Source organism: Saimiri boliviensis, chromosome 13 (assembly GCF_048565385.1).
Source record: "Saimiri boliviensis isolate mSaiBol1 chromosome 13, mSaiBol1.pri, whole genome shotgun sequence".
Taxonomy (NCBI): domain Eukaryota; kingdom Metazoa; phylum Chordata; class Mammalia; order Primates; family Cebidae; genus Saimiri; species Saimiri boliviensis.
This window is the reverse complement of record NC_133461.1, coordinates 52,839,013-52,911,101: the sequence shown is the minus strand read 5'-3', so window position 1 is coordinate 52,911,101 and position 72,089 is coordinate 52,839,013. Positions and strand designations below refer to the sequence as shown.

Genomic DNA, 72,089 nt, shown 5'->3' with positions numbered 1-72,089 from the left:
CTAGTGAAGAAGCCTTGCACTTGGCAATCACATGGGTCTGATACATTCTGTGAGAGGAATTACATGAGGTCACAGAAGTACACAACAAGGGATCTTGACTTGGTCCTGGGGTGCTTATGGACAATAGTGGGAAAAGCCCATGCATACATTGTGTATGTGTCATGATTACTGAATCGGACTTATAGAACACATTCATCCCTAGTATATTTGGATTATGTTTTGTCAAATACAAGTTGGTCTGGTTGCTGTGTGACTACCTTAGTCTCCGAATAGGTTGTGTCTGGTGATTTAAGAGTTTAACGGTGATGGGATGATCCTTTAGATAAGATTGTGCAGAGATATGTGTTCTAAGCATGGAATCCACCCTTGATCCACTGGATGTTTTTTGAATGAATTTATTCCAATGGGAAGGGGGCACTCAATTTTTTGGTATCTCCCTGGGGAAATTCATCTGGGAGAGAAGACTGCCAAATGAACTCAAGCTATCAAATGAGTTTTGTCTACCAGAGAGACCACATGATGTCGCTGTTGCTTAAATAGATACAAAAGCTCTTTTGTGAGGATTAGTTGATAAAGGAAGTTTCAGGAAGATGGAAGACTGCTGTTCCAATAAGAGAAACACTTTTATACACATAAAAGACACTTTAAAACATTAAAACAGCTGACTTGTATCCCAAAGCTTTCTTTTAAATTTTTATTTATTATTATTTTTCCTTTACTCAGCAATATTAAAAGTGTCTTGGTCTTACCTGATGATTTCTTCTGAAGAATTTAGAGTGCCATTATGTCTAAATATCTTAAATGTTTAAAATGTGAAGAGTTTTCAAATATAAATGTTTCATTGAAACATTATAAAATTCAGAAGAATAAAAATGACATGTGTTGTGAACAGAGGATTAGAATTACTTCACTTTCTGCACCTGAGACCCTCTCAAAAAATGATCACCTATAAACATAGATTACATCCACCTACATTCCTCAAAGCAACATGATTTATTTAATTTCAGCCTATTGTCCATTTTAGAAGACTTTTCTCTCCTTTTTCCGTTCTCTCTCTTACTTCCTTTTGATTTCTCAGAGAATTTTTGTGTCTTTTATCATTTCATGGATTTATTTTGTTATTTTTAGTTCATTCATTTCTCAAACATTTACTGCCAACCTGTTATGTGTAAGATCATGTTCCAGGTATTACAAAAGACAAAGTAGGTGAGCATATCATTTCCATATATGAGACTCTCACAGTCTTGTAAGATCGAAGACAAATTCACAAAAATAACAGAATCTTCATTGCATGTCAGATTCTACCAAGTTTTTAACATGTTATCTCATTTAAATCTCATGATATCTCTTGTTAATTTCATTTTACAGGTAGGAAGACTGAGATTTAGGAAGGATTGATAATTTGTCTAAGGCTAAACAGCTTGTGTGTGCTGGGGCTGAGAATCGAATCTCAGTACTTTTGGCCACAGAGCCTAAGATACGCTTTTTAGATTTTCAGTAATATTAGGCAAAATTTTGACTCATTTGTTAAAAATAGAGGTTCAAAGTATAATGGGAATTCATATCTGGGGAGGTTTTATGGAAGAAGTGGCATTTGAGATTGGTTTTCAAGGATGAATAAAATTTCCCCTGGTAGAGATGAGAAGGGAGTCTCTACCAAACAAAGGTTTAGTTCTGGCTCATGGTATATTTACAAGCGAAACTGACAAGGGTCTTGGCTCCACACATTGACTCAGGGACCCAAGCTGAAGGGCCACTGTCTTACAGTTACACATTCTGGAACATAAGCAGACAAGAAAATGATGCATGAAAGTTGTATTGCCTTTGCCTGAAATTGACTCATGTCACTCTGCTCAAATTTCACTGGCTAAAACCGGTCATAAGGTCCTGGTTAACCGAAAGAGGACTGGGAAATGTAGGGAACAGATGAAATATTAATGAACATGCTGTCTCTTCCTACTATTGTGCTGCCTCCCTGGAAATATGGAAAATATGCATTATTATCCAGCTTTAATCAGTGGATGGACTTGGGTACAGAAAGATTAAGTGATTCACTCAGGAACACATGGTCACCTTGGTTATTGCTACCAAGAGCAGGTAGCATAGGCAGCTACTGACATGGCATTATTCCAGGAGCCTCCCCGCCATCCCCCACCCCCATGTCTTTATTTCTTCCTATGATTGGTTGGAAAAGATGGAATTCCTACAATTTGAAATGATTTTCTTTGGCTTAAGCCCTCAGTACTTTACAGATCAAAACAGTCTTGAGAAAAATGCGATATTGAGCCTGATATGTTAAAGCGCTTTTTGAAATGATGGGATGTGGGTGGTGTTTTCTAGCACAAAGAGATCAACAAAAACAAGCAAACAAATATAATTAAAAAATGACAATCATTCACACTTTACGCCTGGTGTTTCCCAACCTCTTCCAGTGAAAGATCAACTTACAGGAGGGTATCCTACTCTCATCCACTGGGTATACCTCTGTGACTAGCCTATCAGCAGCACCTGGAAGACCATCTGAAGAATGAGACCATTGTTGTCTGTGGTGAAAGGAGAATTCGCCTGTTGCAAGTGACATACCAGGCAACTGTCTTCCAAACAGCAAGGTGCTTACCCATGTGAAAAAAAAAAAAAATGAAAGGAACAGCCAGATTTGGTTACTGTCACTAGCCACATGATTCAGAGATATCCTTGTTAATGACAGTTGCACAGCTGGATAATTAATCAAAGTAAGAAGAGAATATAGCACAGCCTAATGCACACAGCTCCATCCAGTCTCCGCGGGATCAGGCCATCATCTGTTTATTCTCCTTTGGAATGGCCTGAGAGTATTCAATTATTCAATAGCTCCCATCCTTGCTGTGATGGGATGTATGGTTTTTAATTGGCACCAGGGCCTTTCTGCTCCTATGAACTTTGCCAGTCAGTCGTGTGATTCTAGTCCCTGGAAGCATGAATGTTTATCTAGAGCTGGACTCAAACAATGCACCTTGAAGTACGGATCAACTTTTAAAAAGCAGTTCTGCCAAGTGATTGCTAGCAAAATCATGACAAAATCTGCATTTCAGTTTTGCCCTTTTTCTTCCAACCCATGTTGTATGTACTTGCCATAGAACACTGGAGAAAAAGTCCCTCTGTAGCATGAACTTTCTCTGCCGTTATAGTTAATTTTGTAAATGTTGTCTTTTCCTTAGGAGAGATGTTAGGGTTTAATATTAAGCTGGTGTATAAATATTTGTTCATTATGGTATTTCTTTGAAGTGCTTTCTGGAATAGCAGTTCAATATTTCTAATATATAAATACAATGTTTTTTTCAAACTTAGGAGAGAGATTATTATAATCGTTCAGAGACATTTCTCAAGACATAGATTACCACCTATTTTAGAGCCTTTGAACATAAAGTTACAATGAAATCTCATTAAGTGGACTGTTTCTACTATTCTTACCTCTCTAAATATTTGCCCTCTGTCATGGAATTTTTCTCCTTGAGATGCAAATTTTTCCAACCTTCTGTGTTAATTAACTTGAAATATTCTTTCCCGGCTTGTTCCCTGCATGGCTCTGCTAGTCAAGATTCCTAACACTTTCCTGCCAACACTTAGTGTTGCTTCACTGCCTGATCATTTCAAGTGTAATAACTTCTCACAAGTCCAACTCCTCAGTCAGTTTTCCAAGCCCTATTTAACCTGACCTTAACAAAGGACCCTGCCTTTTATCTTGCCACGTCCCTGCAGACATCTTTTCAGTTTATCCCCTTCTAGGTGCTTTGTAATCAAAGTGAGGTTTTCAGATAGCAGCATCAGTCCTACCTGGGAGCTTCCTAGCATGCAGAAGCTCAGGAGTCATCCAGCTGTGGGGGGAAGGAGAATCTGCATTTCCCAGGTCATTCCTGCACACGCCAGATTGAGAAGACCTGCCCAAGACATAGAAGCTGCATTCTTGCTTCTATGCCTTTGCTTATACTGTTCCCTCCTGAGAATGCTGTCTCTTCTTCCCACCCTCCATTTAGGTTTTAGTTTTTTTTTTTTTTTTTTTTTTTTTTTGAGTTGGAGTCTCACTCTTGCCAGCCAAGCTGGAGTGCAGTGGCACAATTTCACCTCACTGCAGCCTCTGCCTTCCAGGTTCAAGCAATTCGCCTGCCTCGGCTTTCTGAGTAGCTGGGATTACAGGCACCCACCACCACACCCGGATAAGAGACAGGGTTTCACCATGTTGGCCAGGATGGGCTCAAATTCCAGACCTCAAGTGTTCCACACACCTCAGCCTCCCAAAGTGCTGGGATTACAGTCAAGAGCCACGGCGCCCAGCCCACTTAAACAAATTTCATTCATCTTTTTGGGGCTGGCCAGTTGCGCTCTCACTTTCTTCCTTAAACTTTGTCATGATTCATTTTAAATTGAGTCTTAGTTTGGAGTTAGTTTTTGAAGACAGGTCACTCAACAAAAAATTACAGAATCAAAAGCACCGTTGCTTGGAGATTAAAGTCCCCTGTCAAATATAGCACAGATGAATTAGTGTATCTCATGTTGCCTGTCGGTAATTTCATCCGGGGTCAAACTTCCCTCCCCTGTCAGAACATTTTGCCATTTTTTTGGTTGAAACCAGATTCACTGAATGGCTTGTGTGTAGGAACTATGTGGTCTAGAGAAGTATGCTTTCCCTACTTCCAAGATGATGTAGTTGCATTTTTGTGATTCTCCTGCTTCAGCCTCTCAAGTAGCTGGGATTACAGACAAGTGCCACCACGCCTGTTTAATTTTTGTATTTTTAGTTGAGATGGGGTTTCACCATGTTGGTCAGGCTGGTCTCAAACTCCGGGCCTCAAGATCCTCCCACCTTGGTCTCCCAAAGTGTTGAGATTACAGGCGTGAGCCACCGCGCCCAGCCTCCCACATGTGCTTTTATTGCCATGTCGAGTTGGATCTGTTCAGAGCAAATGAATTATTGGGACTATTTCAAAAATATGTTTTGGATTCTTTTGAATTAATTATGGCACATTCCCTCTTCATTAAAGAAAGAATCCCAAATATTGAATACGTATTTTTTAAAGTAGGAAAAAAAAAAAAAGAAAGAAAAACATTTTCTAACTCCCCACAGGCTTATTGAGAATGGGAAAGAACAGAGAAACAAAATAAGAAGAATGAGAATGAAAAGGAGGAAAAGAGGAAGGGAGAAAAAGATCCTCCACACAAAGTTTGAGTCGTAGAAAGATGCATTTTAAGTAGGTTCATGTTGCCCGTTATGGACAGCATGGTATGCCTCAAATTCATGTGATGAAGCCCTAAGCCCCAATGTGATTACAATTGGAGACAGGGCCTTTGAGGAGGTAATTAGGTTCAATCAGGTTATAAGGATGGGGCCCTCATCCGATAGGACTGGTGTCCTGATAGAAGAAGAGGAAGAAACCATGGAGCTCTCTCCCTCTTTCTCTCTCCACAAGTGCACAGAGGACAAGACCATGTGAAGGCAGCTATCTGCAAGGAACAGAGGCTGCACCAGAAACCCACCTTGCCGGCACCTTGATCTTGAACTTCTAACCTTCAGAATGTGAAAAAATACATGTTTGAGCCCCCCAGTCTACAGTTTTTGTCATGGCAGCCTAAGATGACTAATTTATTGCCTATTTAGGATCATTGTCTTAAGGACAAGATAGATTGATGTTTTAGCCTGAGGTCTCATTTTTTTGGCTGTCACAAAGCTAGAACTACAGTAATATAATTCCTCCTGCAGCTATTAGGCAGTCCATCTCAGCAATTGCTTCCTACTTGATGACATTTGTGAGAGGAACAGAGTAAAATTGCTTGTTTATTCTTACAGCTATTTAGACTCTAACCAAAAGCTGTAGCCTCCAGATATTTCCCAATGCATGTAGGATTTTCAAATGGATTACTTAAATTGTGAAAAAAGGTGAGACTGAAACTGAAGTTAGTTTGCTATGGTAATGACATTATTGCAGAAATCTGATGGGAATTTTAAATACTTGTAGTGTTACTTCTTTAGCTAATAAAACATTCTTCCAGTAGATCAGAGCAGTAAAGGTGGGAATGTCTTTTTCTCTAATATAGGCTTCTCAATGAGGTGTTAAGTTCAAAGCTGACATTCTCTCTTTTTCCTTCAATGGAGAAAATAAGACTGTAGGAGGTAGAATTCGAAGTGCTAAAATTGAGGCATGAGACAAGTGGAAGACGTAGACATTACGGGGCTTCTTCTCTAATAAGGAATCGCAGCCAACATTCTGGAGTCGTGAAGAGAAGTAGTTGAGGAACTGATGTGAGCTTATGTTTGGTGCATGTGCCTCAATGTTTTGTATTTCATAATATTCTGCATACAATATCCATGGCTCTGAAATGGCGTGACAAATATTTCGTTAATGTTATTTTATGGTAGGATTTGGATGCTCAGGGTGTACATGGAACTGGGAGTCTTGAATTTGGTCTCTCTAAATTACATTTTTTTTTCTTCCTTGGTTTGAAGTGTGTCTAGGTAGACATATTGTTGGGGAAAATCACTTAAAGCACACAAATACATACGTTTGTGAAGTATAGCATTTCACTACCTCCAGCTTCTTCCTTGGAAATGTTAAGACTCCAGCATTTATTATTTCAATGCATGAATCTTATTGGGGCCACATGACCAAAGGGACAGAGTTTTGTGAGTCAGGAAGTTTGAGTTTCAATTCCATTTCCACTTTAATCTTATGTGTCACCTTGGCTGGGCCATGGTACCCAGATGTGTGGTCAGACATTATTCTGGATATTTGTGTGATGGTGTTTTGGGATGAGATTAACATTTGGATTGGTAGACTTTGAGTTAGGAAGGCTGCCCTTCCTAATGTGGGCAACCTCATGCTATGAGTTGAAGGCCTGAATAGAACAGAAGACTGACCCTCCTCCCAGTCAGAAAAAATTCTGCCGGTAGACAGCCTTCGGGCTTGAGCTACGGCACTGGCTTTTTTCTGGGTCTTCAGCCTGATGTCCTTTGAACTTGAATGACAGCATCAGTTCTTCCCTGGGTCTCCAGCCTGCCAGTCTACCCTGAAGATTTTGGACTTGCCAGCCTTCCTAATCACATGAGCTAATTTCTTAAAATGAAACGCTTTATATATAAATAGAGGGAGAGAAAGAGAGGGAGAGAGAGGTGTGTGTATATCTATGCATGCACATTGTCTTGGTGCTGTTTCTCTGCAGAACCTAACTCTATGGAATCCTGGCTCTGATCCTTCTCTCTGAGACCCACGTTTGCAATCTGTAAAAGGAGGAAGTAGAATCGCATAGCTTCTAAGGCCCTTTAGAAATTAAAAACTGTAGGATGCAAACATCTTCTGGTTTTGACATGTACAATTTTTACAAAGAGTAATGAAAGCAAATTAGAAGTACTAGATAAAAATATGGAAACACTTCCTCATTCCATGACTTTTTCTTAACATTTAGAGCAGTTTGGTCAGTCTCTGCTGTGGTAAACTACACATGTCTCAGCATTGTCTCCCACGCAAAATGTGGCTGGGTTCTGCTGCCACATCTGTCCTCCCTCGTCACAGTCCTATCCTCCTTCCCAAGCAGCACCACCCTGCCGGCATTCTCATCCTTGTTATTGGCACTGGCATCTTTCAGGTGAGGCTTGGACCTCCCAACTCCTGAGCCAGGCACCAAGGCAAGTGGAATGTCAGCTGACTCAGACCCCAGCTGGCATCCAGAGATGAGAGGCTGGGTACCAGCCATGACATAACTACTGCTGTTTGTCTAGGGTGTGATAATTTCTTTGATTCTTAATCATTCTTCCTGACATCAAAACTAACACAGATTAGTGCACTATTTAGCACTAAAAAGATACTAAAAAGGCACCTTTTTTTTTTTTGAGATGGAGTTTCCCTCTTATTGCCCAGACTGGAGTGCAATGACGCAATCTCAGCTCACCACAACCTCCGCCTCCTGGGTTCAAGCAATTCTCCTGCCTCAGCCTCTCAAGTAGCTGGGATGACAGGCATGCGCCACCACATCTGGCTAATTTTGTATTTTTAGTAGAGACAGGGTTTCTCCATGTTGGTAAGGCTGGTCTCAAACTCCCAACCTCAGGTGATCTGCCCACCTTGGCTTCCCAAAGTGTTGGGATTACAGGTGTGAGCCACTGTGCCTGGCCCCAAAGTCACTATTAGAACACCTACAGATAATAACATTTTATTGCATCATATTCCTTTTGAATAGTAATAGTACAGGTAATAGTACAATTTAGTCTTCCTTATCCTCCCTCTTGAGGGCTATTTTGTTTTAATATACTTTGAAGAAGGAAGGTTTCTTCATTTCCAGCCCAGTTAGTTAGGGTCACCAAGTAAGAGTGTGCAGGTTGGGCACTGCACAATCTGGAAGGCAATTCATGCTTTCACTGTTGAGCTTTAAGGTCTGTAGTCACTCTGCCACAGCTTTTATGTTCAGTGGATTTCCCTGAGGGCTTGCAGTGAATGGACAGGGCCTTAAATAATAGTCCTGCCCAGAACAGAGAACAAGTTATGATGGAAGATTAGGCATGCCTGATCTTAAATATCCCTGGGCCATCTTGAACAAGGGAATATTTCCACAGGCTGCTTCTTCCTTTGGCCTAAAGTTTTCATCCTATTCCTGAAGCTTGCTCCTATCCATGGATCACTCCTCCTCAGCCAGAACTCTCAAATCTCTCCTGGGGAGGAAGTTGTAAAATTCTGATGACTTTGCTGTAGGGAACATTTAAATTCTTATCTTAATCCTATCTTTTCAGCCCATGCTCAGGGTGCTTTTCTTTCCATATTCGAAGGAAGGCTCTTAAATGATCAGTTCTGTCCCTAGGAAGACTTCCCTACCCACTAGTGGATGTGTAGATGGATGCTTAGATAAGAAATGGTGATGCTCTTCATTTTCTGTATTAGTTTTCGTATTTATCTGATGTTTGCATTTCCACTGATGGCAGAAAGATAACAAACTTGGTGTGAAGTGCTGTTGGGGGCTATGTTATGCCAAGTGTCAGGTTCCAGTCCAAGCTGAGGACCTAGGAGAGTGCATGCACAAATGGCATGTAGCTTGAAAATACTCGAGGAACTGTGGTTTCCACATGGCTTTTACTCTCTCCTCAGGTGTGAGTAAGCTCGGACATGAGTGGTGGGCATAAGCAAGCCATGAGTGCAAGCCTGGGTGTGAGCTGTATGTACAGCATAGACAAGGTAATTATACCTTATACAGACAATAGCAGCTCCAAGCCAAGCATGAGCTCACATGGGTGGTTACATAATGTGTGGAGTTGTGTGCCTGCACTCCAAACCTGCTGAGCCAAGCTGTGACTGAAGGCTGCCTCAGCCTATTCCTAACTACACATCAGCCATTTCCCTTACAGGCTATATAAATATTGAGGTTTAAATTCCTTACTGTGACTTTCTCTCTTCTCAAAGATTTGCCCCCTTCTTTTCTCCACAATATGGCATCTAAATTTTCCTAGCGATTGAGGAAGATCCATGGACTCTGTTCAGAAATGCCTGTTGCTTTTTCTGGTTTGCTGCTAGGGTTAGCTCTGGGGTCCAAGCTGGCATCAATCAGGGGTACATCTCTGGGCTTGATCAGGGGGTCCATCTCCTGTATCAAGGAGCCCATTTCCTATAGGCTCTGCCCCACAACAGATCCTCTGAGTCCTGGCCATGAGTTGCCCAGAAGCTGGCTTGGGCTTCCCACTCCTCAGCCTCCACTCTGGGAGTATCTTTCAGCCACTGTCTGTCTCCTCTGCTGGGAGCACGCAGGAACAGCTGGAACATTCCTTCCACATCAGCCTGAAGCCAGAGCGACCCAAGGTCCCATCTTCTGTTCTCATTCTATGTGTCACACTGCTACTTCAGCACCACTGGGGCTCCCTGGGTGGGCACCAGGGAGACTAGGGCTGCCAGAATTAGCAAAACCAAACACAGGATTCCCAGTTAAATTAGAATTTCAAAGAAACAATAAGTATGTTTTTAGTATTATTTAGTATGTAATATTTGGGACATACTTATACTAAAAAAGTATTTGTTGTTTATCTGAAAATAAAAATTATGAATCCTGCATTTTATCTGACAACTCTACATGGGGCACAACATCTCTCTCTCTTTTTTTTCTTTCCTTTTCCTTCCTCATTACCTTTGGATGGAATGAGGATTCACAGTAGCCCTATAGTCTGATGAGTTGTGTGGATTTTATCTTCCCATTTGAGACATTGTATTTTAAAGCTATGCTTATTTATATATTAGAAATAGATATTTATATGTTTATATATTAGAAATTTTTTCTAAAAAAAAAATTTTTTTTTAGAGACGGAGTCTGCTCTGTCTCCCAGACTGCAGTGCAGTGGCACTATCTTGGCTCACTGCAACCTCTGCCTTCTGGATTTCAACTGCTTCTCCTGCCTCAGCCTCCCAAGTAGCTGGTACTACAGGTGCATGCTACCACACCTGGCTAAGTTTTTGTATTTTAGTAGAGATGGGGTTTCACTGTGTTACCCAGGCTGATCTCAGACTCCTGAGCTCAGGCAATCCACCTGCCTTGGCTTCCTAAAGTGCTGGGATTACAGGCGTGAGCCACTGCGCCCACCCTGGAGATTATTTTATCTACTTATTTTCCTTTATCATAGTCATTTTTTTCAAGAACATTATTTTTAATGGCTAGTGGACTTCACATATGGCTTGGTTTTGACTGGATTTCTCATATGTTGAGTTAGAAGTAGTTCTTGAGTAGCTCTTAAGAAATACCAAAGTATTGTTTTTTTCTTGTCTTTCTTTTTTTTTCTTTTGAGACAGGGTCTCGTTCCGTCATCCAGCCTGGAGTTCAGTGGTGCAATCATGGCTCACTGCAGCTTTGACCTCCCAGGCTCAAGAGATCCTCTAGCCTCAGCCTCCCAAGAAGCTAGGACTACAGGCACATGCAATCACATCCAGCTAATTTTTTAAAAAATTTCTTTTGTAGAGATGGGGTCTCACTATTTTGACCAGGATGGTTTTGAACTCTTGGTCTCAAGCAATTCTCCTAGCTTGGCCTCCCAAGGTGTTGGGTTTGCAGGCATGAGCTGCCATGTCCAGCCAAAGTATTGCTTTGGTGTTGGGGATCTAGTGGTAAACAAGTCAGAAATGTGTCTACTCTCATAAATTTACATGCCAGTCAGGAAGACAGATAGTAGACATACTAGGTTTTAAGTGTACTCACCACAAAAAAAGTATGTGAAGTAATACATATGCGAATTCACTTGGTTTAGCCATTCCACAATGTATACATAGATCAAAGTATCATATTGTACATAATAAATATAAACAATTTTTTGTCAGTTAGTAAGACAAAGTAGACATATTAAGTAAAAAAAATAAATTCAACTCATGATGCCTGCTATGGGGAATCACAAAAAAGTGAGTGACTGTATGGGATGGAGTGATCCTGACAGGGACAGTAAGAATCGACCCTCTCTCTCTGGGCTAAGAGAAAGACCCTGGCTATCTCTTTGACAGCAGTCGTTGTAAGACGTAAAAGTTAAGACTTGACAGGGACCATGTTTACTGCTACATGAAGACACCAGTGGTGAAACAGAGAATATTATCATGCAGGTAGAAGTGGTAATGAGAGACAGGGGCCTTGGAAGCATTCAGCTCCTTGGGTTCAGATCAGATGCTCCTGATTTCTGCCTTCATCCTTGCTTCTCCAGTTTGTTTTTTCAGTCCCTCCTATGAGCCAATAAATTATATTTCTGCTTTAAGCTAGTTTGATTTGAGTTCTATCACAAGCAGCCTAGAGTTTTGACTAATACTAAAAGGAAACTCACTAGAGATAATAATTTACAACAGATAGCCACACACAGCCCAGCACTGGGTCCTCTGCTACAAGGGTCTCCAATTCTTGAGCTGCGGATGGTATCAGTTTGCAGCCTGTTGAGAACCAGGTTGCACAGCGGGAGGTTAGCAGCAGGCGAGTGAGCATTACCGCCTGAGCTCTGCCTCCTGTCAATCAGTGGTGGCATTAGACTCTCACAGGAGCACAAACCCTGTTGTGAACTGCGCATGTGAGGGACTTGGTTGTGTGCTCCTTATGAGAATCTAATGCTTGATAATCTGAGGTGAAACTGTTTGATCCTGAAACCACACCCCACCCCATCCATGGAAAAGTTGTCTTCCACGAAACCGGTGTCAGAAAGGTTGGGAAGCACTGCTCTACTAGATCAGTTCTCTGCCTATCTCCTACTTGACTAAAGATAGCTTGTCTTCATCTCCCTGAATGTTTCTGCCTCTCTACACACCATTCTTTTTTTTTTTTTTTTGAGACCGAGTTTCGCTCTTGTTACCCAGGCTGGAGTGCAATGGCGCGATCTCGGCTCACGGCAACCTCCGCCTCCTGGGTTCAGGCGATTCTCCTGCCTCAGCCTCCTGAGTAGCTGGAATTACAGGCACGTGCCACCATGCCCAGCTAATTTTTTTGTATTTTTGGTAGAGATGGGGTTTCACCATGTTGACCAGGATGGTCTCGATCTCTTGACCTCGTGATCCACCCACCTCGGCCTCCCAAAGTGCTGGGATTACAGGCTTGAGCCACCGCGCCCGGCTACACACCATTCTTAATCCAAATGGATCCCCAGATTCAGAGAAAAGTGTTTCCTTCTCTTCTATATAAGGTTTACCTCCGTAGTTTCCCTCTCTATTTTTTAAAATTGACATTTTTATTAATGCCAACTGTTTTTTAATTATTGCTTCTTTTTAAGCAATAGCACAAGAATGTGTCAAGGAAGCAGTCTGACAATCTGATGACCTTCTGAAATACAGTTAAGCCACACCAAATATGAATTTCTGTTAATAACACACAAAAAATTTTAAGAAAAAAAAGAAAAGAAAAAAGGTAGGGGAAAAAGGAAGGGAATGAGATTTAGATTTAAAATTCACTGGATTAAACAGGTGAGGCTTGTTAGTAGGATAGACTGTTGAAGCAAACAGTGGTGCACCCAGGCTTACAGCCTTTGTTTTCTAAACCAGTTGCCACTAATATATAAGCCCACAGCAGTTACCCCTGACTTCTCACACGCAGAAAATGAACCAGGAGAAGCCAGTGTTGATGCTGTTATGAAGAGGGCCAATAGTTGGCTTGTCAGACAACTAAGACCATTTTTAGCAGAGTAACTGCTTCAGAAAGGCCTGGCTGAATATCTTATTTCTATTGTCTCACCTATATGCATTTCAGGGTGCTTATAAGTCATCTTCAAAAAGAAAGAAAAAATAATATATATCAGTTTCTCTTATTTAATGTGGCTATGAAAGATATTTCCTTATTATTTGTCTCTAAGAAGGACACTGAGGGTGGGGGCTGGGAGTGGAACTAAAGGGAGGAAAAAAACCAGAACAGGGTAGGGTTTTTTTTGTTTGTTTGTTTTGTTTTTTTGTTTTTTTGTTTTTTTGTTTTGTTTTTCCAAGGATCACACAGAAGGGAAGGCAAGGAGGAAAACTGCAATCCTTGGTTCAGATTGAGTTATGCAGGAAACTATATCTTCCTGATCAGTCCCCATGCCAAAAAAACAAACAAACAAAAAAAAACCCACTTGGAATTGCGTACTGACTCCAACTATATTATACCAGCTATTGGCCTTATAAGTTTATCCATTCCCAGAAAAGGGCACCACCTTTGGCTTATAGGCTGCTTGCAGAACCCACTTCACAAAAATCCTCTTCACCAAGAAGCCTATACTTTCCTTTTGGTAGGTTATAAAAGGTTTCTCTGTCTTTTGGGCCTCAGACTGACCTCTTCCTAAAGTGCTTGTCCCCATGAATGTTCATTCCATTCAGAGAAGGTTATATGCCCAGCCGCAGGAACGTCCTCTGGTCCCATGGCATTAACAGAACAAGTGCATAACCATCTGACATCAGTTTCCCCAAAGTTAGATTATCTAGTGTGAAAGGATGTCACATGGGAGACATTCAGGTCAAGCCAACCCAAGCTCAATATCATTTCGGTTTTCTCCTCTTCATGAGTTAAAAAAAAACATGGCGTGCACAGGAATGTGTGCATGGGAGAGAGGAACAGATGTATTTGGAGGCACAGTTTTCCCATAGAAACATCTTTCCAAATGATGTTTAGGGGCTCAGGCTGAGCACAGATGCCTGTATAACTACAAACACACCTTGTATAGTGCTAACTGCTCTAAGCTCACAAAGCGGCTGAACACCATCAAGCTCCTCAACACCATCAAGCTCCTCAGAAGCCTGAGCCCATTGAGCTTTGAACCTGAGTCCAGAACCCCAAACTGAAGTCATTGAGCTCCTGTGAATACTGAGTCCTAGAGCCTTTCTGCGCACCAGGGGTTTTCTCAGTTCTGAAAACACCTGAGACCGGTGGTAGCGGGTGGAAGGATCTATGATAAGCCCCAACAACTGGGCTCTGCAGCCCTGGGTGGATTCTTTTCTTCCTGCTCGTCCACCTTCTAGGAGCTGAATCCGTCATTCCTCCACCTGTGGGCTGAGAACCACTCCAGTTTCTGAGGCATTCCCAACTAAGACAATACATAGGGCAATAACCATTGTGACCTAACCATCTCCACTCTTGTCTAGTAGCATTTGAATGAAGGTCACCTTCCTGGTACCTGGTGGCTCAGACAGACCTCCTGAGTCCCTTGTGTAAGTTACCACCAGCCTCTCCCTCCCCGTTACTCCTGCTGTAATCCAACAACATGATCATGTCAAGAAAGAGGGTTTATATTGAGCCTGCAAATTTGGAAAGCTGATGGCTGCACTTCACAGAGTGTACTGTTGCTTACATGAGTTGTTTTTGATTTGGTGGGAAGACAGAAAGAGGCAGAGTACATATCTGAAGTTAATGCACTGTGAAAGGGAGGGGCATGGGCAGTAGATACAGGTGGTGTGTTGATCCATAACCTGAAAAGAAATGGAAAGAGATTCAGTTTATCATCTGATTGTAATACATAATCAACGTATTACTGGGATTTCCATACTTCTTAAGATCTAGATGCTATGCCCTCAACTCCCATTGCACACTTGTAAAAAGTCTGATGTCTACCCAAGATTCCTGTGGCTTCCTAGTTACCATTGCCTTCAAGCTCCTGCTGCTCGAGTCTCTTCGCTGCCAACTAGACTCCGGATTTTGGGCTTTAGCAGCAAGCCTGGGACAGCCAGTTGCACTAATCCCTGCTTCCCACCGCAGCCCTAGGCCTCAGCCTCTCTCCAGTGTCCCATCTTGTGTCTACTGGATCTTCGTAGGATTTAGGCCCCATCTGAAACCACCTCCCCTTGACACAGACCTTCATTCTCCATCTAAGCCCGTCCTGGTTTCCTCTTTGAGCTTGGCCCCTGTACTTTGTAATTGCTGACTAAGAATCTGTAGAATACGGAGAATGTGCCATGAAGAATAGTATCAGCTTTCCAAATTCCCAGGCTCAGCATAAACCATCTTTCTTGACATAATCATGTTGTTGGATCAATTTTTAAAAATACAATTAAAATAAAGAATCAGAAAAATTTAAAATGAACTGTAAGTTGACATGCTTTTGACATAGGGCTAAGATCTCTTCTTCACGGTTTTTTTCTTCGGAGTTTTTCACAGTTTTCTATGCATAAGTCACATCTGTGATGTAGTGTGTGTCCATTCTAGCTCTTTTGGCCTTTTTCTTTTTCTTTCTTTGTTTCTTTTGTTTTCTTTTTTTTTTTTTTTAGTGGAAAGATAATTTAAGACTTTCAAAGAAGGTTGAGTTCAGAAGGTTTTTGATTTTTATTATTTTTTCATTTTTTCAAGCATCTTTCCTTATGCTTATTTGACACCAAGTTTTTGGTGATTTATATTAACAAGTCTTTCCAAGGAGTTCAACTTAGCCTTTGCGGAAACACTAGTGCTACTCATTTTCCCACTTATAAGTCACATGGTATACCTGTACATGATATAAACAGATTTAGGAACAAACGCACTGACTCTTGCTAGGTGTTTAGCTACTACAGTGTAGCCTTTTGGCCTTTGGGCTTCAGTACACCATGGGCATTGTATAGGATGCTTTATAGAGAACAGTCAGCCAGGAGGGGGATGGTTTAAAGAGCTTTGGCTATGTCTAACCCTAGCCTGAGTTTCCTATTGCTGTGTTGCTCTCCTGATTTCTAGATGTCTGATGGCAATGACCCTGGAGGCCCCTCCGTCTGATTTCCTACCTTCTTGGCTTCTGCTGAATGGCGTCCATAGGCCTGGCCATTTCCCAGCCTTCACTTCTTCATTTCCAGCTTCCCCGTTTCTGGGGGCTGCTGCTGAACTCAAGGCAGAGCCCTCTCTCTCTGGGCTGAACACCTGCAGGGGCAGCTGTAGGAGGGTCCTGGTTTGGGGGTGCTATCCTCTTTCTTTTCATCGCAGTCTACTCTTGCTTATACGAGTTGTTTCTGATTTGGTGGGAAGATAGAAAGAAGCAGAGTCCACATCTTAATTTAATGCAATGCAAAAGGAAAGGATATGGACAGCAGCTACAGGTGGTGCATTGATCCATAACCTGCACTAATCAGTGAAAGCAGAAGCCTGGAGACAAAGGTGGCTAAGAACCCACAGGACTCCTGGGTAGACTTTGGACTTTGTATAAGTGTGAAATGGGAGAGAGGCCATGGCGTATAGATCTTAAGAAGTATGGAAATCCCAATAACATCTTGATTACATATACGACAAACTGAATTGCTTTTCAAAACATAGTTTTTCCTGTTATTATCACTTTAACTCAGGTCTAGAGAGTTTAATTCAGAAAATAATGTGAATTATGTTCTATCTCCTCATTTACCCTGAATTGTTATATCTTTCCTTCCCGGTTAACTAAGAATAACAACCCATCCAGAATTAAACTGCAATCAGTGACAATGCAGTTAGAATCAAATTGTGTTAATAGGTTTCTTTTTCTTTATTAGTTCTTTAGCTTCCACGAAACTGCCCCCATAAGAAAAGCATTCATGTTTGAAGAAGGGACATAAAGCAGGCATACTTGTGGTTTGTGACCAGCCTGTGCTCGGGTCTTTGGAAGTGCCCCACGGTTCCCTGGCTTGAAGAGGGGCTTCCCGACTTGTGTCTGTCAGATGGCCCAGCTCCTCTAACCTGATTGGACAGGGGGTAGAACCCCTGACTCACATTGAGCCAATCAGATTATTTTTCTTAAAATACTGAACTGTGAAACTCAAACGCCTCTCAGTAGTGATGATCCCCTGGGATGTAAGGTCTTGCAGGTCCAGAGACCTTGACAGCCGTGATACTTCCCTCACGAGAACGAAGAGAGATCACTGGCTTAGAGAGGAAGACAATCATGAAGACAGGCAATAGATATCAAGGAATAGCACTAGCACTAAAGCAGAGGAGAATCTGTGTGGTTGAGAGGGGAGCAGTGTGGAATTTTATAGAAAAAAATGTTTTCTTGTCAAAATGAGGGAGGCAATAAAACAAGAGTCAACTAGGTGAGCAATTTGGGTACAAACTAAAAAAGTGTCCTTAGGAGGCAAGCATGCTGATAAGGACAGCATTACTATAAAATATTTAATAACACAAGGTAAAAATGTCATTTGATTATTTTTGAAATTGGATATCACATTAAAAATATAACAAAACAAACTTTAAACAAAGCCTTGCATGCAAACTGTAGAATCACAAAGTGAATCTAGAAAGGAGTACCTAGCACACAGACCCTCCAGTGCTGCAGAGACCAGAACTCACTCGTGCCTATGACCTGTGCTTGAACTCCTTAGCATGGTTTCATGAGCTTCACTACTTGGACCAAACCTCCCCTTCCAGCCTCACTACCTGCTCTGCCTTTCTGGGCCCTATGCACTCAACCCATCCTGGCATACTTGCCATTTCTTTTTTTTTTTTTCTTTTTCTTTTTAAAAAACAGACTCTTACTCTGTTACTCAAGTTGGAGTGCTGTGGCATAGTCATAGCTCACTGCGTCTTTGAACTCCTGGGCTTAAGAGATTCTCCCACCTCAGTTGAACAGTGAGAACACATGGACACAGGGAGGGGAACAACACACACTGGGCCCTGTCGGGGAGCAGGGGATAAGGGAAGGGAGAGCATTAGGACAAATACTAATGCATGTAAGCTTTAAAACTGAGATGGAGGATTGATAGATGCAGCAAACCACCATGGCACATTGTACACCTACGTAACAAATCTGCACATTCTACACATGTATCCTGAAACTTAAAAAAAAGAGAGATTCTCCCACCTCAGCCTCCTGAGTAGCTGTTACTATAGGTGCACACCGCCATGCCTGGCTACTTTAAAAAATTTTTTGTAGAGAAGGGGTTTCACTGTGTCGACCAGGCTGGTCTTGAACTCCTGGGCTCAGGTGATCCTACCGTCTCAACCTCCCAAATTGCTGGGAGCTATCAGGCCCAGCCATTGCCATTGTTTGAATATGCCATGCATTTTGTCCTAGAAGATGGTCTTGACATAGAAGTTCAAGGCTGTAGTTAAGTGATAACAGAAAAATACACTCTGAATTGGCCTGAGGCAAAGGCTAAAGGCTGGCTCGTAGGGTGGGCTCAATTGGGAAGCAGAATTGATCAACTCAACAAGGAGATCCAAGTCTCAAGAATAATGCCAGGCTAAAAGCACAAGTGTGCCCCATCGAACCTTACGGTACCTTACCTTACATAACAGCAAATACATTTCTTTGCTTCATTTTTCTGTGTATAATCTGCATAATTCTTGGGTGATATGTTTTAAAAAAATACACATGAATAGGTCATTTCTGGCTGCTGGCTTAATGCTTGCTCTGAGCCAAGATTGAAATATCTATGGTTCTCCTGTCTGTTCATTGTCCTGGGTCATTTTTGTCACTGTCTGATCCTTTGCACCAGCTTGGCCTTCGCGTCTACCTAGGATGCTGCTGTTGTTACTTTTCCCCACACCTGTTTACTCACTCTGAGATCCTAGATGGTTCTAAATAGCTTCTCGTTCAAGGAGCTCCTCCCACGTGTGACCTGTTGTGATATGGACAAGGTGGGAAGCTCCTCTTCTTCTTCTTTTATTCAGGAAGGTCTCAACAAACATTTAAAGGGGAAGCTGCATATCATTTTCTCTTGTGTTCGTTAGGAAGCATCCTCTCTGGGTAAATGTAACAACCGGAGTTCTCAGTCTTTCAACAAATCAAATGAGAATCTTAAGTAGATCTCCCTGCAGTGAGGATTAATAAGCACTGCTTCCCATTTCTAAGCAACTAGGCATTTGTCAATCACTAACATTTGTAACGTTTTGTCCACTTAAAGGAATTTTGTTCCAGAAACATGTTTTTAAAAATCTATGGATTGTAAGACTGAGACTGATTTGAAAATGAACACATATTTTCAAAGCGAGGTGAGGCTGAAAGAAAATGATTTACCTGAGAATCCATTGAATCCACAGTGAATCATGTAGTGCCTTGTGACAATCGTCCCATTGCTGTTCCTTTGTTTGTTTGTTCAGTACCTACTAAGTGCCTTCTGGGCATTAGGGATTCCTTTTGAAACTGCTGGTGGTAAAATTAATAATAGCAATATCAAAAGCTAATATTTGTTGGGTTCTTATTATGTGCTAGGCACTGCAGTAATCATTTTAGAGGCATGTTAGCAGTTTATCCTCATGATTCTATATTACAGATGAGAAAGCCCCATTACCTGCACAGAGGTTATGTAATGTGATTCAAGGTCACACAGTTAGGACATGGAAGAGCTGGTGTCTGATTCCAGAACTCCTTCATTCCACCATTGTGCACACAGGGATAGGACCAATTCACTGCCTGAAACAGGCTGAAAACCCTTCAACACTGAGCCTGATCCATGTGGCTGGGTCCTAGCCACAGCCTCAGCAGCATTTTACTTCCTCCAGCACCTGCGAGGTACTTAGGGAAGGGTGTATTTCCAGAACAACTCTCCTGCTTGTTCTGAGTTAGAGGGGTCATTAAACTCTGGGTCCTAATCCTGATTATGTAGTTAAAAATATATGTTGGTGTCTTAGCCAATTTGGATAGCTATCGCAGAATACCACAGGCATGATGGCTCACAAACAACAGAAAAGTATTTCCTATAGTTCTGGAGGCTGGGAAGTCCAAGACCAAGGCACCAGCAGACTCGATGTCTAGTGAGTGATACTTCCTGGCTCATATAGGGCTCATGTCTCATTGTGTCTTCATGTGGTGGCAGGGTGAGGGAGCTCTTTGGGGTATTTTTTATAAGGGCATTAATGCCATGCATGAGAGTTCCACCCTCATGACCTAATCACTTCCCAAAGGCCTCACCTCCAAATACTGTCACCTTGGGGGTTAAGGTTCAACATTTGAATTTGATGAGGGGAGGAGGCACAAATATTCAGTCTCTTGTAGTTGAATTAACTGAAAAGTAGCAGTGACTTTGTCCTTGTGAAAATTTCCAGATGAGTTTCATTTCTTCTTCTTCTTCTACCTTTTTTTTTTTTTTTTGAGTTGGAATCTTGCTCTGTGGCCCAGGCTGGAGTGCAGTGGCACAATCTCAACTCACTGCAATCTCACTGCACAATCTCAACTCACTGCAATCTTCATTTCTGAGGTTCAAGTGATTTCCCTGCCTCAGCCTCCTGAGTAGTTGGGATTACAGATACATGCCACCATGCCCAGCTAATTTTTATATTTTTAGTAGAGACGGAGTTTCACCATGTTGGCCAGGCTGGTCTTGAACTCCTCAAGTGACCTCAAGTGATCCTCCTGCCTCAGCCTCCCAAAGTGCTGGGATTACAGGCATGAGCCACCACACCCAGCCAAATTTCATTTTTTTTCTAAGCCCCCTTCCCTTGTTCTTATACACTGGTGAATAATACCAACTCTTATACACTTAGCATCTGAAGACAGAGATAATCAGGACCCTTAAAATGCAGAGGGCTACTAGCCATGGAGATCATTTTTAATTTCTATTAAAATTCTCACTTTACTCAGTTCATTGAATCTGGAGACAAAGATGAAGTCAGTGTATCAAGGTGATGGGTTGTCATCGAATACTGAAACCATGGCTGATTTTCCATATATTGAGCCAGATTTAGACATTCTTGTGTCTCCTCCTTGAAGTTAATAAGGCATTTCCACCTATTCATTTCTTCCTTAAAAATCTTTCATACTTAGAAAAAAAGTTAATGAGTCATGAGCAGAGTTCTCATCCCCAAAGAGCGCTTAGGGACTACATGCGTTGGCTTGGCAAGGGAGATACTCTGAGAGGACTGAATCTATTTCCAGTAAATCATGAATGAAATACCAGGTGACAGTTCAAGGATCATATTAATTTATTTAGGAAAGCAAAGCAAAGTCTGGATCTAAACTTAGAAATGAAACTATTAAACATATAGGATCATAAGAAAAAATTGTGACAAATTATCCCAGGAAAACTGTAAAGGGTGGTGGGGAGGTTTCCTCAAATTTCTGTGCCTGGGATTGTTTAAGGGAGCTTACTTTTCTCATACAAAGAGTCACTGTTGCAGCAACATTACTGCAGTCGTAGACATCACATCCTTGTTCAGGCCAGAAGAAAGGGCTCCAGCGATGCCTATCTCTTTATTAGGAGAGCAAAATCCACATTGCTTTCCATTTATGTCTTATTGACCAGAAATCCTATGTTGCCTTGAGCTGCAAGGAAAGCTTGGAAATGAACGTGTAGCTTTTCAGTCTCTAAGGAAGGTAGGAAGGGAGAAGAGGGCTGGGAATGGAGTTTCTGTATGCCATGAAGAGTGCCTGCCGCATCCTCCTCCTTCATTCTCTCTGCCTACTCATGCTAAGTTCAATGCTCAGCACAAATCTCACCTCCTCCAGCAAGCCGAGCTCTACTTCTGCTCTAGCCTAATGGGTTCTCTTGAAACCCTGAACTCAGAGAGCTCTTGTTTTCCTATGTCTAGGTCTTCTCTCCTCAACCAATAGAAAAATCCTGAAAGCAGAATCTGCTCATATGTCTTTGAATATCTTGCAGTATTCACTATGGAGCTTTGTACATAATATAGATATTCAGCAAAAATTGTATTAGAATGATAGAGTGTGTATTTTCTCACTGTGAAATATTAAGCAAAATGTAATAGCATTAAAAATATAAAACAATTTTCCATCAAACACTAATCCATCCTCTAAAACCCACCTGAAATACTGCTTAGTCCATGAGGCCATCCTTCATCCCTCCTGCCAGTCCTTTCTCCTTTGAATTTTTATGCTATGTAAACAAAAGATGGTCTGACGCTTTACTCATTTCCATTCCCTTCTTAAAGAATTTATTCTAGAGTGGGCAGCCATATGTGACTTTTCCTCTTTGGCCCCTGCTGAGTTGACTACAATGGGCTCTGGACCCATAACCCATATGAGGGCCAGTCATATCCTTTTTCCTGGGACATGTAATTGAAAACAGAGACCAGATCACTCGGATGGTGCTGGGTTACTGGCACTAATAAGACGATGTAGAGTTGCATTCAGAGTGGGTGCCATGACAACCCACACTTCTCACAAATATTGATTGATTAGTGCCCATCATTGTATGGGGCAATAGGGGAAAAAATCAGCCAAAACACCTGCCCTCATGGATCCTCTATTCTAGTTGCAGGGCTTCATTTTAGCTATATTTAGGCAGAATTACAGATAAGCAGAAACTAGGAAGTGAAGAGAAAGAGAATCTGCAGCAAAGAGAATTGAGCAGATCAACAAGAGACTCTGCAGCCTCACAGACAAAGACAGACTTGGAGATCTGGAGAACTGAGCTCATATAGTTCCCATGTTACCCAACTATGCTTCCACCACTACCTCTATTGCTATTGTTGCTGCTATTACTGGCTAACAACTAGTAAGTACTTACTATGTTCCAAGCACTAGGCAAATTTCTCGATGTGCATCTAATAGTTTCAATATCCTTACAATCCAGACACTTATATTATGAATGAAGGAACCAAGGCTCTGAGATGGTAGGTGAGTTACTTAAGAATGCCAGCCAGTAAATGACATGATGGGAACTTGAATTACAGGCCATACTGTTTGAAAATTGGTCTCATCTTATTAGTCTGTATTCCTAAAATATCCTTGTAACAAACTAGTTTTACAGGGTTGTCTGCTCCTTCCAATCAACAGGTACCTTAAATAGCTTGCTATGTTTAGCTTAGACTGGAGGCAGCTGGATAGAGTAGTTCTCTATTTTTCTATCATTCTACAAATAGAATCATAGCAAAAATAAGTCCCCATTTGAAAACGTTCAGATGTTTGAAAATGTTCAAAGTTAGACATTCATGTTTTGGTTTGAATGTTCATGTCTTGAGTTGTATGACTAAAATTAGTGGTTTTGCCCTTCTTGGGCACCTGAGCCCTGGCCAGAGGCGTAGGAGTGGGAGGGGACTGGCAAGATAGTTTAGACAAGAAGGATGTAAATACATGGGCATATCAAGAATTGTCCATAAACCGAATACATAATATATCCTGCACAACATGTGGACCGTGTGTTCTAAATGGAGAAGTGGTTAATATCTATAAAACAAGGATTCCTGTAAAATAATTACTGAACCCATACTAACTTTCTGTCAGTCCTTTCTATACCAACACTTTGTATGAGTCTGCCCTTTTTCTAAAATTAAGAGTAAATCCTCATAATTAGAAATTGAGAATCACTACTGTAAATTATGTTAAAAGGGTATCCAGCCTTTATCATGGGGAAGACAGATATGATGCTGTCATTTACAAATCCCATCCAAATAGCAGGCAGCTCTCACTGATAAGGACACTCTTTCCGTCAGGTTCCAATACAACCTCACACTCTCATTACAATGCTCAAGAAGCCACTACCAATCGATTGGAGTTAGCCTGTGGGATGCTACCATTTCTTGTTTAGAAAATGAAGAACTCACGTTGTTCAATGACCATTCCGTTATTTTCCTAGGGTCCAGATAGAGCATTGAGAATCAAACAGTTAGTTTTATCTAACGCGTCTTGCTTATTTGGCTTTGTGTCAGTGTTCTTGAGTTACCAAGTCTGGTGCCTTACTCATTGCAGTTTGTCAACTGGGTAGAACAAAACTTACCTCTGTATATGGTATTAATAAATGAACGTTGTTGAGCTTCTGTAGAGAGCAGTAGTTGCGGAGTAAATGTTATGGCATAATTGAAATTATAAGTCTTTTAACTCCCCAAGCAACAGAACTCCCTCCCCACCTGCTTAAAAGTTGGGGTTATTATTCACATCCCATTTAAAAATAGCACAGAATCTGCAGCAGGATGGGTGTGGAAGTTGTCTGGTGCTTTAATCACTAATGACCTCATCTTCAAATGGTCAGTGATAATAAACAAGAAGGAGGGATTTCCAAGGGAGCAGAGCATTAATAAGGTAAGATTTTAAAATTAATTTTTCAAGTTAATTAAAATGTCCAAAAGCACAATAAAACTACAGAAAATCTGGCAAGGGAATGGCAGCAGGACTGATTAATGCAAGTCAACTGTCTTCTGAGGGTAATAGTAATAATGATGAGATTATGGATATGGAAGAACCTGCTAAAAAGAAATGTGATGCATGTGGAATACAAACTGCGTCCCAGTTACTATTTTATGGTGCACAATGGATCTTATTAAGGAGGAATAGCGGCAAGAATTACCACTGAATTGCTCAATAAAAGTATAGTGTAATTAACAGTGTTGGAGCAGCAGCTGGAGAGATGCCTCCCATTGATGTTCCATATTCGCCATTTATTTCCAGTTTGCTAAGGGGGTGTAGATTCTAACTAAGACTGTTTGTTTATTTGATCACTAAACAGTAAACGTTTGTCAACCAGGGCACTAAGCTAAGAGATGTGAGGGTGTGAGGATGAGTAAGGCACTGCTTTGGCCCTCAGGGGGCTTATGTTCAAATAGGGGAGATGAGATAGGAATGTAATTAACTTGAATACAATGAAGACTGTGTTGAAACCTTCCATAGAGGTCAAAAGAGAGAGAAATTACTTTTAACAAAAGGGATTTAGCAGAAGCACCTGGGAATCTATGGCATTTGAGAAGGGCTCTGGCTTTGATGTCGGCAAGATTTTTGACAGGTAGAGATAATAATAGTTCTCTACTTGTGAGTTCTTATATTTTTGAAAAAGCCATGCGGTACATAAATAACGTTATCAAGCCAAATAGGAAACAATGGAAGTATATTTGTGGTGAAGAGTGTAGTCAAAGGGGAGATACGTCTTTCAATAATATGTTGAGAGAACTATGTTGGCACATAAAATGGTAACATTTAATGCCATACAAATATATCTTGTGCAAATAGGGCTTTGGACATTTTGGAATCAGGCAATTATGGTTGAGCCAGATGTGCTTGGCCTTAACCGTGCTTGAGGTAGTTATTCTGGCTTTAGGCAGGTATAGTGGACTGGGGGGACAAGAAGCAGGTCACAAAAACCATTTTAGGATGCCGCAGCAAAAGGACACGATGGAAATGATGGGAGCCTGTATTGACAGGATGTGCTTCATGAAAACCGAAAGGAGAAAACACTTGCCAGTAACATTGTGGATACAGAACTAATAAAACTTGAACGAAGAAGAGGGCAAGGTCAACGATGACCACCAGCTTTTGAGTTTGGGTTACCAGGAAAATGGCCAGGTGAACGCCAACAATTTGGTGGATGAAGGGGCTTTGGGCTAATAATGAAGATATGCTGGTACAATAATGACTGACGGACCAAGACAGGTACTTCTCCTGCCTCACCCAGCTGAGGTCAGCCTCCATCTGTTTTAGTACGAAGCTGAACTCGAGTTAGTGCTTCTTAAATTCTACGATGATATGGAGTTTAGGCACCATCAGAATGTGCTTGTGAGATGCTGGCATGGACAGAGATGTTCTTCAGGCATGGGCAGATTATTTAAACCTCATCCACTTGTGCACCGATGTATTTCAGGGTCATTTAGAATGACAGCTGAGCTTTTCAGTCTCCAAAGTAGAGACAGGGCTGCTGCGAAGCTCAGCTCTGAGGTCCAGGAAGGATCCTGGACCCCAGATCATGGGATACAACTGACTTGTAGTTTGGTTTTATAAAGTTTTCACTAGGCCTCCTTTTCATTCTCTTTTAGCTCCAAAGAATTCATTCCAGCCTTCCTTTATCATTGGGTTTCTATTATTTCTGGCTATATTTTCTTCACTCAGCCACCTTTGTTTCTGGCATTGGCGCTGATGAGCACAGAAGGTGTTGAAGCGTAGAAGCCAGCTGACCCAGAGTATAATGAAGCACTAAGATGGAGAGGGAGGAGTGCCAAGAAATTCAAGCTGGGGTAGATTATAGTCTAAAGGCTCATTCCGTACCAGACTCATAAATTTAGTTCATTTTCAACTCCCTTGTTTCCTTAGTCCCTTGTAACAATTTACCAGTAAGACAGTTTCTAGCTTTGTTACTTCTCAGCTCCATGCCTGCCTCTCTAGCTCCAAGGTCACAGCCCTAGTTTTGCTGTCAGCCTTCTTTAATGAGGACTAGTATAATCTCCCCACTGGCGCTCTGAACTCTATCTGGTCCTCTTCCAAGCCATCCTGTGCACTACAGCGCACATTATTTTCATTTTCAGGATTCTCCAAAGCCTCGATGGCTCTCCGTTTTTTTCCTGGAATCAGACTTAAAACCCTGATCCTGGACTTTCAGGTTCTTCCTTGGTCACGGCCCTCCTCAGGCATCCTTGCCACCTGCCGCCGCCCATTCGTGTTTTGCTCCTGTCGGTAAACAGCTTTGCGGCACGCCACACACAATTTATGGCAGCCACTTCCGAAAAGCTGTCGGCATCACGGCTTCCTAAAGTGCCATTTTTCTCTGCTTCTCCCACATCTGTCTCAGATTTCTTTGAGAGATCTTTCTTGTTACTTCTCGTATGTGTGGGTGTGCCTATGTTTCCTTAAATGCAGGTGGACTAAATGCAGATTACCAAACCCTTTCTTTTTTAGAGGTTATGAGGCCAGTCTTCTCCCTCTGTAAGTTTGCTTTCTGCTAACTTTTCCTTCTTGCCTTGAGCATTGTCTTCCTAGCTCTACTCTTTAGCTGTCTGAAAGAATGACTGCACTGCTAAGCCTCCTGCTAAACACAGACTGCAGATATATGGCTTACAGGAGATCACAGTACTTTCCAAACTGTACTCGGATTTAAAAATAAAAAGGGTTCTAGTTTTACGTAAGTATGGGAAATCCTGGATTAAGCAGAGCTAGACAGGTTTCTTTCTGGAGGACTACTTAGAGATTTTAATGATGTACATTTTAGATCTCCAAGAAGGGGTGTTTCATGATCCATCAAAATTAGGGGCAATTGTCCTCTCTGGGACAGGCTCTCCTTTGATTTCTTTTCTCTTATTGCAATGAAATGTAAATTTCAAGACATCAAGAGATAGAAACCAACTGAAAGAGGTTGGATTTTTTTTTGTTTCCAACATGATGCAGTGCTAAATACCACCAGGGTATTATTGCCTCTGCCTGAAGGTGAATAAAGCATTTGGCTCTCAGAAGTGTTCAGGGCCCAGAACTGGCACAGTTCACTGTCTTCAGGGAAGGATGACAGAGAGGTGCCTTCTGCCTGCAACCACGTCCCTGCCAGCACAAAAGGGCAACCGTTCTAAAAAGGGAAACGTGGTCTCAGTGCTTCTCACTGCTTTCCTCAGGACAGAAATTGCAGCCCACAAGGGCGACAGCACAACTCAACATTCTTACCTCATTGAGGACGCTTAGGAGCAGGTCCCCGCCCCCTTTATTCTTGAAACATTCAAAAGAAAACAGAACTTTTAAGAGTCTCACGGGAACGGCATGCTTTTCATGCTTTGCTTCTTTGTTGCTGATGCATAAGCTCGGGCTCTGGCTAGTCCCTGCTGGCTGCATCCCAGCTCCTGCAGGCCCCACGCCCACCTTCCTCCGGGCTCTGTCCCCAGGAAGCTTGCTGCTGCAGACGGAGGTCTATACCAACCTCCCTCCCTCTTCGATGGTGTGTTTCTGGAAGAGCCGAGTCCTGCTCCGATGGCACTTCCCGTCGTCGGCAGCCCCTCCCTGTGGCTCCAGCTCTCACTGGCCTCGTGGGGGAAAGCTCTCTCCTCCCCCTGCCCTTGACCTAGGGTGGCCAAGACTTCCCACGGCCTAATCTCCTGGTGCCTCAACCTCTCCTTGGGCGTTCCCTTCACTCCACCCACAGCTCTGCAAATAGTCCGGTCAGTGGATTAGGCCTCTGGAACCTTCTGAGTTGGGTCCTATTTCTTTCCGGCCCCGGAAAATACACTGTATTTTCAGGAAACATACACAGGTCCTTCCCAGGAAAACAGCGGGGAGCGGTCACAGTGTGCGGTTGCCACCTCCTCCTCCTGAAAGATGGGGAGCGCAGCTAGATCGCAGCTTTGGCTGGTCGCCCTGGACTCAGAGCGCCGGGCCCAGTAGGTCGTTTGCCCAGCCTCATGTGGTCAAGAAGCTCTTTTTGATGGAGGGCACCTCAGGGGACTAGTGTTCCAAAGGGCCCATTTTGCAAAGCCCTAGAGCAGAATATAGCTCAGGAGGGATGGAGCACTTTCAGTGGTTTGCTGATAGCAAGTATTTAGGAGGCTGATCTGGGCCACGCTGGAACCACCTGGCCTGGCAGATGGCTGCAGTATATTTCAGATCAGAGAAGTCCCTAAGTGTCCCTCAGTACACATTGCTCTTCACCTCTGTTCTCTTCAACAATGTGTAAGCAAATTTTGGCTTGATTTGATGGGGGATAGGGGTGATAGGGGATGGAGGGTGAGGGGGTGGGGATGCTATTGTACTGTAGCTTTTGAAATATATCCCAGGGGAGTCTTTTCCCATGCCAGAAACTCTGACCTGTTGCTTTCTGATATTCCCAGGGAATGGCACTGTCCACTCAGAAATGAGGGGACGTTATTGTCCTCTCTGATCACAGAAGGATGAGTCTCCGAGGAAGCCATAGAAATGCCAGAGCTTTCTTCCATGAAATAGCAAACTCAGCGTAATTTTAGTAAGTGTTAGCGTGGTAGGCATGCTGGGATGGGAAATGACTTGGCAAAAAGGCCTGGAACATCACTGAATTTGTTTGTCCTTTAGAAACAGAAAACATAGGAGCTTACTTTACTCTTTCAGTAACTGTGTGGTCAGTGTAATGGTCAGAGGCCAAGCGGCCTCTTCAAGATGCCAGGGATGCAAGTCCCTCTCCATATTGTGGATCAGTAGCAATGCTGGGTGAATATGGTGTCATGGAGCCCTGGGATCGCAGCCGGAACCCTCATACCTTGTGGCCAGCTGTCTCTGTCTTCCTGCTTCTGCAGAGCTGGCTACCTTGTAACTCTCCTGGAGTCCCCCATGAAGCCCCACTTCTGTGACTCACTGTCCACTCAGACGCTGCTCTCAGATCACCTACTGAACAGGTCACCACTGGCTGGTGCTTAGTTTCCTCCCTGGCTTTTGCTTGGTCTTGAATCACTCCTGGTGCTTACATCAATCTGTTCTCTTCTCCAGAGGCAGAGTGGAGGAACCTGCTTTGTCTTTATTTCTCTGCAAAGAGAGGACCCCTCCATGGGCAAGGATGAGTGGGTTACTCAGAGTCGAATGCGGTGTCTATGGGGCTCTTCCAGGCAACTCCCCTAGATTGCAGGAAAGAAGTCCTCAGTATCCTGCAGGACCTCAAGGGCATCCTACCTAACTCCTAACAGGGGCAGCTGCCATCCAAGTGAGTGCAGTTCCTTGCATGGTACCAGTACCATGCTGTTTTGATTACTGTAGCCTTGCAGTTGTGCAGCATGGGGGCCTTACACCCGATGTTCTCCAAGAGGAACAGCAGGACCATCCATCATGAACAATGCCTGGCTCTGGCTCAGCTTCTTATTTATTTATTTATTTATTTATTTATTTATTTATTATTTTTTTTGAGACCCCGTTTCTTTTTTTTTTTTTTTTTTAAGCTCTAGGGGTACATGTGCTGATCTTGCAGGATTGTTGCATAGGTACACACATGCCATGGTAGTTTGCAGTCTCCATCCCCTGTCACCTACATCAGGCATTTCTTTCAGTGTTATCCCTCCCCAACCTCCCCACCCCACACTGTTCCTCCCCTAACCCCCACCCCGCAACAGATCCAAGTGTGTGATGTTCCCCCCACTGTGTCCATGTGTTCTTATAGTTCAACACCCACCTATGAGTAAGAACACACGGTGTTTGGTTTTCTGTTCTTGTGTCAGTTTGCTGAGAATGATGGTTTCTAGATTCATCCATGTCCCTACAAAAGACACGAATTCATTGTTTTTTATGACTGCATAGTATTCCATGATGTATATGTGCCACATTTTCTTTGTCCAGTCTATCATTGATGGGTATTTGGGTTGGTTCCAGGTCTTTGCTATTGTAAACAGTGCTGCAATGAACATACGTGTGCATGTGTCTTTAAAATAGAATGATTTATAATCCTTTGGTTATATACCTAGTAATGGGATTGCTGGGTCAAATGGAATTTCTATTTCTAGATCCTTGAGGAATCACCACACTGTCTTCCACAATGGTTGAACTAATTTACACTCCCACCAACAGTGTAAAAGTGTTCCTATTTCTCCACATCCTCTCCAGCATCTGTTGTCTCCAGATTTTTTAATGATTGCCGTTCTAACTGGCATGAGGTGGTATCTCAATGTGGTTTTGATTTGCATTTCTCTAAGACCTGGTGATGATGAACACTTTTTTCTATGTTTATTGGCCACATATATGTCTTCTTTTGAAAAGTGTCTGTTCATATCCTTTGCCCACTTTTGAATGGGTTTGTTTTTTTTCTTGTAAATCTGCTTTAGTTCTTTGTAGATTCTGGATATTAGCCCTTTGTCAGATGGGTAGATTGCAAAATTTTTTTCCCATTGTGTTGCTGGTTCACTCTAATGATTGTTTCTTTTGCTGTAAAGAAGCTCTTAAGTTTAATTAGATCCGATTTGTCTATTTTGGCATTTGTTGCCATTGCTTTTGGTGTTTTAGTCATGAAGTCCTTGCCTATGCCTATGTCCTGAATGGTATTGCCTATGTCCTGAATTACCATTCATTGCCTAGGTTTTCTTCTAGGGTTTTTATGGTGCTAGGTCTTATGTTTAAATTTTTAATCCATCTGGAGTTAATTTTAGTGTAAGGTGTAAGGAAGGGGTCCAGGTTCAGCTTTCTGCACATAGCTAGCCAGTTTTCCCAATATCATTTATTAAACAGGGAATCCTTTCTCCATTGATTGTTTTTATTAGGTTTGTCAAAGATCAGATGGTTGTAGATGTGTGGCATTTCTTCTGAGGTCTCTGTTCTGTTCCACTGGTCTATATCTCTTTTTTGGTACCAGTACCATGCTGTTTTGATTACTTTAGCCTTGTGGTATAGTTTGAAGTCAGGTAACATAATGGCTCCAGCTTTGTTCTTTTTACTTAGGATTATCTTGGCCATGTAGGTTCTCTTTTGCTTCTATATGAAGTTTAAAGTGGTTTTTTTCCAGTTCTGTGAAGAAAATCAATGGTAACTTAATGAGGATAGCATTGAATCTATAAATTAGGCAGCATGGCCATTTTCACGATCCTGATTCTTCCTAACCATGAGCATGGAATGTTTTTCCATCTGTTTATGTTCTTTCTTTTTCCATTGAGCAGTGGTTTGTAGTTCTCCTTGAAGAGGTGCTTTACATCTGTTATTAGTTGTCTTCCCAGGTATTTTATTCTCTTTGTAGCAATTGTGAATGGTAGTTTGTTCTTGATTTGGCTCTCTTTAAGTCTGTTGTTGGTGTATAGGAATGCTTGTGATTTTTGCACATTGATTTTGTATCCTGAGGCTTTGCTGAAGTTGCTTATCAGTTTAAGGAGATTTTGGGCTGAGACAATGGGGTCTTCTAAACATACAATCAGGTTGTCTGCAAATAAAGACAATTTGACTTCCTTCTTTCCTAATTGAATACCCTTTATTTCTTTTTCTTGCCTGATTGCTCTGGCTAGATCTTCCAATACTATATTGAATAAGAGTGGTGAGAGAGAGTATCCTTGTCTAGTGCCAGATTTCAAAGGGAATGCTTCCAGTTTTTGCCCATTCAGTATGATATTGGCTGTGACTTTTATTATTTTGAGATACGTTCTGTCTATACCTAGTTTATTGAGAGTTTTTAGCATAAAGGGATGTTGAATTTTGTCAAAGGGCTTCTCTGCATCTATTGAGATAATCATGTGGTTTTTGTCTTTGGTTCTGTTTATGTGATGGATTACATTTATAGGTTTGCATATGATGAACCAGCCATGCATCCCCAGGATGAAGCCTACTTGATCACGATGGATGTGCTGTTGCATTCAGTTTGCCAGTATTTTATTGAAGATTTTTGCATCGATGTTCATCATGAATATTGGATTGAAGTTTTCTTTTTTAGCTGTGTCTCTGCCAGGTTTTGGTATCAGGATGATGTTGGTTTCATAAAATGAGTTAGGAAGGAAATACTCTTTTTGTATTGTTTGGTACCAGCTCCTCTTTGTATGTCTGGTAGAATTTGGCTGTGAACCCATCAGGACCTCGAATTTTCTTGGTTGGTAGACTATTAATTGCTGCCTGAACCTCAGACCTTGTTATTGGTCTATTTAGGGTTTCAACTTCTTGGTTTACTCTTGGGAGGGTGCAAGTGTTCAGGAATTTATCAATTTCTTCCAGATTTAGTGGTTTATGTGCATAGAGTTGTTTGTAGTAATCTCTGACGGTAGTTTGTATTTCTGTGGAATTGGTGATATCCCCTTTATTGTTTTTTTTTTATTGCATCTATTCAATTCTTCTCTCTTTTCTATTCAATTCTTCTCTCTTTTCTATTAGTCTGGCTAGTGGTCTGTCTATTTTGTTGATCTTTTCAAAAAATCAGCTCCTGGATTTATTGATTTCTTGAAGGGATTTTTGTATCTCTATCTCCTTCAGTTCTGCTCTGATCTTAGTCATTTCTTGTCTTCTGCTAGCTTTTGAGTTTTTAAATTTTGTTCCTCTAGTTCTTTCAACTTTGATGATAGGGTGTCAATTTTAGATCTTTCCTTGCTTCTCATCTGGGCATTTATTGCTATAAATTTCCTTCTAGACACTGCTTTAAATATGTCCCAGAGATTCTGGTATGTTGTGTCTTCATTCTTATTGGTTTTGAAGAACATCTTTATTTCTGCCTTCATTTCATTGTATATCCAGTCATCATTCAGGAGCATGTTGTTCAGTTTCCATGTGGTTGTGTGGTTTTGAGTGAGTTTCTTAATCCTGAGTTCTAATTTGATTGCACTGTGGTCTGAGAGACTGTTTGTTATTATTTCTGTTCTTTTGCATTTGCTGAGGAGTGATTTACTTCCAATTATGTGGTCAATGTTAGAGTAGGTGCAATGTGGTGCTGAGAAGAATGTATATTCTGTGGATTTGGGGTGGAAATTTCTGTAGATGTCTATTAGGTCCACTTGGTCCAGATCTGCTTTCAAGTCCTGGATATCCTTGTTGATTGTCTGTCTCATTGATCTGTCTAATATTGACAATGGAGTGTTAAATTCTCCCACTATCATTGTGCAGGAATCTAAGTCTCTTTGTAGGTTGTTAAGAACTTGCTTTATGTATCTGGGTGCTTCTGTGTTGGGCGCATACATATTTAAGATAGTTAGCTTTTCTTGTTGCATTAATCCTTTTACCACTATGTAATGCCCTTCTTTGCCTCTTTTGATTTTTGCTAGTTTAAAGTCTGTTTTATCAGAGACAAGGATTGCCACCCCTGCTTTTTTTTGCTCCCCATTTGCTTGGTAAATCTTCCTCTATCCCTTTATTTTGCATCTATGTGTGTCTTCGCATGTGAGATGGGTCTTCTGAATACAGCACACCTATGAGTCTTGACTTTTTATCCAGTTTGCCAGTCTGTGTCTTTTGATTGGGGCATTTAGGCCGTTTACATTTAACATTAATATTGTTATATGTGAATTTGATTCTTACTGGCTGGTTGTTTTGTCCATTTGTTGATGCAGTTTCTTCATTGCCTCGTTGGTCTTTACCATTTGGTATGTTTTTGCAGTGGCTGGTAGTGGTTGTTCCTTTCCATGTTTAGTGCTTCCCTCAGGAGCTCTTGTAAGGCAGGCCTGGTGGCAGTGAAATCTCTCAGGATTTGCTTGTCCATGAAGGATTTTATTTCTCCTTCACTTATGAAGTTTAGTTTGGCTGGATATGAAATTCTGGGTTGAATGTTCTTTTCTTTAAGGATGTTGAATATTGGCCCCCACTCTCTTCTGGCTTGTAGGGTTTCTGCCAAGAGATCTGCTGTGAGTCTGATGGACTTCCCTTTGTGGGTGACCTGACCTTTCTCTCTGGCTGCCCTTAGCATTTTTTTCCTCATTTCAACCCTGGTGAATCTGACAATTATGTGCCTTGGGGTTGCTCTTCTTGAGGAGTATCTTTGTGGTGTTCTCTGTATTTCCTTGATTTGAATGTTGGCCTGTCTTGCTAGATTGGAGAAGTTCACCTGGATAATATCCTGAAGAGTGTTTTCCAGCTTGGATTCATTCTCCCCATCACATTCATGTACACCGATGAAGCGTAAATTAGGTCTTTTCACAGAATTCCATATTTCTTGCAGGCTTTGTTCATTTCTTTTCACTCTTTTTTCTCTATTCTTGCCTTCTCAATTTATTTCATTGAGTTGATCTTCAATCTCTGATATCCTTTCTTCTGCTTGATCGATTTGGCTACTGAAACTTGTGTATGCTTCACAACATTCTTATGCTGTGTTTTTCAGCTTCATCTAGTTTACGTTTTTCTCTAAGCTGGTTATTCTAGTTAGCATTTCGTCTAACCTTTTTTCAAGGTTTTTAGCTTCTTTGCATTGGGTTAGAACATGTTCCTTTAGCTCAGAGAAGTTCATTATTACCTACCTTCTGAAGCCTGCTTCTGTCAATTTGTCAAACTCATTCTCCATCCTGTTTGTCCCCCTGCTGATGAGGAGTTGTGATCCCTTGGAGGAGGAAAGGTATTCTGATCTTTGATAATTTCGTCCTTTTTGAGCTGGTTTCTTCCCATCTTTGTGGATATATCTACCTTTGGTCTTTGAAGTTGGTGATTTTGGATGGGGTGTCTGAGTGGACCTTTCTTCTGTTGATGCTGAAATTATTTCTTTTTGCTTTTTACCTTTCCTTCTAATAGTCAGGCCCCTCTGCTGTAGGACTTCTGGAGGTCCACCCCAGACCTTGCTTGCCTGGGAATCACCCATGGGGCCTATGGAGCAGTGAGGATTGCTGCCTGATCTTTCCTCTAGTATCTTTGTCCCAGAAGGATACCTGCCAGATGTCAGCCAGAGCTCTCCTGTGTGAGGTATTGTTTTGGTTATCCAGGGGTCAAGGGGCTGCTTGAGGAGGCAGTGTGTCCCTTGTTTGCCTGTAGAGGCACTGCTGGGCTGCCTTGGACTCAGCCTGGCTGCTGTGTAGGCTTCTTCTGGCTCTTGTTTACACAGGTGAGATTAGACTCACCTTTGCAATGGCAGACGCCCTTCCCTTCATTGACCTTGTTTGTCGGGGGTCAAACTTGTGTGCTAACTGCGAAACTCTTATGTGAGAGGGCTCCAGTTTGCTGGTCTTTGTGGGGATGGGACCTGCCAAGCCATATCACCTGTATCCCTGCTTTCAGCTCTCCCCCCCTTTTTTTTTTTTTTCTTTTTGAGATGGAGTTTCGCTCTTGTTACCCAGGCTGGAGTGCAATGGCGCGATCTCGGCTCACCGCAACCTCCGCCTCCTGGGTTCAGGCAATTCTCCTGCCTCAGCCTCCTGAGTAGCTGGGATTATAGGCACGTGCCACCATGCCCAGCTAATTTTTTATATTTTTAGTAGAGACGGGGTTTCACCATGTTGACCAGGATGGTCTCGATCTCTGGACCTCGTGATCCACCTGCCTCAGCCTCCCAAAGTTCTGGGATTACAGGCTTGAGCCACCGCGCCCGGCCTCAGCTCTCCCTTTTTTGAGGGGCAGATAGATCCATTCTGCAGGCGCTCTCAGCGCTAGTAAAAACTTATGCCCCAATTGTGCCAACAACTTGTGATGCCAGGCCAGCTGGAGCTGCCGCTTAGATCTGTGTTGGTAACTTGCAGTGCTTTTCAGCCTGGCATTGTTCTCCTGGACTGTGGGTTGCAAAGGCCATGGGAGAAGCGCAGTATCTGAACCAGAGTGCCGAGGGGATAAAGTCCCCAACTTGCTGGGGTAAGGTCCCCAGTCCTCAGGCCAGGAGAGGATTGGGAAAGTTGCACTTCCCAGGTGGGGCAGCACCCTGCCCTGACACAGTTCACCCTCCTTGGGCTATACCCACTGTCCAACCAGTCCCATTGAAATGAACTTGTTACCTTGGTTGGAAATGTGGAAATCACTCACCTTCTGCATCTCTCTCACTGGGAACTGAGTTCCGGAGCTATTCCTATTTGGCCATCTTGGCAAAAGTCCTCCCTCACTCTTTTTTTGGGGGACCTTTTTTGAGATTGAGTCTTGCTCTGTGGCCAGGTTGGAGTGCAGTGGTGTGATCTCGGCTCACTGCAACCTCCACCTCCCGGGTTCAAGCGATTCTCCTGCCTCAGTCTTCCAAGTAGCTGGGACTACAGGCATGCACTAATTGTTATATTTTTAGTAGAGATGGGGTTTCACCATGTTGGCCAGGATGGTTTCGATCTCTTGACCTCATGATCCGCCTACCTCAGCCTCCCAAAGTGCTGGAATTACAGGCCTGATCCACCGTGCCCAGCCCAGCTTCTTTATAGGAAGCAAGATTCGAGGCCTCTGTCAAGGTTAGAATCCATTTTCATCTCATATCTGAAAGTGCTTTGGTAACCCCCAAAACAGCAAATGATCTGCTGCAAATCTGATTTTGTTCTCCACACAATCTTTTGCCTTCCCAACAAAGATCTTGGCAAGGATGAAACCATGGGGCTCAGGACTCCTGTCTCCTAAAAATATACTCAGTTATCTTTCAGAACACCACTTAGGATGAACCTGAGCTTGGAAGCTGCCCCAGTCCTCACTCTGGGGTGATCATCTTGTTCCGGTTTGGGCAGGACTTCCTGGTTTTAGCACTGAAAGTCCCATGTCCCTTCAGTACCTCGTCAGCTGAGAAAGCTGGACACTCTCCTTCACACCCTCTTCCCTTCTGGGCCGTCATTACACACTTCACATTGTATATTCACTGCATCTTTCTTTTAGGCTGTGGGCTCCGTGAAGAGAGGGGCTCTGTCTGGTTCCTCTTCATCTCCTCTCATGCCTGGTATTAGAAGGTGCCCCATAATATTTGTTGAGCAGGAATTGTTACTCAAGGCTTAGATGCTGCATAAACAGCTCCACTCTTATTTTAAAATTTATTTTTTAAATGTTCACTTTGACAAATATTGTGTGTATTTACAAAGTACAATGTGATGTTTTGATTGATGTATACACTGTGGAATTATTATATCAAGCGAATTAACACATCCGTCACCTCACATACTTAATTTGTTTGTAGTGAGAACATCTGAAATCTACTTTTTGAGCAATTTTGAAATATACAATACACCATGATTAACTGTGGTCACTATGCTATGCAATAGATCACTAAAACTTAGTCCTCCCATCTAACTAAAACTTTTTACCTTTTGATCAATATCTCTCCATTCCCTGTCCTGCCAACTCTCATTCTACTCTCTAATTCTGAGTTCGGTACTTTTAGATTCAACATATAATTTAGATCATATTATCTGTGGAGTGGATTGCTCAGTACTGTGCATTTATTATGGGGCCCCTGCTTTCTTCCTGAAAAATAAAACTGGGATCCCTAAACTTTGCAATGATTATGAGGGCCTCATTGTCTGGGACTATTACTTTTAGCAGCCATAACATTCATTGTTTAAAAACTATTGATTTTTAAAAAACCATTTATTGTAAATAACTGGAAAACACCAAAGAACATCTTTCTTTCCTAGACATTTTCTATCTTTCCAGACATTTTCCTGTGGATTTACACACATGGCCATATAGACTTAAGCACACATTACTACCTAGGCCAAACATCTCTTTTTATACTTACTGAAAATTTTAATTTTTTTGACTTCTAAAGTGTTTATGTAATTTGCATTTTTATTTGGTTGGGTTTGAATATTTTCATATAGACTTACATGATCATTTTAGCATATTAGGGCTATTAAACATTTTGTTTCAAAATTTTCGCAGTATCTCCCTCAGAATTTAATATCTTTTAGGTATTTTCTTTTCTCTGCAGAACTTTAAATTTTAATGGTGTGTAATATACCAATGTTATCTATTTAGTTTCTGCTTTTGGTTCAACATAAAAAAGGTCTTGGCCACCCCTAAAATGTAAAAATAAATCTATGGCTAAGTATGAATTCTCTTCTTTATATTTTAATTTTTAATCCATCTGGAATTCATCTAGCTTAAAGAATTATGCAGCAAGGAATCAAATTTACTTTTTGTCTCCCGGAAGGCTGGCTAATTGTTCCAGCGTCTTTTCCTCTTTAATTAGAAATGCCAGCTTTAGCATATATATGTAGTGTTCCCATTATTGTTATTCTCTTTTTTTTTTTCTTTCTTTTTTTTTTTTATTGCATTTTAGGTTTTGGGGTACATGTGATGAACATGCAAGATTGTTGCATAGGTACACACATGGCAGTGTGCTTTGCTGCCTTCCGTCCCCTCACCTGTATCTGTCATTTCTCCCCATGCTATCTCTTCCCACCTCCCCACCCCCCGCCCCTCCCCCATTTCCCCCCAACAGACCCCAGTGTGTAGTGCTCCCCTCCCTGTGTCCATGTGTTCTCATTGTTCAATTCTCTTAAATATTCTACAAGTGTGGTTTTGCTTTTTTTCCCTTTACCAGTGAAATTTGAATGTTCTGATCTCTCAGGAGGGTGTCTCATTCCTTGTTTCTTTCTATAACATTAATCTATTTGTATCTGTTTTTTTTTTTTTCCTCTTGTGGTCAGTGAATATGGTCTGAAGAACACTTATTAGTTGGAATTTACTTTTTTTCTGTAGTATAATATAGTTCAATTTTTGTAAATGTTATAAGAAGATATTAATACAATCTCTATATAGTATATACTATGCCTAATCTCTTATCTGTAATTTCAATTACTGCTAAATGTGGGTTTGAACTTTTTTAAAAAAGGGATTTGAAATTTGGAATTTGGTTTGTTGGGGGAGGAGACCCCTTTGACTTTTTGATTAAGTAATTGCTTGATTAGCTGGGTGCAGTGGCTCATGCTTGTAATCACAGCACTTTAGGAGACTGAGGCAGGTGGATCACAAGGTTAGGAGATTGAGACCATCCTGGACAACATGGTGAAATTTTGTCTCTACTAAAATATAAAAATAAAAATAAAAATAAAAATAAAATAAAGCTAGGTGTGGTGGTGCACACCTATAGTCCCAGCTACTCGTGAAGTTGAGGCAGAAGAATTGTTTAAACCTGGGAGGTAGAGGTTGCAGTGAGCTGAGATCGTACCACTGCACTCCAGTCTGGTGACATAGCAAGACTCCATCTCACAAAAAAAAAGAAAAAAGGTAATTGCTTGATGAAATAGAGAGTTCTGCATGGGGATATGGGGTCAAATTTTTAGACGATAATAACATGCTTCTTTGCTCTTTTTACAATTATTCTTTCCCTTTCAAGCAACCTGAGTTATTTTATTTTAGGTGTTTTTCGTTTATACACAATTCAGTCGAGTTCAGTTTTTGATTCAGCATGAGGGGTTTTGTTTTTTGTTTTTGCGTTGATGAGTTATTCTTTATGTATAATTGTTATGTCGGTTGTGTTTGTTTTTATTTAATTTGCAATGGTGATAGATTGCATTACTGTTCTCAAGTATTTATCCACTTCCCCACTTAGCTGTGTTTTATAGCAGGCAGAGTATACTTTCCTTTCCTGCCATATTGACTTTGGGCTTTGCTATGGGGTTAGTTGTTTTGACCAATGTAGTGTAGATGGAAGGAACAGTGGCCAGTTTTGATCAGAGACTTAAGACACACCATGAGTTTGGCTTGTCCCTGGAGCTTCTGTCCCCTGGCACAAGAATCCCCTGATGGTGGTTGCCCCTTCAGCTTGGGACATGGAATGAGAAGACATAAGGAAACGTCAGAGCTCAGCTGAGCACAGCAGAACAGCAGCCCACCTCGAGACCTGCAAGAGAGAGTAAATGTTTGTTGGGGGAAGTCATTGAAATTTGGGATTGTTTGCTACTGCAGTTACCATGTTTCCCTTCCTCTACCCCATTCATTCTTTAAAACTATTTTCTTTCTTCCTTCCCCCCCTCCATTCATCGTTGAAAATGATTAGCAGGCCAGAATGAAGTAGGCAAGCCAAGCAGGGATCAAGGCCTGTGGACAAGGAGGCTGTGTTAAGTGAATTGCTATGTTTTGGAGGACTGAGAAATGCCTTGAGGATAATTGGAGTTGGATCTCTTATTGTTCGGAATATGGACATGGAGATGACTAGAATCGGGGTTCTAAATTTAGCAAATAAAAATACAGGACACTATTTGGGACAGATTTATACTAGAAAGTTGTTATCTGAAATTCTAATTTAACTGGGCATCTTGTATTTTATCTGGTAATCTTGGATAAAATAAACCTTGTAGTGTTGGATTGAAATTGGAGGTACCAGCATGAACTCATAGATTTATACATACACACACCACACCACGCGTGCACGCGCGCACACACACACACACACACACACAGAAATAAAGATGTGTGACGTAAACATATGTAGGGGCCAAGAAGCTTTCCCCCTTGGCCCTCTGACGTTCCACAGAAAAATCAATTTGCACAAGGCAGATTAATTGGAGAAAAGGCATACAAATTTATTTAACATGTATACATGAGAGCCTCCACAATGAAAACCCCTAGATACAGGGAAAATTTTTCATTTTTATGCTTAGGTGAAAGTATGGACAGCTCTGTAGAAATATAATTGAAAAAAAAAAAAGGGTATGATCTAAGGCTAATAGACTGAGTGGAGGAACCCAGCAAGATCTGACTGTCTAGATTATTTGTGGCCTCTCTGAGTATGGTTTTTTCTTTTCTTTTTTTTTGTTCTGGGTATGGGATAGGGCCCTCTGAAATGGAAGTCTTAGGACCTACAGTCAAAAAAGGTAGGTCAGATAATTTTTTTTTAATGGTTAGTTTTTATACAGAAAGGCAAAGGGAAAGTTAGCTTAACATTTTTGGGTTTTATGGCTCGTTTTTGGGAAGGGGTTCTGGTTTCTGTGACCTGCCTTGGAGAAGAGGGATTCTAGTTTCTATGGATAGCCTTGAGGGAGAATGGTTCTAAGAGACAGGAGGGTAGGAGAAGGTTGGAAAAAAGTTTTTGCTTCTGAGGCCTTCATTTTAGGATATTGTTTTCTGAACCCTTACATTCCCGAGTCTGAAACTTTCCCAAGAAGTTTCATAGTCCAGATATTGGGTTGGTGGATTGTTTTATAATCATTGAATCAGTCTCTCAGTCCTGAGAATAAAGTAGTCCAATTAAGCGGTTAATATTGTGTCTCATTGCAGGCAGTCGTGCTGCAGATGGGCTTCCACCAAAGTCAGGCTTCTGTATAATTTGAGCAGTCAGATATTTAATAAGAAGCATTCCTATGGAAACAAAAGAAAAACAAAGGCTAATGGTTAGAACAAACTACAAACTTAGTTTCTGATCCAGAGGGAAGCCAGTTAAGATTTTTAGATGTTGGGCTTGAAGCATCTTCCGATGAAGTGAGAGCAGACAGTAACAATCTGACGGATTTTTTTTTTTCTGGTTTGTAGTTTGTATCATGTGTTCCAGTGAATTTTTGGAGTAGTCTGTACACCAGCCAGCACAAAGCCTGTTTATACATGAAGTTACTGTAATGATTTTTTTTTTTTTTTGAAGTTTTTAAAATCAAGTTGTCTAGCTTTAGCTTACAAGGCTTTAGAAAAGAAAGTAGTTTTAATTTTAGGGATTTTAAGTCAAAAAAATTGTAAACGTTAGTTTGGAGCTAGTAAAACCTTCAGTATTCAATCCATTGTAGGTAAATAATAAAAACTCAAAAACAATGGACAAGGCTATAATCTAATAACAGATATATTAAAGTTTTCTTCTGAAACATAATTTTCCTCCAGTACCCTGTTTCTACCAATGACAAATCATAGTCCAATTTATTTGCAAAATAAGTCATAGTCTTATTTTACTTGGCCCGATTGTTTGCATAAAATGTGGCAAAAATAGTGATTGGCCACATATGGTCTTTTTAAATTGGGTTTGCTGGAACTTTGTATAAGGAATTTCAGATAAGACTTTCAAAAGCCCCCTAAGGCTAACCAAGCCAAAGATTTGTCATTAAATTGTTCCTGTAATACTTGTGTGAATTGGGTGAATTCCTCTTTTTTTTTGAGGTCTCAGAATAACTTGAGGTTTCTGATTCTATCATAAAGTGACATTCTTTACTTACCACTGGCCAGGAACCTTGTAAAGAAACCATGTAGACAGGTTCCAGGCCAGTTTTTCCAAAGGGATTTTTATCAGGTCTATAAAATCAACTTCAATTTCTTTTCTTTAATTTTCTTATTTTTTTATTTTACTTTAAGTTCTGGGATACATGTGCAGATTATGCAGGTTTGTTACATAGGCATACATGTGCCATGGTGGTTTGCTGCACCTATCAACCCATCATTTAGGTTTTAAGTTCTGCATGCATTAGCTATTTGTCCTGATGTTCTCCCTCCCCTTAAACCACACCCCCTCAGAGGCCCAGGTGTGTGTTGTTCCCCTCCCTGTGTCCATGTGTTCTCATTGTTCAACTCCCACTTATGAGTGAGAACATGTGGTGTTTGGTTTTCTGTTCCTGTGTTAGTTTGCTGAGGATGGCTTCCAGCTTCATCCATATCCTTGCAAAGGACAAAATCTCATTCCTTTTTATGACTGCATAGTATTCCATGGTATATATGTACCACATTTTCTTTATCCAGTCTATCATTGATGGGCATTTGGGTTGATTCCATGTCTTTTCTATTGTAAATAGTGCTGTAATAAACATATGTGTACATATGTCTTTATAGTAGAATAATTTATATTCCTTTGGGTATATACCTAGTAATGGGATTGTTGAGGCTGTAGAGAAATGGGAATGCTTTTACACTGTTGGTGGGAATGTAAATTAGTTCAACCATTGTAGAAGACAGTGTGGTTATTCCTCAAGGATCAATTTCTTAAAGCAGTCTGTTTACATCTGAAGATATGCCATTCCAGTCAAGACCTTGGTAACATAATCAGTATCTTCAATTGTGTGCTGCTACAAAAGAAAACAGATTCTTACTGAACTTATGCAAATAACTATATTGTTATAAATTAAGAATACTCACAAATAGTTTCTAAATTCCAGAGAAATCAGGGGGAGAGAAAAGCAATTATTTCAAATTTTATTCACAAAAGTGTACTTTACCCAACTCATTATAAGCTATAAGTAGCTCAAAAGAAGAAAACAAACATTTTATTTATTCTGGAAAACAAAGCCTAAGAAGAATCAGCAATGTTTCAAACCAAAAGCCATGAAAAATTATGTTAGTCTTCTATGAGTGAGTCCTATATAATTAACTTTTCTTTTTTCTTTTCTTTTTCTTTTTCTTTCTTTCTTTTTTTTTGGTTTAATGTTAGGTGAGCAATTCCCATAAATGCAGCAGCCTTTCCATTAGAATTCTGGAAGTTTTTTTTTTCTTTTTTCTTTTTTTCTGTCTAATGATATGATCTCCAAAAGTTATCAGAAACCAGAAATCTGTATTCAGGAGTATTTTTAAGAGTCTTTTCTATGAATTTCTTTAAAGAAGAAGCAAATTTTGGACTGCTGTTGATTATAAGCCACTTTTTGAGAATAATCAAGGTAAAACAGTAATTGTCTCTGGATGACAAAAGTGTTTGAATAGCCATGGTTAAAGACACAATTAACAAGGAAACTTGGTTATTTTGTGGCATACAAAAATTTAACATAATAATTATAATTATTACTGATAACATGTAATAAGACATATCAGAATTTTAGAAATCGCATATACTTTTGGAAGATATATTAATATCACCTTTAAACAAATACAACCCAAAGAAAATTAAACAACATTTTATATTTGACAGTGTTTTCTATATGACGTCAGCATACCAAATAAATCTAATATATCTCTCCTGAATTTCCAGGGGCCCTAATATCCAAAAAGTTAGTGGGAGGTTCACGAGACTGAATTTAGAATTTAAAATTTTTGATGTTGGAAAGTTTATCAAATATCAAAGGTTTAAAACTCTTGCTCAGAATAGACTCACATGCCACTGTAAAATAGTAGTTGTTTAATTAGTCAAAGTGATAATTCCAAGATTTCAAAAACCAAAAACCATTATTTTCTGATAGAGGAAGACTCTCCTAAACAATCATAAGACCTAAGAAAGATGCTGTGAAGCAAACTGTATCTGTCTTTCCCTCTTTTCCCACTTTTTTTATTTGCAGTTTCCTTAAAAGGTAAACAAATCTCATTAATATCACACAAAAGTCTTGTTTAAAAGAGAAAACCAAATTTTACATTTGCATTAGTGTATTAATGCTAAAGCTAATTATAACAAAACCTTATAAACTAATCCATTCAAACCCCATCAGTTTTAACATATAAAATAAGATTTCCATAAATCTTTTATAACCTCTTACAGTTTTTTTCATTCCCCACCTCTTCCTCCTCTCCTTTCTCCTCTTCTTCTTTTTCCTTCTCCTCCTTTTCCTCCTCCTCCTGCTCCTCCTTCTCCTCTTCTTTCTCCTCCTCCTTCCTCCTCCTCCTCCTTCTCCTCCTCCTTCTCCTCCTTTCTCTTCTTCCTCCTCTTCCTCCTCCTCCTCTTCTTCTTCTTGTTCTTCTTCTTCTTTCTCCACCCCCCCGACTCCTCCTTCTTCTTCTCATTCTTCCTGTCTTTCTTCTTCTGAGACAGAGTGTCACTCTGTTGCCCAGTCTAGAGTGCAGTGGTGTGATCTTGTCTCACTGCAAGCTCTGCCTTCCAGGGTCAAGTGATTCTCCTCCCTCAGCCTCCCAAGTAGCTGGGACTATTGGTGTGTGCCACCACTCCTGGCTAATTTTGTATTTTTAGTAGGGATGGGTATTTACCATATTGGCCAGGCTGGTCTCAAACTCCTGACCTCAGGTAATCCACCCACCTCGGCCTTCCAAAGTTCTGGGATTACAAGCGTGAGCCCCCATGCCAGGCCTCATTCTTTTTTTTTCTTAACTTTTTATATCCCTTTAGTTTTATTTTTCATTTGCCCCTACAATTTACACCTTATAAAATCCTCTAAACTAGACAAAATTACTTTCCTTTTAATAAAAATCACATTTTTATGCCTTCTTGTAACTTTTTAAAAACCAAAAACGAATTCTACTTTTCCTATACACTTGTTATACAGAATTATTTCTCCTGTATCCAGTAGTTTTAATTATATGTAATAGCTGTAATGTTTACTCTTAGTAACCCTTATTTTCAGTAAAAATCCAGGAGGTAGGCAGTTTTAATTATGTGTCAGTGCAGACAATTCCTGGAGGATCTAATCTTTTCCAGTATGGACAAGAGGCACAGCCAGTCCAAGGAGGATGAGGCCCAGGTGTTGTTCCCAGGCCTCATCATGGTCACTTGTCTAGACCCCTAGAATTAGATACTTAATGATAAAGACAAGCTCATAGTAATATGTGTGTAAGGTTTTGGAGGAGCCCAGTAGCCAGTTGTTACAGCTTTAACTCACATAGTAAGCAAGTATCAAAGATACTACAGGAGCAATGGTTTTATGACCTTAAGACATCTAGCAGAAACAGCCTAACCCTGTCTAACCAGCAAACTCATGCAAAATGTCTAAGAGTTGTAAGAATCTCATTTGCTGTGAGATGACGATAATGATGGTGATAATTTTTGCCAGAATACAATGAGCTCTCTAAGGTCTAGGTGGAAACCTTCCTCCGTCAACTTAAAGAAATAAACAGGCAAAATTAACATAGAAAGTTTATTTGGGCCAAAGTTAAAGACTACAGCCTGGGACACACCTCCAAGTTGCCTTGGAGAATGCTCCCTTCAGCCTTTGTTATAAGCAAGTTTTCTTTTTCTTTTATTTTTTGGACACAGAGTCTTGCTCTGTTGCCCAGGCTGGAGTGCAGTGGCATGATATTGGTTCATTGGAACCTCCACCTTCCAGGTTCAAGAGATCCTCCTGTCTCAGCTTCCTGAATAGCTGGATTACAGGCATGCACCACCATGCTGGGCTAATTTTTGTATTTTTGGTAGAGATGGGGTTTCACCATGTTGGCCAGGTTGGTCTTGAATTCCTGACCTCAGTGATCCACCTGCCTCGTCCTCCCAAAGTGCTGAGATCACAGGTGTGAGCCACTGTGCCCAGCCAGTTATAAGCAAGTTTTTAAAGGCAAAAAAGAACAAGGTGTGGGCTGATGCAAAGTTGTTTGACGGAAAGTCTCAAAGTTGTTTTACAGAAATAGCAGTGGTTAGTGATTGGCTATACATTGTTTAACTATAGGGTATGAATTATGGTGCCCAGTTTATGGCATTTTATGGTTACCTCATGTTATTAGTCCAGAGCCCACACAGCAAGAGGCTTCAAGAGGTACTTATTTATTTCAAATGGTGATTAATTTTAATTCTTTTCCTATTTGTTCTGAGTGATTTCTGCAAACCTATGCTCTAAATTCCATCGTCATAATTCTATGGATTTAATTATGCTTCTAAGACAGTCTTAAATTCTATGCTATAATTTATATCAAATATTTTTCACTTAACTCTTCTAATTCCGTTTTCATCCCCGTATATTTTATTCTACCATCTTTCATTTTATTTCTTTGATTACCTTGGGAATGCAAAGTAGTTGTCACCTAAAAGCTTCTTTAGTTTCCTAGACTAAAGAATTATCTACACAGTTCTTAATTCATTACTATTTTCCATTCTTTTCTTTTTCTTTCTTTTTTTTTTTGAGGGGAGATGTGATCTCATTCTGTCATGCAGGCTGGAGTGCAGTGGCATGATAATAGCCCACTGGAGCCTCGAACTTCTTGGCTCAAGTGATCCTCGTGCCTCAGCCTCCCGAGTAACTGGGACTAAAGGCATGTGCCACCATGCCTGGCTAAACATTCCTTCTTTGTGTTTTTGTTACAGAATTATTGTTTAGGTATCATGTTGTTTATCTTTGAGTAGGGACATTTCTATTCTGGATGGCTATTTGTTCTGAATACTAGTTTCTGAAGCATTTTGCTCTACTCTTCATCAAATTAGTCATTGTTTGGATTCTCCATGTCCATCTTGAGTTGGAGGCCTGGATGATCAATGTTAATGTTGTGATTTAGCTGTGGGCTCCCTGAGGAGGGTTCAGATGATGAGAAGCTGCGGCAGGAAACTGATCTTTTCAATAACTAAATGTTTTTATTTCTCAGCAGTAATTTTTTTTACAGTGTCTAAGCCAGAAAGAAAAACAATTTGAGTATTTCTTTTTAATTTTCATTTAAAATTCAGGGATGTATGTGGAGGTTTGTTATATAGGTAAATTTGTGTCATGGGGTTTCTTTTGTACAGATTATTTCAGCACCCAGGTATTAATCTTGGTGCCCATTTGTTATTTTTCCCTCCTCCCACCCTGTGGACTCTCTATTAGGCCCCAGTGTGTGTGTTCCTCTCTATGTGTCCATATGTTCTCATCATTTAGCTCCCACTTATAAGTGAGAACATGCAGTATTTTACTTTCTGCACCTATGTTAGTTTGCTAAGGATAATGGCCTCCAGCCCCATCCATGTTGCTGCAAAGGATATGATCTTGTTTATTTATTTATTTATTTATTTATTTATTTTTTTATGTCTGCATAGTATTCTATGGTATATATGAAATGTATTTTCTTTATGCTTTTCAGGTTGATTCCATGTCTTTGCTATTGTGAATAGTGCTGCAATAAATACGTGTATGCATGTGTCTTTATGATAGAACTATTTATATTCTTTCGGGTATATGGGTCAAATGGTAGTTCTGTTTTTTATGTCTGCGTGAAATCACTGCACCATTTTCCACAATGATTGAACTAACTTACCCTCCCACCAACAGTGTAAAAGAGTTCCCTTTTCTCTGCAACCTCACCAGCATCTGTTGTTTCTTGATTTTTTAATAATCACTATTCTGACTGGCATGAGATGGTATCTCATTGTGGTTTTGGTTGGCATTTCTCCAAAGTGATGTTGAGCTTTTCTTCATATGCGTGTTGGCTGCATGTGTATTATCTTTTGAGAAGTGTCTGTTCATGTCCTTTGCCCACTTTTTAATGGGGTTATTATTATTATTTTTAACAATTTGAGTATTTTAAACAGAGGCAGTTTAATGCTGTTAATTGGTGCTATGAGTGGTAAATGAGCTAAGAAGGCCAACAGGGGACAGTGTGGAAACCTGGACATGAGCAGCAATGGGAAATCCCCACACCCTAGGCTGGAAGGACAGGGAGGAGACAGTGTTACTGGTGCCAGAGGCTGGCATCAACTGGATGCTTGATACACTTTTTACGTGGCAGCTGGTGCCATATAGAAAATAGTCTCTTTTGAGATGCTGCCTGCGGCACAGAAGGAGGGGCAAAATACCTGAATTTCTTCCTTCTCCTAGAAGAACTCCTGGGTTTCTTCCTTTTCTTAGAAGAAAAAAATCTCCCAGAAGTGCCGCCCATTGACCAAATCCTGACAGAAAATGCAGCTTGGAGTTGTCAGCCCCTTATATTAAGACCGGAGCAGAGGAAGAATGAGGAACGGATCTGAGGTTAAGATTGGCAAAGGTTTTCCTCCCATAGAGGTTCGGCAGGTATATAGATTCTTTTGCTAAGTTATTTTCCAAACTGTATTACCCACCCTGCCCACCCCCACATGCACATACACACACATTTAGTGTAAGATCTACTTCTTTTATGTTACATCTTAAATGAAATGCTATGAACGTTCATCTATTTATTTTGTAATAGTCATCTTTTTGGATTTTCAGAGTCTCAAGCACTTTCAGTTTTTTAGTTGATTCCTTTTGATCACAAATAGGACTGATTTTCCTTTCTCTGTGATTTCTATAGCCAATCCTGTGAGACTTCCTTCTCCTGGGGAAGTCTTAAGTTACTACAGTCTCAGAAGAATTCTGTGTTTGGTGTCCCAGCTGTCTCTGAATTCTGGAAGAACCCATTCAGTGTCCTCGGGATGAAGGAGGCTCTTGCCCCCCAATCTGATAGTGATTTGGGTTAAATTCATGCAGTGTCATCTCTTCTTTGGGGAGAACTCTTTTGCCGTGCTTCTAACCCAGGAGTTCTGCTCCCAGCCCATTCTTCTCCCTGGAATACCCAATTCTGTAGCAGTTTTGGGTTTATACCAATAATTTCCTGTGCTGGTACCCATTCCTAGTACATAGTCGTATATAATTTCTACAAGGGTTCTGCAAATATATGTCACATAGGCAACCACTATTTCTTACATCCTACTCAGGGCTCACATCACTAATTGATTAAGTTGATTTATTTAATTGATTAATTAATTGATTTAGTTTCTTAATTATGATTAATTGATTATCCTCGTTTTCTGATGAAAAGGACCTTAGAACGCTTCTTAAAATTATGCTGGAAGTCATTCCGAGTAGCATGTGAAAAGAACATGTATTTGCCATACTGGACTTGGTAGCAAGGTCTAAACTTCAGTTCAAGTTTTAGCAGACAATGGTTTGTTATGAGACAACGAGCACGAAGAGTCCCTTCAAGTTCCCTGAGACGTTGACTGATTCTTGCTTTGCAATTTTTCCCTTCGGATGAAGGCTTACCACTAACAGTGATGCTGACAACAAGAAAAGAGAAAAAAGCAAATAAAGAGAGAGTGAGCTTGTGTTCCACTGTATGCTGTTTTAGATTGCTTTCCTTGGAAACAGATCCTGAGATGGAGAGTTGCATGCAGATCCTTTACTGGGGGATACTCTGAGAGGCATCTATACAGGAGTGAGGAAGGCAGCATTGGGTAGAGGGGGAGGCTGATCTGAGAAGCATTTGCAACTGAAGGCCGAGCTGATTCTCCACAGATCTCTGCAGGGACATTTCTGAGGTGGGGGTGGAGGGTCTTGATAATTGTTCCAAATTGAAGCTAAGGTTAAGCCTTTATGCCCCTACATCAGCGACATTGGTTTGGGCTGTCCCCTGGTCGAGGGGAGAGCAGCCTTGGACAAGGCAGTGCCAGTTCTCAGTGGGAGACTGTGTTGCGAACTTTGCAGGGTATTCTTTTGTTTTTTTCCTGTCGCAGATGCTGTGACAGATCTTTGACCCATGTCACAGTGCTGATTCTACTTGCATAATACTACTTTTTAAAAAGGTATGAGATCTAATAAATTGTCTTTTGTTTTGGAAGGGATGATCTAACAGGCTTTAGTTAGCTTGGTCCCTACAAACTCTTCATTAATATTAGCAATTCCCAAATCTTTGCAGGGCTTTCCTTCCATGTTTGGAGCTCATATCTCTTACCGAGATACTACAAAGCACTTGTCACTTTTTACAGATCAAGTCCGATTAACATAATGTCACTGATGTTGTGGACCAATATGGTGTTTAGTGAAATGTCCAAGTCCCTTTGGACCACCTTATGACAGAGGCTGTGAGGGCAGTTAACAGAGAGTTAACTCTGTTAATGAAGCCCCGTGGGACGACCGTGAGAGTGTATCGTTAACTGTCCCACATGAATGTGAACGGCTTTCTGATTCTTCTTTCTGATGGAAATGGAAACAAACAGTTGGCCTATTCCAGTTATGGCTATGATGATGAAATTTATTGTCTTGGTCTGTTTTGTGCTAGACAAAAGACCACAGATTAGGTAATTTATAAAGAATAGAAATTTATTTTCTCACAGTTCTGGAGGCTCAGAAGTCCAAAGTCAAGGTGCTGTCAGGTTCAGTTGTCTGATAAAGGCTGTTCTCTGCTTTCAAGATGGTGCCTTGTTGCTGCAGCCTCTGGAGGGAAGGAACGCTGCATCCTCACACGGGAGACAGGCAAACCAGCCAAACATTGTGTGAAGCCTCTTTTATGAGTGCCCGAATCCCATTCATGGAAGGAGGAGCCCTCATGGCCTAATTACCACTTAAATCTCCACCTCTTAATATTATCACATTGGCAATATCTGAATTTTGGAGGGTAGACATTCAAACCGTTTGTCCTAGTCAAGATGCCACATTGGCATAGCAGCTGCAATTGAGACTTCTATTGGGTTGAGGCTGTGACAGTTTTTGTGCTAAAGCAGGCTCATACTGGCCTGTAAGAGCCAACTGTTAAATTTTCAGGAGCCTTGTGAGCTGGTTGTTAAACCTATGGTGGGAGCATTATACTCTGGAAATTGGCAAATGCTATGTAGCAGTCGTTCCTTGACCCTGGAGAGCCTGTTGTTAAATGTTTACCATCACATCACTGCTGGTAGTCCACTGCCATTTATCATGTATCATGATTTTGCTCCATGTGCCTTTTCCCTTTGCTGATTTTGCTTTGTTTTGCTGCAATAAATCACCGCGGTGAGTATTAGTATATTCTGAGTCTTGTGAGTCCTCCTAGTGAATAATCAATAGAGTTTTTGTAGGGGCTAAAGTGATGAATAAAATGAGGATATCATGTCCATCACCAGTTTTGCATTCTTCAAAATTTTGATGATGGCACTAAATTTCGCCATTTCCCCTGGGATATGGTAATGTTTTTATTTATCATCTTTGGTAGGGGACAGTGGGGACGTTTCAGTGGCTTTATTTGGCTTTCCACACTTCAGTACCTTTTGCACCACAGATCAAGAACTTGATGTAAGAGTTCTGTCATTTATCATGTCTATGCATTAAAATTACACATTTGGGTACAGGGAAATGATCACTGTATGGATTCAGGAACCCACTGGGCCCAGAGGGAAGTTGGAGCTGAGTCATTATTAGCCTTCATCTCACCCTATTATAATGGGAAGCACAATGGAGCTTTGTGTCCCTGAATGTCACAGTCAATTCAGACCCTGGGCCCAATACTCCTTGTAAGTTTTGAGCACAGTACAGGGAAATGATCACTGGCTGAATTCATGGACCCGGTGGAGCCACAGTGAACTGAATGTGGGTCATGACTGGTCCCCATCCTTCTCCATTCAAATAGAGGGGCATAATGGTGCTTTGGATCCCTGGGAATCAAAGTAAACTTATACGTAGATCCTTGGAAGTTTTGGGTTTTCCCTTTTTTTCACTGGACAGTTATCTAAGCAAATGGCTGTTGATCTCTTTGGGGAAGAACTGGGAGAATTACTACTAAATATATTTCTGTGATACTGCACGGTTTTTTGTCATGGGACCTGGCTTCTCCTTCAGTCATTCTTGAATTGAGAACTGGCTCAAGTTCAGAAGCTTGTTAAACAATAGTTAACTTCTTATTCAGGCAGAGCTTTGCAGACTTTTGATCTTCTGTTCTTGATTTCTTTTAGTTGGATAATTTGTGCAACACCTTTGATTGTCCTGAATTGTTCTCTCTCTGGAGTATTTGCCCAGACTTGGGTATCATGGGAGAGTATTCCCCACTGATTAACTCTCCTTTATCTAACTTTGTGTCCTATAGCCCCACCTCTCAGCATCTATTCCCACATACTTTTCCAACTTCTGCTGGCACGTATTAGTCAGAACTTACAGCTTCTTTGGTGTATAGTCCCTGGCCTCTTAGCAGGCCCAGTACGTCTCAGGTTAGTGTGTGCTGAGATTTAACCTTGCTATTTTTCTGTTGCTCAGGAGGAGCAGTGGATGCAGGGGGGCAAACATTATTTTTTAAGGCATGGCATCGATCAGGGTCCAATCAGGAGACAGTAACTATACCGTAATTCGAACAGAGAAATTTTAACCTAAGAAGTATTAAGTAGTAAAATATATTTAACTACAAAAAGGCATAAGAGAGGTCTAAGGAAGATAAAAATAGCACACATGGAAAGCAGCTACCACTGCGAGCTGAGGGAGAGATAAGGAACTTAGAAAAGATATCTTCTCCATCTTCCTCCTTTGAGGCTGATGTCCAAACTCCCTTGGAGAGGGTGTGGTTGCCATGGGAACACACAGTATGTTGGTGATGAAGAAACTTAGTAGAAGGCACAGATGGAGCTGGCCTGCAGGAAACAGCCCACTGGGTGGTGGAGAAAAATTGCTGGAGGGTGCAGGGAGGCTGGAACTGGTCCACAAGAGCTAAGGTGAGCATTACCAGGCCTCCTGCATGCTGATCTGCTAGCAGCCACGACAAAGAAAAATGGCCCTATGGAACCAGTGAAAGCATCTCCTTCCTCTGGCTGTGACCTTGCAGTGTCACCCCAGTGCCCTTTGTTGATAAAGATACACCATGGGAAAAGAAAGGAATGATGACAAGCTCTAGCTCCAAGATCACAAAGCGGAGCGAAAGGAGAATGGATTGGAGCTGAGAGGCAATAAATTGATGACTGGCCAAGCACTGTGATAATTTGGAAAATGTGGCACCAAAGTCCACTTGTACCTCTTTGCCATGCCCCCCATCAAAAGGTAGAGTCTGTCTCTCTACCTTGTTGAACCTGGGCTGATCATGTAATTTGCATTGACTGATGAAGGAGACTGGGAAGTGATATTGTAAAACTTACAAACTGAGGCCTCAAAAGGCCATGCAACGTTCATTGTCTTTTTTATGGAGCCCAGTGGCCATGCTGTGAGCTTTGCCAGGTGGAGAGGTCACCTGTAGGAAAGCTTAGCAGTCTTGCATTATAGCCGACCAGCTCACTGCCGGATGTGTGAGGAGATTTGTGGGGACAGTCCAACCCTAGCCAGCTGACTGACTGACTGCGAGCTCAGGAGAGAATGCCCCAACAGCACACGAGGCACAGACAAACCATTTCAGCTCATCCCAGCCACAAGCGTTAACCCACAGAATTGCGAGCAAATAGATGTCTGTTGTTTTAAGCCACTAAGTCCTGGGGGGTGATTTGTTACATAATATTTATAAGGCTGGGTGGGGTGGCTCAGGCTTGTAATCCCAGCTCTTTGCAAGGCCAAGGTAAGAGGATCGCTTGAAAGTAGGAGTTCAAGACCAGCCTGGGTAATACAGACCCCATCTCGACAATAACAAAACAAATAAAAATAAAAATTAGCCAGGTGTGGTGGCACGTACCTCTCACAGCTACCCAGGAGGCTGAGGTGGGAGGATACCTTGACCCCAGGAGTTTGGGTTATAATAAGCTGTGACTGTGCCACTGCACTCCAGCCTGGTCAACAGAGCAAAACCCTGTCTTAAAACAAAAATAAAAAATTAAAAAATTATAACTGTAGTGCAGAAAAGAGTTAACATAGCAGGCCTGGCTGTTATTCTTTGAAAGGCATGCTGATAAGGTTAGTCTTTGACTGGGATTTGTAACTTGGGTTTTGGGAGGGTTCCTACCCTTCCTGGAATGGGTAAGAGTGGCTGACTGTGCCTAAATTGTTTGTGCACACAACATGGTTTATACTAAAACAATGTGGTTTATTTCTGGGAATCTGGAATTTTGCTATTTGCTGGGTAGACACTGCCTACATGATCGGCCTCCAGTTAAAACCCTGGGTGCTGAGTCTCCAGCGAGCTTCTCTGATTGGTAGCATTTTCCACATGTTGTCACAACTCATTGCTGGGAGAATTCGGTGCGTCCTGTATGACTCCTTTGGGACAGAACTCTTGGCCTGGTTTCCCTGGGATTTCACTCCATGTGCCTTTTCCTTTTGCTGATTTTGCTTCGTATCCTTTTCTGCGATAAATCACAGCTGCGATTATGACTGTATTCTGAGTCTTGTGAGTCCTTCTAGTGAGAAATCAAACTTGGGGTGGTCTTGGGGACTCTATACACATAGACACTTGCTTCAAAGATGTTTGCAGGGCACTATTCCTACCAAAGCAGGGTGGGCCTCTTCTGCACGGGAATCTGGGAGCTGAAAATTCTCAACGGCATTACTCAGATATCCCCATTCCAAGTCCCAGGGTCCTATGGTTTCCCTGTTAGAGGCTGATCTCAGCATAGAACACCTTCTAGGATGAGAATTCAGCTTTCTCTGAAGCTCTGCTACCTGCAAACATGATCATTCTCTCTGTACATTCCCTGGCTACCTGAGATCAGCATTTCCTTCAATGCTGCCCAGAAGGCCCTCTGGCTTTGATAAGTTTGCTTGAATTGTCGAATGGCCATCCTAATTGTAATCTCTCTTCCATCAGTCAATGGTCTTCAGCAATTCCTTTTATTTTACATATCCCACATTCTTCTCAAGGGCCAGAGAGATCTCACCAGTGGTTGCATCCACTTCCACCAGGAAAAATGTGAACAGTAGCAGTACTGTAGCACGCCAGGGCCTACCTCTTCTCCGCCTTCCACCAGGCTGGGTCTCCATTCTCATCCAGCTGGTGAGCCATCTAGCTCCAAGATCCTTATCACTTACTCCTCCTCCTACTACAACTTAACTGTACATGTGTAACACATTTAGAGCTTAGTATTTGATTCCACATAAAGGAACTCCTGTATTTCTGAAATAGCCTTGAAGGGAGGCATCGGAGTTGCTGTTCTCTCTGTTGTCAAGCGAGAGAATTAAGCCTCAGTGGAGTGATAGCCCAAAGTCAGGATTCCACTAAGTTGCAAAGTCAAAGTCAACTCAGACTTTTGACTCCATCGTTCTTTTCTGCTACATTGTGCTGCTTCTCCAAAGAACTGGTGAGGAAATTCCTCGGTTTGCATTTTCTTATTCAAATTCTTATGATCACCTTAGTATGGATATGGCTGGTAGCAATCTACACCTGATACATTTGATCTAAAACAATCAAGTATACAGAAGAGGGTGAGGAACATTTTCAACCTTTAGTGTGCAAAAAAGTCAGCTGAGGATCCGAAATGTTAAAATACAGATTCTGGGGCCGGGCGCGGTGGCTCACGCCTGTAATCCCGGCACTTTGGGAGGCCGAGACGGGTGGATCACGAGGTCAAGAGATCGAGACCATCCTGGTCAACATGGTGAAACCCCGTCTCTACTAAAAATACAAAAAAATTAGCTGGGCATGGTGGCGGACACCTGTAGTCCCAGCTTCTCGGGAGGCTGAGGCAGGAGAATTGCCTGAACCCAGGAGGTGGAGGTTGGGGTGAGCCGAGATCACGCCATTGCACTCCAGCCTGGGTAACAAGAGCGAAACTCCGTCTCCAAAAAAAAAAAAAAAAAAAAAAAAAATACAGATTCTGATCCCCAGTTGATGCTGCTGCTGCTGCTCCTCAGCCTCACAGAGTAAAGTAGGTTCTCAGTAGCAAGGTTCTTGAAGAATTAAAGTCAGAAAAATTTAGCAATATTGATTTATTTTCCAACTTCTCAATTTGGTAAAATGCAGAACATTTTTCTACATTAATTCAATCCATAAACACTCTTTAAAAAACACACTAAAAAAGGGGGCAAAAAGAAACCTGCAGAATTGTTCAGATTTTAGCCAGCCATAAGATAAAAATAACAGTTTCTAAGAGCTTCGTTTAGGTATTTGATTGACGAAGCTTGTAAACAGTGAGTCAGTTAGGTGCCCATTCTATGCCAGAATTCCCTTCCAGTTTTACAAGGACCAGGTAAAAAGACACAGCCAAATTTTGATCAATTTACAGAGACCACACTAAATCATTCTGAGGCATGACAATGATTGTCTGGTGGACTGAACTCTAACCAACTAGGCCTTGAATCCAACTAGGCCCTGACCTTTGGACTTTCATATTCATTGAATTCCATGCATTGTCCAGTTTTAGCAGGATCCCTGTTAAGTCAGTTTAGACAGACTCTCCCACCTGTGATATCTGATCACCCTTGATATCTGATGGGGTTCTTCATCTTCCATCCACCGGCCCCTCAGGTGATGTCTGGCCACCCTGGCCTGCTCTCAGCAAGAATCCTATTGGGTCAGTTTAGGCAGAGTCCCCTTTACCCCTCAGGTTATCCCCCACCCCTTTTTTTGAGATGGGGTCTCACTCTGTTGCCTCAGCTGGAGTGCAGTGGCAGCAGGACCTTTGCTCACTGCAACCTCCACCTCCCGATTTAAGCAATTCTCTTGCCTCAGCCTCCTGACTCATCCTTGAAGGTCTGGAGGCATGTGCCTGTAGCGGCCATTGCCATGTAGCCATGCCTGGCTAATTTTTGTATTTTTAGTAGAGACAGGGTTTCGCCATGTTGGCCAGGCTGGTCTCGAACTCCTGATCTCAAGTGATCCACCTGCCCTGGCCCTCCAAAGTGTTGGGATTACAAGTATGAGCCACTACACCTGGCCCTGAGGTTTCCTCTTAGAAGTTTTGCATGGACTGCTTTCCACCCTGCTCCTTGACCTTGCCTGTACATTCCACTTTTCCTTGTGTTCTGAGTTGAGTCCGATTTCTCTTTCCTGCTACAAAACCCACTGAAGTATCCCCTCTGAATAGAGTTTGCCTCACCATTCTGTAACAAGTATCATGAATAACTTTTTCCTTCAAGTTTGTATGGGGTGATCCAGGATCCAACTTCAAATTATAAGAACTTCCCCAGTAGACCTCAGGGAAGTTTTTGACTGTCTGTGATAAACGTCGGAAGTCTCTCAAAATGACACCTGTCCCCAGGCCCACCCCTGGTTTGTAGTTTCTGTATTGTCAAGGTCAACCACACTGCAGCTGACCTGCAGCTTGTCTCCTCTCTAACCTTGTCCTTCCTTCTTACCCAGCGCCCAACCTGCAGCTCCTGCTCCCACTGCCTCTAGCTTTTCTTCAGGGACTGGAGGAGAGCACAGCCACCCAGAAGATCATTTCAGAGTTAAAAACCGAGGCAAACATTACAAAAAAACTAAAGTGGTGACAACCTTGGAAACTGGGATTGCCTTCTTAATCCTGGGACATCTGGTGGCCTTAGCTCAAGCTTCACAAAGCCTCCCTATGGCTTTTTTCTGGAAAAAAAGAAGAAGAAAAAAAAGAAAATCCAGCGGGCAATTAAACTCAATCCCCGCCTTCTCATGTTCCATACCAAACCACACTGCCAGCCTGTCAGAGAGTTCTTTTCTTGACTGCCTTGTGACTCAAATGACAAAATATTTCCACTCAAAGTTTTGGGAGCTTCGCCTCCCTCTTCTTTTTTTCCTATAAATGGAACCCCAAAGGTTTGGGCTAGCTGTACTTTTTCCCTTATTTAAAATGGACTTTTCCCTTCCAGAAGCAATGATTCAGGGCTGACAATTCGACGTATTTACTTATTTGTCTACCCATCCATCCCTTTATTTATTTATTTGTTGTATAAGGTAATAGCTTATGGTACTTACCCAGAGCCAGCTGTTTGCAGGATGCCGAGAGCAGGTGGTCTGGGAGGCCTCTGATGAATTGCAAAAGACACTCACCAGCTGCCGACACTGTGTGTAATGAGCAAACCTGCAAAAATCTTTATTTTCAATTGGATTGTACCTTTAAGTAAGCCAGGGAGACAGCCAGTATAACTACAGACCATGACCAACAACCCACATAAACAGTGTGCAAACACGAGTGATTAATGTACCACTATTTCAAAACATCTAAAGCTAATGAGTCAGATTTACTAGGGTGCACAAGAGAGGGGGAGAGGGATGTGCAGGAGGAGAGAACAACTGAATGGGCCTTAATAGCCTTTAGTTGAAGCCTAAGAATTCTCCTGCCTGTGGTCCACGGTGCCATCTGAGCTGGTAAACAAACACCCTGCTGGCCCATGAAGGCCATTTTCTTTCTGGCCATTCAGGGAGAGGGGTGTTCCAGTTTCAGGAATAGAATTAGGGGAGCAAGCTGGTGTTCACCGCACCCTCCAGTGATCTCTGATGATATGCGGGGATAATGGGTTACAAAGACAGACATTAATAAGGTAAGATAAGAGGGGGGAGGTTTATTAATTTTTCAAGTAAGTTAGGATGCCCCAGGGCATGGTAAAAGTGTAAAGAATCTGGTGAGCGATGAGGGGCTCGCCTGATTAATGCAAGTCAGCTGTCCTCCGAGGGCCATAGCAATAATGATGAGATTATGGAAGAACCTACTGAAGACAAATGAGATGCGTGTGGAATAAAAACGAAGTGTCCTAGTTACTCTTTTGGAGTGCATGGTGGATTTTTATCAAGGAAGAACAGAGGCACAAATGATAGCCTGAGGAAGTGGGACTCTGCTGGTTCTGCTCAAGTGCGTTCTGCCTGGGCCTTCCAGGAATTCTGGGCCTGCCCTGGAGAAGAAGTGCTGAGAAGGCAGTGCATCCAGCAACGAACACCTTCCACGTAGGCAGATCAGAGGGAGCAGGGCTTGGCTTGCTGCCTCCACCGGCCCCCATGGCCTGTGACTTGGCCTTCAAGCACCGCCCTGCCCGACCCTCCCCTTCCTGCTGCTGTTTCCTCCAGGATGTGCTGGGAGCTGGGCTGCCTTGTGGGTCAGACGTCCCCCATCTGTTTCTGCCCCGTCAATGCTGACTGATTAATTTGGAGCTGGAGAAAAGGGAACTTGCATTATTTGTCTTTTCCTTTTCGGAATGCTCACTGGGTGTTACGTCCTGTCTCTGCGTGGTCCTGGTCTTGCTTGTGTACTTCTCTTCCCTGACTTGCCATTCAGTCTGTACCTTCCCATGGAGGCAGAGACAGTGTCCCCACTCAACCCTGGCCTTTCACGCCCACGTGCAGACCGTGGCGGCAGGCGCCCTTGAGCTTCAACACGCAGAGTCATTTGAGGAGCTGGCTAAGAAGGTGGCTTTAGGTCTTAGCCTCCAAAGAGTTCAGGCTAGATACCAGGAATCTGCCTTTCCAGTAAGCACCTCACAGGTGGTTCTGATGCTCAGGTGCTCAGTTGATAGTTTGGGAAACACTTTGAAAGGGTATGAGATGGAGCATGGGCTGTCTCTGATAGATTCTTCTGAATGTTGAGGTGCCTAAAATTTCACTGAGTGATTTGCCTTTTTACATCAATTCACTAAGACTTAAGGAGGTCAGGGTAAGATGTCAGCCTGCCACCTCCACCTCCCACCATGCAGTGGTCACCCCTTACGTCATATTTAGAAATGACTCCCTTAGTGTGAGTCTGTTTATCACACTGGAGCAGACAGCTTAGAGCAGGCGTCCTCAGACTACGGCCTGCGGGCCGCATGCGGCCCCCTGAGGCCATTTATCCAGCCCCCCCCCCACCCCCGGCCACACTTCAGGAAGGGGCACCTCTTTCACTGGTGGTCAGTGAGAGGAACACAGTATGTGGCGGCCCTCCAACAGTCTGAGGGACAGTGAACAGGCCCCCTGTGTAAAAAGTTTGGGGATGCCTGGCTTAGAGCATGATGTCCAGATTTCTAGGGAAAGAGTCATGAGATCAAGTTGGAGAGGAGGAGGCAGGAGGGCAGAGGATGGCCTGGAAGAACAAGGACCTGCTGGGGAGGCAGGATAGAGGCAATGGGTCCCCTGGGGCCAAAAGCAGAGGTAGGGGAGCCAAGGAGGAGGGGGCGAGGGTGGCAGTGGGGAAGCCAGTGGTTTTCAACTTTTGTTTTGCAAAGCGTTTCTTTTCAAATGAAATCTAAGTGGAAATTTCAGTCAATAAAACCAATTAAGTAATTTATTAATATACATTTTAATTTCAAATGTATAACAATTCTATTTATGAAGTTGATAAATTATATAGATGAAGCTGTTGGAATGAACCCAAAATTTAGAAACTGGTGGCTACAGATAATAGTTCAGCCTTAGATTATCCAGAATCAGCAAATTGGCTCAGATTAATGCTGTAAAGGACAAGTTTGTTGGCAGCAGGCTTTCCAATTTTAGGAGATTCCCTTAGTCAAAGTGATTTGGACTCTTGCATGAGGAGTAGCAGGAAATTTATATTTGAAGGTTGAATCACTTACAGTGTTTAGTGTTTAGTAAATGTTCAAATTCCTCTCATTGAAAAGTCACTGCAGAAAGCAACCAGGGCATTGAAACTGTGCGACCCGCAGAGACCCTTCCCAAAGCAAATGAGAGCGAGGAGTTGTTAAGCCGAGTCCAGGTTTATCGGGATCTGCGGGCAACCCAGGTGGGAGGGGAGCTGAGCTGCACCCAGCAGCTGCCGGAGAGGGTTTTTATAGGGGCGGCGGCCTGTTTAGGCGAGGTGTCGTGGAGTGATTGGTGGAGGTTAAACAAAGGAGAGGGAAGAGCCTTGTGGCAAAAGGGGATTGGCTAGGTTTTGGCGGGCTGATGCCGGGGCGTGTACGGGTTTTGGCGGGCTGACGCAGGAAGGCGATTGGCTAGTCCTGTTGCTGGGCAGACCAACCTCCAGAGGCCTGCTGGATGTGGGCCCCAGAGGCGGCCTGCTGGATGTGGGCCCCAGATGTGGGGGATGGGCTCTTTCTACCTAACAGAAACCAGAGCTTAAATAGTCTCTGACATGGTACAGTCTCTTACTATCGCACGAGTGCAATTACCCCATGACAAGAGGAAGCCCCAAGCAGAGGCAGGAACCCTTGCTGGCATTGGATCAAGCCCTTCACTCATGTGCTCAAGGTGTGCTTGTATGCAATTTTACTTGAACCTTCACGCACAGGCCAGAATTTATACAAATATCAGTGCTGCCCTACCACATTCCTACTCAAGGAGGCAGTTCTTAGGAACTAGTAGAACCTTTATTCCCAGATCCGTACAAAATGATTTACTTGGTAGGCACAAGTTCACAATGTGCTAAAGCTTGTAAGTTTTAAAAACTTAAAATTTATATTGAATTTATATTAAAAATGGAATGCACTTTCACGTGTGTTAAATTTCTGTACATAGGTATTTCACGCGTTGACATTTAAATGTAATGTACATTTAATTTACATTAAAAATGGGTAATTTTTTTTTTCAGATTTGGGGATAGGGAGTAGGAGATAGGTGCCATACATTTGAAATACATATTTAAATAATGAAATTAAAATATGTATAGAGCCCTTGGATGCCTTCCGAGGAATGTAGGATTTGGAAAATCAGAGGCTTGGGCCAGGACTGTGCCTAAGACTCCATCACTAAGGATAAGGTGGGCAGCAGGAACAGGAAATTAAGGAATGTCTCAGAGCATCTTTGCTAACACTAGATTTTTATTTCATTTAGCTACTTGTGCAAGAAGCTACAATGAGAAAAAAATAGCAAGAAATAGATGAGGGAAGGAGGTGCTGTAGAGAGAAAAGCAGAGAATGGATTGTGCTGAGATAGAGATGCTCAGATGAAGAAGCTGGCCCTAGCACCCATAAAGCTGGAAAGAAAGTAGGGCCTCGGAAAGTTCTGGAAGGAAAAAGGCGAGGAAAGAAAAAGGCAAGGAAGTGGGATGGAGAGGAGGCAGATAAACCAAGAAGGACTTTGGAAGCATGTAAATTACAAGGGAATGAGGAAGAGCCTTTACTGAAACAGTCTGTGAAGTTTGTGCTAGCGCTGAGAGCTTCATTTTAGCGTACTGGCAAGGAGGTAGGTGCTCAAAGGCCTTTGTCTTGGAAGCCCATGTGGCTCCCCAGGCCTTGGCACTTTAAACTCCGTCCATTTGCTCTCACTGTTCCTCTCTGCCTGCTTGCTGTGGTCGCTTCTCGGCTGTCTCCCACTTAGCCCACTGAGGCTTGGCCATCGAGTAGAACAGACTCGTTTTCCTTAGGTCTGTGCTGCGCATACCGACTAACCCGCTTGCTGTACAGGTGTGGCCCCTCTCCAGGGCCTGGCACCTCATTGCTATGGTAACGGAAGACACGCTGATCATCCGGATTTTGCCTCCGAGACTTGGGCTGTACAAGCTGCTTTCCTGGAGTAGCTTGTCCTTTTGCAGTTAACCTAGATGTCTGGGGAGAAGAGCTTCTCCCAACAGGATGGCAGGCAATGCTTCCAGATGCGGTCACTTGGCACGTCTGAGCCGAATGTCTCCATAAAAATATGATGTAATTAACAGAGCCGCAGCAGCTGGAACAATTCAGTACCTCACATTGATTTTCCATGTCTCCTGTTTACTTTCAGATCTGCAGTGACAGAAAATCAAAGAATTATAATGGTGTGCGTGAGGGCCCGATGCTGGGTCGGCATTTCCTTGAGAAATCCTAAGATTAATCAGTTTCCTATCACTCAATCATCTCTTTTCAATTCTAAAGGAAAACTGTCCTCCAAAATGCTATGAAATAGCAGTCTATTTTTGGATATTAAAAAAATCAATTGTACTATTTTAAAATTTGAGGGGAGTGTTTTAAAAGTCAGCCCGAAGCAATGTTCACTTGTCTGTTTTCTCCTTCAAGTTTAATAGGAGTTGGCAACGATATTTGGGTACAGTGAGACATAAGTACTGTATTCACCCCTCCCAAATTTTGTGGGCTTGGAAAGTTACTTGGTGGAACCAAAGACAGGAACTGCGTTCCAAGTTTTTTCAGTCACTGAAATGAAGGAAAGTAAGTTTCCCCAGATGTAGTTATTCATGAGCCTTCATCTGAAGCAGGGTTGGTTTAATCATAGTTGTTCATTGGATTTCTAGCTCTGTCAGGTGAAAGTCAGAATCGGGTTAATTTCACTTTGGGTTTCTTAAAATGCTGGAGGAAATAAGCAGAAGGCTGCGGTTATAGTGGGGAAACAGGCCTCTGTCTGAAGTCAGCTTGCTCCTGACTGCCTTGGAAGGCGTATTAAGTGGTCTTGCTTTTTTACCACACTCCATTGTCTTGGTAGATTCTGTGTCTTGGCCGTACTGCAAGAACTCATTTTTCTTTGACTTTTTATTCATTCAAGCAACATAACCATTTCATAAATGATTAGGAAAATAGAGAAAAGAAGAAAATTGCCCATAATTTTACCTCTCAAACACAATAGGTATGATGGTTTTGGAGCAATTATTTTGGGTCATTTTCAAATGCTGAGTTTTGATATGATTCTAAACATAATGTACAAACAACTTTATGTATTGCTTTTTCTCTTAATATATGTCAGAAGCATTTCCGCATGTTATGATTAGTTTCAGTAAATAGCTTTTTAACTGCTGCCCAAGCAGTTGGAACAATTCAGTCCCTCGTATTGCGTTTCCATGTGACCTATGGAAGTAGAGACACCGTATTAACTATTTCTGTATTTTGAGACAATGGATCAAATACATTTTTCACTGTAATTAATCCCATGGTAAGTAGCTTTATACATAAACCTTTTCTATATATAAGATAATTTCTTTAGGATAAACCCCTAGAAATTACAGGATGAAAGTGCATAAATATTTTATGACTCTTGATATTTCTTGTTGATCTTCAAAACTATTACATGATTTTATATTATCACCTAAAATGTTTGCGGAATCGTGCTTTATGAGGGTATTTTATTGACTAAATTTGCAGTACTGAGAGAGCTTTATGTGTGCAGTTTGATGATGCTGACAGATATCCCGGAGGTGAACATTTTTTAAAGATGTTCTCTTTATGTTTAACATACAGAAGTTAATGTTAATCACGATGCCTATTTTGTTTAACATACAGAAGTGACTTTATTAAAGCCATTTCTTCTAAATGTGCAATAAACTATGAATTCTTTGCCTGGTTCTAATGTTCTATCTCATCAAACCTCATAAAACTAATTAGCATCATACCCCCTCAGTTTGCCTGTGAATTTTGAAGATTATATGAATTTCTCTTCCATGTGAAATAGAATTTGGTGGGTATCCCTTTGCTGGGAATAACTCCTTTGAAAAATAGAAAAAATATTGAGGGGAAAGAGAGTACATTTTCTGGGAAAAGAATAAGAACCCAGAGAGATGGAGTGAGAATTGTACCACAGAGTCCCAGCAGCAGATGTTTTGGGTGTTGAAACTCCCACCAGAACAGCTGCAGAAATGTAGAATCACATCTGGGTGTGTGACGCGGCTGCATCATTACCTACAGACAGCAAAACAGCCAGATGCTTCCAATTCATTTTAAGGACTAAGCTTCAGGTCTGAACCTGTGAATGTCTCCACTTCCCAACCAACGACTTATCAATTGCCGAGACAGCTCATGAAAACGTTGCCTCGCGGGCACTTGAAGGACAAACCTCGGCTGCGGCAGGTAGAGGCAGAGTGCAGCTGCTGCACACCCGGCCCTGCAGCTCTAGCTCGCTCTTGAGCTGGAGGATAAAGCCATCAAAACTCTTCCACACGACGGTGGCTGCATGGCTTGTCACTGCTGTGTGAGGCTTCTGAGGGCACATTCTGTTTAATGTCTGCTCTAGTTCTTCAAATTCTCATCTCTCTCTCCCTCTTTTTCTCTTTCCTCTTTCACTGTCTTCTCTCTCTCTCTCTCTCTCACTCTCTCTCTCTCTCTCTCTCTCTCTCTGTGTGTGTGTGAGAGAGAGAGAGAGAGAGAGAGAGAGAGAAAACCTTTCTCCTCTTTCCTTCTCTACAGTCTCCCAAATATAAGCTTCTCCCTAGGATGGTTGAACAAATAATTGGGGCATCATGATGGTAGTAAATGGTTCTTAAGACTTGGACACACACTGTGATTTTTTAGTGCACAGCTACTGTGTCATTTCTCTTGCCTTACATGGATATGGAAGTCAGTAAAACTGTCCCCTGGTGACAGGGCTCCAGCCTACAGACAGGCTGATCACAGACTTCAGCAGCCTCCTGGTCTTTCTGACCCAGTACCAAGGGGTGCAGGGCAGCTCACAGGCTGTGGGGGAAGGTCATTCTGTATATAACTCTTAGCCCCAGGAGAAAAGAGTTGTTCAATGGGAAAGCCTCAGGAGAAAAAAGTTACTCAGCGGTGTAAATCTCAACACCTACTGATATTCAAGAGATAGGTTTCTTTCAGGAGCAGCCTGTGTACCCCTCTCCATCCCCATGGAGGGAGCAGAAGCTGACCAGAAACATTTGGTGAAAGATAAGCTGTCTTCAACCATCACACTCAATTTCCTGCAGGAACATCACATTTGTTATTAGCAGTATTTTTATTGTGCCTGACAACCAAAATCATTCACACAGAGCTTGCAAATGGGAAGGCCAAGGAAGTTGTCTCGTCAGCCCAGCTGAGGCTTCGATCCATCTCTTTGATTGTCATTCAGAGTCCTCTGCATAACTCTCTTTTGAAGGAAAAATTGTAAAATATAATGGATCATAAAGAGGTTAAGATCCACCAAAGAATTATTTCTGGGGAGAGAGGACAGTTTCACAGAGGACGAAATGGAAGCCGAAAGAGGTGAAATAACTGGCCCAAAGTTTCAAACTGGAGTCTGGCCCCAGATCCCAGGTAGTTGAGCACAGAGCTCCACTGTGTATTTTTCATCACACTGCCTCTTTATTGGCCAATACTGCACCAGGGTCAAGTAGGATATGGTTAACTTTAGAACTCTGGGCTTCTGGTAGCGAAGGTCATTAAATTTGAGTGATGTTGGAAATACATGCTCAGTACTACAAAGAAAAATTAGCACTGAGACAAGGGATCTCTCAGCAAGGCAATTTTTACTTCCTGCAGGAAGGGTACCCTTGCTGGCCATCTTGCCACAAGAGTGCAACGAACAAAGGAAAAGCAGACATATTTCTCCCTTACGCATTTGGGACTGTCCTTACTGCTGTGTCTGATCTCGGTTGGAGCCAGATCTCACAATCTAAACTAAAACCCAATTAGCTAACAACTTAAAATTTTTCTAAACAAGTAAAAGCAATGGAGAACAGAAAGGAAGTCCAAATAAGGAAGGGGCACAGGCTGCGAGTTGGCACATGCCTGTGAGCACGACCAACACAGATAGCTTGGTTCAAGCACAAGGACATAGAATGTACTACATGCCTGTAAGCATGTTTAACAGCAACATAGGGCTTAACGAAGAGTTATTAACAAAAAAGCAAGAAGGATTTATTCTTTAACAAAAGAAACTTTGAAGAGGAACTTTTCTACTTTCCACAAGTGACATGTTGAGTAAAATGATCTTAGAGTTGAAAAAATGGACGTGTTATTCATATCCATTGTGACCTATGAGAGGTGTCTCCTATTGAAACACTTCTTATTCAGCAATAATAATAATAATAATAAAGGAGTATTTATTGAAGTGTGGACCAACTGCTGTGGGAAGGACTGTGAAATACAAGATGTATATCCTGCCGTTAAGGTACTTATAATCTGGTGAGATTAGCAGAGATAAGAAGAATCGTTAAGTATATTCAAGATGGTAGAAGCAGGGCTATGAAGGTTTGTCTATGCTGTGGAGTCCTCAAGGGGATGAGTGTCTTGAAGCTTAGTGGGCAAGGAAACCCTTCAGCCAGTGAGATTTGGGGAAAGTTTGTTAGGGTGGGGGTGAGGGTCTGAATTTGCAAAGGTGCAAAGAACTCCAAATATAGAGTAAAGGAGAAACAGTCCAGAGATTTGGAATTCGAGAAAAAGGGTAAAATGAGAAATGATAAAGCATGTTGAGGGAGTGGCTACTTTGTGTAGTGTGTAAAGCAGAAAAGGCTGAAGAGAAGACTTGGAATCAGATTGCAGTAATCTTGATGACCCTAGTCCAGGAAAGTGGAAACGGCAATACTGCTTGTCAGCTGGGGCACTGACTGCTTTGATAATAAGTGGGCTTCCATCAAAACTCGGTGAGTGGCATGTTGACCAAAAGGACTAGAGCTTGAGTTTAAAGCCAACTAACAAACCCTATGTGTTTTACGTTTTCACCACCTAGCACTTCTTTTGGCAACTCTGTAGAAGATTGTCTTATATCCTGACTTTGTCTTCAGCAAAGTCTCTGTAGCCACCTTCCAACTCAAATGGAACAACCAGGAGGGACATGCCAAAGGATGCCACATGACGACCTCTGCCACCAAACACCTGTTCCAGAAGGAGCTAGTAGAGGATTATGACTAGTTCTTCACTGTGAATTTATTAAAATCAGAAGAAAATACACACGAAAGGAGATCTGATGAGACCTGACTCGAGGTACAGGCTGAACATTCAGTAGGATGGCTTTTGTGGCACAAAGAGGAAGCCCTTTGGGCAGAACCTCAAGTGTTGTGAAATGGCACCCAGCCCTATGGGGGAACCCAATAGAATGGCAGTGGCTGAGAACTTCTGTCCACAAGGCAGCTGCTGCTCCTCCAGCAGCGTAATTTAGACATAACTAAGTGTTCAGAGCTGGAATGAGCCATACTCTGTATTTAGTGCAACTCCTCATCTCAGTAAATGTCTTGATTCTTGGTAAGGTTAGCAGTCATCTGCCTGAGATCTCTCACTTTTGTTAGGGAATGGCTGTGAGCCTAATACCAAGATCAGCTGTCGGCTTTGCTATCATTTCTTTTTTTTTTTTTTCTTTTTGAAATAGAGTCTCACATGGTCACCCGGGCTGGTGTGCAGTGGAGTCACATGGTCACCCGGGCTGGTGTGCAGTGGCGTCACATGGCCACCCAGGCTGGTGTGCAGTGGCGTCACATGGCCACCCAGGCTGGTGTGCAGTGGCGTCACATGGCCACCCGGGCTGGTGTGCAGTGGCGTCACATGATCACCTAGGCTGGTGTGCAGTGGTGTGATCTTGGCTTGCAGCAACCTTCATCTCCTGGGTTCAAGCGATTCTCCTACTTCACCCTTCCGAGTAGCTAGGATTACAGATGCCTGCCACCATGCAAGGCTAATTTTTTGTATTTTTAGTAGAGATGGGGTTTCACTATGTTGGCCAGACTGGTCTTGAACTCCTGACCTCGTGATCCACCTACCTTGGCCTCCCAAAATGCTGGGATTACAGGCATGAGCCACTGTACCTGATCTGCTATCACTTCTGCTACCATTTGAGGACTTAAGAACTTCCTCTTGCTGGGCCAAGTGGCTCATGCCTGTGATCCTAATGCTTTGGGAGGCAGAGGTGGGAGGATCCCTTGAAGCCAGGAGTTCAAGACGAGCCTGGGCAACTAAGAGAGACCCTGTCTCCATGAAAAAAAAAAAAAGCAAAATATTATCTGAGCATGGTGGTGCACACCTGTAGTCCTAGCTACTCAGGAGGCTGAGACAGGAATATCTCTTGAGCCCAGGAGTTTAGGAGTTCATGGCTGTGGTGAGCTGTGACCATGTCACTGCACTCCAGCCTGGGCAACAGAGTGAGACCCTGTCTAAAAAAAAAGAACTTCACTTGGGGCCTGTCATTTTATTATTTCTCCTAGAACGTATATTTTTAAGACTAAGGCAGCAATGTCTTTCTTATGGGCAATGTATATTCATTGCTGAAGGTCTTAAGAATTATCAGATACAGTTTCAAACAGGCAAGTAGTTACAAAGAACAAATATAATTGGAAAGAGTTGAGGTACAGTTTAAGAAATAAAATTTAGATTCTGGATCTCCCACAGGGCTGGTGTGTCCACCTGTATAACTCGAGGGAGCATGGGTCATGTGGAGTTTGATGGGAATAGTGTCCCCTGCAGTTGGGCAATGCAAGGCTGGCTCATGACCACTGCAGGTTGATTTCTGCCAGACTCTCCCAGCAGTAAGAACATTTTCCTTAGGACCAATGTTATTTTTCTCTCAGTCCAAGCCAGAATCTTTCCTACACAATCTAAAAAGCAATTTCTTTCTGCCTGATTCCCCGATGCCCATCTTGTATTTCTGGCAAAACAGCACCTGTGCCTGGCTCAGCCTGGGTCTCCCTTCACGGTTTCTGGCATCAACAACAGGCTTCCTGCTTATTCCTTCAAACCTTACTTCCTGTCATGTTGCTGTCTGTCTGTCTCATTCTCTCTCTCTTATCTATTTCTTTATATTCATTTATTTGGTATTACTTTTATAGGTATTAAAGCCATCTATGTGGACATGATTTTAACGATTTGGCCAGGTATGATGGCTCATGCTTGTAATTCCAGTGCTTTGGGTGGCCAAGGCAGGAGATTGTTTGAGCCCAGGAGTTTGAGACTAAAGTGAGCTACGATGATGCTGCAGCACTCAAGCCTGGGTGGCAGAGCAAGATCCTGTCTCACAAACAAACAAACGAACAAACAAACCCCTCCAACTCAGGTTCAGCCATCCAATGTACCAGTTAAAGGTTTAAAATCAAACCTAACAGCACCCTAGTTTCACTTTTCTCCACCCCCATTTTCTCTTCATTCATCGCCAGCTCCTTCTAGAGCTTTGAGTTTTTTTCTTATGTCCCTGCACATTTGTAAATAATTTGCTAATGTTGCTAATTCTTGATTTATCTGTTTTAGATTTTATCTATTTACTCTGTATTATGTTCGTGAAGTTTTTCTCTAATCATTCCCTTCCTCTCTCCCTTCCTCCTCAACATATTTACAGCACATTTTCATATTTATAGACCACATTCAGAGTTTACATTGTTGTGGCTATGTAAATATTATTTACTACTGAGCCAAATAAGTATTTTATTTACATCTAGTTTATTATACAAGGTTTTCCCCAGAAGTTAATAACTGTCTTTTTTTTTTCCCTTTGCTTAGTGTTCTGTGAACCTATCACTAATTTTCCTTGTATCTTCTGACAGCTGTGTAAACGCATCTCACACAGTTTTCCCCAAGTTAGAGATATTAAATAATCTAGAATTCTCCCACCTGGCCCCTACTCCCAGCTTGGAGGCTTTCCTCCTAGAGTTCTCCAAACTCCCACAGTCTGCCTTGGTTGCCCTTTAGGCTCATTGAACAGTTGTTTTGGGATTCCTCTCCTATGTTATTCTGGGGTTTGTTTTCTACTCTCTCCTTTCCTGGATTCCAATTTTGTTTTATTTGTCTTAGTCCATTTGTGTTGCTATAGAGGAATACCTGAGGCTGGGTGATTTATAAAGAAAAGAGATTTATTTGGTCCACAGTTCTGCAGGCTGTACAAGAAGCGTGGTGCCAGCATCTGCTTCTGTTGAGGACCTCAGGAAGCTTCCAATCACGGTGGAAGATGAAGGGAAGCAGGCATCCCACGGCAAGAGGAAGAGCGAGTGAGAGGGAGGAGGTGCTAGGCTCTTTTCAACAACCAGTTTTCATGAGAACTAAGAGCAAGAACTCACTCATTCCTGCGAGAATGGCACCAAGCCATTCATGAGGGATCTACCTCCACAACCCATACCTCCCACCAGGCCCTACCTCTACCACTGGGGATCAACTTTCAACATGACATTTGGAGGTTCAAATATCCACATCATAGCACTTTGTGGGCTGATAAAACATTTTAGGGAAACACTGACTCCAGTTAGTCTTGAGAAAGGGGGCATAGAGATATATTTCCTTAGTCTGTTTATCTGAAAGTTCATTGTTCTATTCTCGTACTTGAGTAAGAGCTTGTCTTGGTATAAGTGTAGACTGAACATATGTTTTTTTTCAGAATATCACTTGCTATATTGTCATCTGGCCTCAGTGTTGCTATAAGAGGCATGATGCCATTTTTATTCCTTGTCCTCGGTGACAGGTTTTCTTTTCTGCCAACTTACAATCTATCCTATTTTTCATATTCTGAAATTTCATAATATTTGCTTAGGTAGTTTTTTGGTGGTTGTTTTAAATACACGATGCTAGGCCTTCTCTGGAAACTCATGTCTTTCAGTTCTGGGAAATTAAACCACTTATTTGATTATTTCAAACCCCCTAGTTCTCTCCATTTTCCCTTCTTGGAATTTCAGATGTTGGATACATTGGCTAATTTTCTTTGTCTTCATTTCCACCTTTTTCTTTGACCTTTTGAGGAGAGTTACACAACCTTATCTTCCAAGTGTTCTATTGAATATTTTTTCTCTTGGCTAATTTCCCCAATTTCTTTTTTCACTCTGATACTTTTTCATTGCATCTTATTCTTGTTTCATGTATGCAACACTTTCTCCAAACTTTCTGATAATAATGAGTATAGGGTTGGTTGTTTTTGTTGTTTATTTTTCTGCTCCCTCTATTGCTTCTGTCTTCTTAGCCCTGAAACAAAAAGTTCGTTTAGTTCTCTTTTTTCATAGTCGAGGTCTTCTTTAAATGTCTGGTGATTCTTAAATGTCAAATAGGCAGATAAGGAGGCAAAGCCTTTCTATGGCTTGCCCCTCAGTAAGCATTGTCAGGAGATAAGTGGGTTTACTTGATGAAGAACATTTCAGATGGAGTCTCTGTGGATCTTGTCCATAGGGCCAGTCAATCTTTTTGGAGAATTATCCTTTATTTTCATGGCTGGAAGGTATACAGCTGAGCACTCATGTTCTGGAAGCAGAGACAGAAAGGGCACTCAGAAGGCAGACTTCCACCTAGTGCCT

The 72,089-nt window shown here is 41.9% G+C and overlaps 1 long non-coding RNA gene across 1 annotated transcript; it reads left to right on the top strand.

Moving 5' to 3' along the window:
• Positions 1-24,234: 24,234 nt before the first annotated feature.
• LOC104650833 (uncharacterized) lies at positions 24,235-64,472 on the top strand. The gene is made up of 3 exons (XR_744427.2): positions 24,235-24,316; positions 62,042-62,392; positions 62,614-64,472. It is a non-coding gene; the product is annotated as an uncharacterized LOC104650833 (long non-coding RNA).
• The last annotated feature ends 7,617 nt before the right edge of the window (positions 64,473-72,089 follow it).